A 68377-nucleotide genomic window follows, 5' to 3' on the forward strand; every position below is an offset into this window, starting at 1 on the left:
TAATGCCCAAAGAATTGAGACCTTATTGTCATCAGAGTTTATTCTGAGATCACTGACGATTTTAGCAAGAGCTGTTTCAGTGCGTCGATGTTTATTATAAGACAAGTACGTTTATTTGCACTGCAACAACTTACTAATGAAGGTACATTTGATAATGGCCTTTAGCTGCTTAGTGCATTTCTATCTAGTTAAATAAAGTTTTTTTTATGACAGCTGTTTTGAATGCATCTGGGAAGATGCCAGTTTGAAGTGACATGTTTATAAAGAGTGCTGTAGGCACAGGGTCCATACATGAGGTGGTGGAGGAGTTACATTCAGTGACAGTCTTACAGAGCTCAGATAATATTACAATATTGGATTTTCTGCGATAACCTGCATTTGCACTGGTGTCTGGATCAACAGAAATACAGTTGTGGTTCTAATTGATGTTATTTTGTTATTGGAGAACGGTGCCAATTCTTCACATTTCAATGCAGAGAACTGTGTTGGAATGGGAGCATGTTGAGTGGCTAGTCGATAGTGGAGAACAATATTCTACAGTTTCCTGAATTCTCTGTAATAATCTTGCTAAAAAAGTTCATTCTTATTCATATTTTCTTAGCTGTAGGTGTTCATGGCTTCTTTATATATGGGTACAGTGTGGAGGATTTAACAACATTGGTGTGTTGCATGTTGCAAGTGAATATATCTTGTATGCATGTAGGAGAAGCTCGCCTACAGTTACCGTTATAAATTGAGAGGTGTTTATTTTGTCCATTAAAAACATGGTGGGTTACACTTGTGTGATTGCTTTATATTCCATTTCTAACAAATGGAAATAAACCTTAGACACTAGACTTTTTCGGAATCTGTAATATTGCAGCAGCAGCAGAAGCTCCTTCAGCCGCTGCTTTGTCAGAGACACAAAAGAGCAACAGGTAAATCCTGCAGCCAAAACCTCCTCCCAGTGTTTTCATCAAGACACTGATCAATAATCTGTGAGAGGTCTGCTGTGTTACCCGTTACCTTCATCTAACCGCTCACAATACCTGCTACTCCCCCTTTTTCCCCCCCCCCACCTCCTGGATTTCAAAGTGACAAACATCCAGGTTTTATTAACTCAACAAAGCGAATTGACGCAGTGCGATACAGACGCAGGAAACGGGGCTGAGCAGTTAATCGTTTTCAAATCAAAATCACAGTTTGAAACAGCACATTTAGCAAATTGCAAACGTAACAGTCTTTGATGTATACGGGCTGCATGCAGTGCATCTGACCCACAGTCTAGACTTAACTATTAATGGATTCAGTAAAGGAAAAAATGCAGAAGAAGTGAGCTCCAGCATTTATTAAAGCAAAACTATGCAGGATTTGACCCTAATTTAACAGCTTTGGAGTCATTCTGATGATGAAATATCTTGGATGGATGGATGGATGGATGTTTACGGGGGTGTCTGCACTACAAACGTTCTGCTTTAGAAGGGGAGGAGTCTGGGACCTCAAGGGAAAGCGTGTACCACTGACACAAGGGTAGACTAAGAAAGCCAATGGCAAAGTCTGAATGCAGTTGCTGGTGTTTTACACTAAACTGAAGATTTGCACCTAGATCGTCAAATAACATCAACTAGATACCTGAAATAATACACTTTGAATTGTGAAATTTTAATTTAATTGAATTTTTAAATTGGTTTGACTTGTTTCTCTCTCTGCAGTGTCGAGATGTGAGAACCAGAGAAGTGGGTATTCAGGAGATCCACCACAAAGTCCGTCCCTACCAGGTAAACTGGTGCTTTCGTCAACTGTTTTGATAATCAATGAATCGGTTTGAGTGTTTTTTCACTGATTTAAAACAAGCTTCGATTTTTCAGCTTCTTAAATGTGAATATTTTCTGCTTTCTTTGCTCCATATAACAAAGAAATCATTAAAACTGAATCATGTGGACAAAACAAGAACATCATTTCCAGGTTTGGGAAACGGTGATGGACCAAAGTGTGGTGTGTTTCACTGGCATGTTCTCAGGTGGAGCTGGTGCGCAGAGACTACGTGGCCAACGGCAGCTGGGAGACCTTCCTCTCGTACGAGGACCCGGAGCAGGACATCCTGATCGGCCTGCTGCGTCTGCGCCGCTGCTCTCCGCAGTCGTTCCGCCCCGAGCTCAAAGGAGGAGTGTCCATCGTCCGCGAGCTGCACGTCTACGGCAGCGTCGTCCCCGTCAGCAGCCGAGACCCCAGCAAGTTCCAGCATCAGGTGGTTATGGTTTTACATGCGAAGCCGATTTTCCCTCCGGCTGTGAATCTGATTGTTTTTCTTTCTGCGACGCGCAGTGAGACGTCACAGCTCATTTGTAATTTCTCTAAGATGAAGCAGAAAATCAGGGGAAAGAAGGTCCAATGTTTTTTTTTATAAAGTCTGTGTCTCCTCTGTCCTCCTCGTGCAGGGCTTTGGGATGATGCTGATGGAGGAGGCAGCGAGAATAGCCAGAGACGAACACGGCTCCAGGAAACTCGCAGTTATCTCCGGTAAGAAACAAAAAGCTGGAAGTGATTTATCCTTTTCAAAGACACGTTAATGCAATCACCAATACAGCCGGTAACCCATATATGACTTAAATCTCTTAGAACATCAAGTGTATCACATGTACATTCTATGATATTGTAATTTTTAGCATTTCCTCTTTGAAACCACTTTAAATATTACACTTTTTAATGTGTTTGACGCTGAATATTTTAAATGTATGTATCTACATATCAAGTTCATATGTTTAAAAGTCAAGTGAACGAGTTATAACATCACTACTTGAATAAACATATGTATTCAGTGGTGGCGAGTCCAAATAATCGCGATTCTCAATATTAGTGCGATAATTGTAAAAGAAATGATGTTTAAACTCTTAAAACTGCTCTAAAAAACACAACACTATCACTTTATGTTACATTTCTGGAAAGAGAGAATTCACTGGCATGAAATGTGTATAGTTCTTCCCATTTACATTTATCCTGATAATATTATAATTTGATCTCACTGATGATAACTGATGAGACAAAAGGCAGAAAATACAGAAAACGTAAGATTCCATGCAGAACAATGGGCGAGAGAGCAAATATAAGGGAAACCCAAGGTGTGTAAACCCTGAAAATAATGGAATTATTCACCTCAAATGTGTCTATATTGTATCTACTGTATATTCTGTATGATATAAGTTGTTGACTGTGAATGTTCTCTTTCCTTTACAGGCGTAGGAACGAGGAACTACTACAGGAAAATGGGGTATGAGTTGGAGGGACCGTACATGGTGAAGGACCTGTATGGACCTGGAATGGACTGAACCTGGAAAATGATTTTTTTTATATATACACAGTATATTTCTGGACAAAAATGCACACATAATGTGCTGATATTCTCAGGATGTGATTCCTGTTTTATTTAGTGTTCTGTTTACCAAGCATCAGAGGAAATAACGCTGTCTTTTTTTTATCCTCTCAATCCACGCTTGTGCGTTTTTATCTGGGACAGACTCGTAAATGTTATGCCATTTCTTTTTTTGTGTAGATAAGGAGACGGCGTTGGGGATGTGAGGATTAAAATAAAAGTTATATGAGGTTTAAAGTTCATCTTGGATGTGGGCATTTGAAATGTTACGCGTTTAGTTCACTCCTGCGTGAACACAAGTAAATAAGACACACAAACAATTGATAGTTGTCCACATTTAAACCGATGGGTGCCACCATTCTCTTCTCTGACGTCCGTGTCATTACTGACAGGAAATGAGAGTAAGACTAAAGCGTCATTTCAGGATGAGAAACCTGTTGTTATTATTATGTTTATGTTTCCTCTAAATTAAGAGCCCATTATGATTCAAGTGTTCATTAAGAGTTGGCAGTGGATGAGTAAACGGAGGGAAGTGTCTTCACTGAGCAGCCATTGTGTAATTGCACAATTTTAAATTTATAGAGCAGGAAATTTAATATTAGTGTTACATAAATTACTTTTTTTTTTTAATCCCCACAGTTAATCCCGTTTTTTGCTTTCCCCCTCATCTAGTCATTCATTCATTCTTGGGCTTCAATTCCTTACGAAGAATAAAGTATATTTCATTTACAGTTATGTGTCAGGCTTTACGAGAGAAGTTCTTAATGACTTGAGGACATTTTAATTATTGGAAAAAAAGGTCACATCATGAGAGTGAGTCCTCCTCATGTCAAAGGTGAGCGCCCTTGCAGGAGACCCCGGTGATTGCTGGATGAGAGTGCTTTACTGGCTCATTTGACGCAGCATTTCCAATTACATTTCCATGCCTCACCTGTCCACTGAACACTGACTGAACGCTGCGTTCACACAAAAGTGTGTCATCTGAAAAATAGCTCGCAATAAAGCAGCAATGGCTCACGCGCCGCCCTCTGTCTCAGAGCCGTGCGTAATTTCCTGGAAGCGTGGCCTCTGTGTGTGTATGTGTGTGTGTGTGTGTCGTGACTGTGTCTTGCTGTTGCAGTCCTGACGCAGTGAGCGCGAGGGTCGAGCGTGGGATTTTTTTTGTTTGTTTCGTGGTTTCTCTCTCTCCACGCTCGCTCCCTCCTGCAATCGGCTGTGAAATCTGAAAGGACTTTCCCTCGCGCTCAGACTCGCTGAGTCTGTGCCGAGCTGATTGGAGCCGGAGAGGAGGCCGACTTTGCTTTCTAATCTCCACTGCAACACGAGCAGAGGTGTGGAGCAGAGGTGTGGAGCAGGTTCACTTCAATTCTGCTCGAGTGAAGGTTACGGAACTTGTTCACGACAATTACTGGCGTAAAGTCGAGGGGAAAAGAAGAATCGGAGATCGCTGATGTCTGTGTTTTCTCTGCCCACTTCATCACTAAAGTTACACTTGTTTTAGTTGACTTTATTTCGCACACACAAATAACATACAATCCAAAAGGAATTGAAGCTGCAAACAGCACAGTGCTGATGTTTTCTGGCCTGGTCTCTGAGCAGATCGGTCAATATTCAGCAAAGTTACAGACCACTTCTTGTTTCGTGTTGTTTCCACATAGTTACGTACATAGAAATTTGGTGCAACTTGGTTTTTGACTATTTTCCATTATTTTATAACATCTTTTACATTTAACTTATGATTTCTGTGCCAATGTCCGTCTGTTACTGTACCAGGAGAGGTCGAGGTCAAGAAGCCACAGGCTTATACAAAGGACCTCTCCTCCGTTAATAAAAAAGAAATAAAATAAAGACGGAAAAGACTAAACCTGCACAAACTAGAAAAGTTCTAACAAGTAACTAAGGAATAGCACAATATATAAACATTTCTAACAAAGATGATATCTTGGCTCAATGAGAGTTGTCCATGTTTTGTTTTATATAGAAAGATGATCTATATAATGGTTATGAGTGAACAAGGGAGTCAAATTTGAAGAAGTTCATAAATGAGTATATATCTGCAAAAACATAAATTTATACATAAACACGTGTGTGTTGAATGTTTATATCAGATACTGTTACAGTTACTAACATCATAACTCTGCACAGTGTGACCACATTTCACTTTAAGTCACTTCTTTAATGTAAGCAAATTGAATATATGTTCAAAAAAGATATATTTGAAATTGCCAGGCTTGATTTTACGAGTTTGAGTCATTGGCTGTTTCTAAAAATGGACCTAGTCCTTTCATTGTGCAAAACAAACCTTATTTGTCATTCACATTACGTGTCCACTCATATGTGTGTTTTGCTTTATCCTCTGATTTCCTCAAAATTGGAATATAATTTACAAAGAAGAGCTGTAACAAGTGCTTTACACCCAGTGGTTTCATACCAAATATCACCTGAGGAAATATTGAGCTCTTAAAGAAACACCAATATCAATCAAGTGAGAAGTAGAAGCTCTTTTTCTCAATGTATAATATAGATTATAAAAAAATATATACACAAAGTATATCCAGCGTGAGCTTAATATTTACAGCTCCATCTATTTCGGCATAAATTGAGAACCAGAGGAGTCGCCCCCTGGTGGCTAACTGCTACTTCTGTTAAACCCGCTCAGGGATAGTTCTGTTTTTATCGTATGATTGTGTGAGTTGTGCGCCCCCTGCTGGCAAAGGACAAAGGAAACAAAGGAAAGGTTAAATTTAACTTGAATTTCTTTTCAGCTCAATTTATTCACTTTTTTTAACAGTTACTCATTCTTTCACAGGTCATCTTCCTGCAAACTACACATCAGTACTACCCTTTTTTAACATTTTATTTACATTACATTACAGTTGTACTCGGACCGTATCGTACACAGAATAGTTAAGACTCCAGTGCATTCTTCTTTAAGATGAATGTTTGAATAGTGGCCACAGAAACGTGACCTTGAAAACACCAAATTCTTATCGGTCCAAGAGAAATTCCAACATTGTTCCCGAGACACCACGCTCAGGTGACGAGATGGATGCATTCATCCATTTTTCCAGGCATGTGAGCAGAAATATTTGATGTGAAATAAGTGGTCATCTACTGCGGCGCGAACGGCACGGGACCAAGATTGATGGTCAGTAATAAATGCTGTGGATATGATCAGCCACAGTCCACATGCCTGACTTTAATTTCCTATTCGTGGGGCGAGGGCACATTAGTCATTTGCAATCTGCAACAAAATGTCACACAGTCACAATGTTATTTTTTAAAAAAAACACACCATCTTAAAAAAAATATCGAAGAAAAAGAATTAAACGTGCTCTTACAATGCATCATTAAAATTATGTACATAACAAAATATACTGGACACAATAGCGCTGTGTTCACTCTGAGGCTGTTCCTACAAATACAGTGCATCTTTATTTAATCCCACTGACCATGCAATTACTATTTCACTTGCATTAGTGCACTAGTTTTTGTTCTCTCAGTTTAAATACTTCAGACGTCTGGAACCTGATTCATCAGTGTGAGCTGGAAATATCTGAGCCAGGACAGACGAGTTAAAACCCCCATGGCTGAAGAATAAAAGACACAATTAAAGCTACGGTCTGCAAGTCTGAAAAAGCAATAACAGGCTACACTTTGAAAAAAAAAAAACAAATATGTCTCAAATAATGGATAGCAAGTAAGTAACCAAGTATTAGAGTTTCAAAACAAGCATTTTTTTATGAAGTAATTACATATGCCAAGTAATTTGTCTAACGGTGTGTTCCCTTTGTAGTTGGAAGTCGGAATTTCCGAGTTGAGGGGGTGTTCCAACTCGGAAACTAAGATTCCAAGATGGCTGCCACTCACATCAACAGTAAAAGCACTCTTAGCTGCTTCACAGTAAGTCCGTCGTTCACATATTAATGTTGCTGCAATTTCTGGGGCGGTCATTGCTAACAATGGCTAGCACCAAGATACTTTTGTTTTTTTCGGACTTCTCAAATGGAATGCGATCAAACTCATCAGCCGATCATTTCATGATTATTTGACTATGGACGAGGGCTAGAAACTGTTTTTTCCCCCTTTACTTTTTGAATAACGGTCAGAATAATGTGAGGATTTTAACATATAAAAATGTTTCAGAAGCAAATGTCAGACCCCGTCTTTAATTCCTGACATAAAGCGGCGATACTAAGTGTGCATTCAATCCAAACACGTTTAAAAACCAACAGAGTCAATCGTTTGTGTTTACTCTCGGCTCTGTCGTCACTGAAATCAATTTCCCTGTCAAACAGCTCCGTCTTTTACAGCAAATCCCACTGGATCTCTACATGGGGACTTATCAAATTGAATGAATATCATTGCGTGTCTTGTGTGCAGTGAGGTCCAGGGGTCCAAGGTCAATGGACTGATGGACTCCCACCCCATTTTCCCTTAATGTGGTTCCCTATACAGTTTATAGGCTCTGGCTGCCGTTCCAGTGGCAGAAATAGCACCTTCAGTTCCATATAATCATACAAATGTTTTTTCCCCCACTTCCCAGTGGAAGCAAAGTGGTTCCTGTTGACACCATGCGTGGTCAGCGGAGCCACAGTCAATATTTCCATGTAGTGGCTGCGGTGGTTGGAGCCATAATGGTCGCTTAAGCGCACTCTGTGTCAGTGGGAGTCCTCTTTGAGAGCCGATCTCACTCTGGCCTCCAGCTGGTCTGCCGGAGGCCGAGCATCTGGGTTAGAGGCCAGCATGTCTAAAAGCAGGGAGCACATGGATGGACCAGGAGGGGGTGGCAGTGGGGGCGCCCGCTTAAACTTCATAGGAATACACAGCTGGAGGTCGGCGTTTTCCCACAAGGCTTCCCCCAGTGGCATCAGCCAGCCTGAGCGACCCTTGCATACGTAGGCACCTAAAGGAGAAATCACAAATGAAGACAGTGAGGTCATCAGGTGGGCGGGTCCGCCCAGCAGGGAGTCGCTCTGTGATCGTCAAACATGGAAATGACGACCAAGGGCACTTCCTGGAGAAGTCAACATACGATCAAGTGCTCAAGAACCATACCTGCAGGTACCAGGACGGAGCCGAGCAGAAATATGCTATGACTATTATCTGGCCAAAAATCCTGTTTAATCCCAGGTTTAAACAGGATTTCAGCCAGTGTGGAATATGCTTAAATCTAAATCTTATACTTTATTAATCCCCTTAGGGAAATTATTTCTCTGCATTTGACCCATCCTAGAATTAGGAGCAGTGGGTTGCCACACTGAGTAGTGCCCGGGGAGCAATGGGGGTTGGGTACCTTGCTCAGGGGTACCCCAGCCCTTTTGACCTGGTGGGGACTCGAACTGGCGACCCTCCAGTTACAAGCCAAGTTCCCTTTTCACTTGGCCACGGGCTGCCAAAACATACTAACCTATGACTTTTTTGTCTCATCAAGCCTAGATGGGACTTGAACCCACAATTCTTGGCCTTACGAGACCAGTGCCTTATGTTTTCAGCCACTAGGCCAGTTGTTATCCTATTTAATTACTGATTAATTACTTAATCAGTGGTTACTAACAAAACAAAACTTAAAACCGTGCACAGTAGAAAACTGTTTGCAACACCCGAGTAAAACAACAGCTGACCTCAAATAACCCAGCATGACCCCAGGCAGAATATAAGAAATGAAATACAACCCCCTAGTGGTTGGGGGGAAAATCTCACAAATAAAAATGAGACAAGGCTCCTACACCTATTTCATCTCATAGAGTTTGAATGAGGGGCTGAAGTAAAAGATACACCACAGTCATGTTGTCACTGAGCTCCACTGTGTTGCTGCCGTTTGACGAAAAACCACCACAGGACAGACCAACCACCATCCCGACCGCTGTCTGACAAAATATATCAAGCAACTCTGTGCCAATCTAGGTTTTCAAGGAGGCAAAATGACCAGCTGCGGTTCATCATTAGCAAAGTGAATCGCTGTGTTTTCGCTCTGATCCGCTGCAAACAGCTGCCTGTGGGAGGGACTCATTCACAATGCAGAGTTTCTCCAAACTAACGCTTTACCAGCTGAGCTGAATTCAAAGAGATGCAGCAGTCAGTGGAACACACTGAGGCGCACTCAAGAGTGGGGATGTGTGCGAGTGCTACACAACGCCAAGGTTAAAAAGACTTGTATCCACCAGCAGCACAGACTCACATGAACACACACATGAGTAAGTTCAAGTGTGGCAGAGAAGAAAAATAACAAAAGGTTTAAAAACACAAACTATTTTTTAAGAGCAGGTTAAAAGACAGAACTGCTCAGTGTTTACATTATGGTGTCAATTAAGTTTAAGCCGATTAAGCCCGTGTTTCTCAGTATAGCAGTGTTTTGTATTCATGTCTGTGGAGACACACTGTTACATCACGACTGACTGATGGCGGGAAGGCAGAAGCATTAACAGCTACACTAGTGAAGCAAGACGGCAACAGACTTTAGGTTTAGGAATTGTCCCTGGTTCTCTGAAACACGAGTGAAGTGAAACAAGATATTGAAAGTGAAGTTTCGAGACACTCGTACCTTTGATGTAACTGGCAGTAACGTGATTTCATCTTCTAAATTCACTCAAGAGCAAAATTCATTCTTTAAATATCTGATGTTATTGTTATAAATAATTATTGATATTGACTTTTTTTTTTCCCCCATGATTACCTTTTTGGCCATAATGCCCAGCTCATTTCTCTTGTGTGCAACAAGATTGCAACTCTACATTTATTACAGAAGAACAGGACATACTTTATACAGTTAAAAGGAACAGTATGTAGGGCTACTTACTGATTGAATAGCTTTTTACAACTTCATAACTTAATCTGTGGGGTCATTGGAGGATTTGACCTTTCTCAGGGCAGTTCAGAATGAGCACACTCTCCCATTGGCTGTTCCACTACGCCTACCCTCAGCATACAGGACACCTTGGTGGAATGACTGCTACTCTAGCACTGGCAAAAATTCCAGTTTTCCAGTTCACAAAGAGTGTCAGTGATGGAGAGACTGTCTCTAAAAGTGTGTCTGATTGTGCTTATCTGGTGAGAGGAGCTCAGGACAGAGAGCCACCATCCCAAAAATACAATTTTTAAACAACAGATGCAGATAAAACTCAACAATCAGCAATTTTTCCAGCACATGTGCAGCTGTTGTATAAAGTAGTATGGACTCTGACATCACACACACACACACATATTTGAACTCTTCAGTATCAGTCTGATCAGACCTCACATGTTGAATTTCCACGATCAGCTTCCTCATTTCCTTCTTTTGGCTCCTGATCAGAATAATTAAGAAGATAAAACTTTGGGCTCGACTAACTCCAGTTGGTCATTTGTCTTTGACATTCTCTGGACTACAGATGAAGTGAAAAAAACGAGTGGATTAATGAAGAAAAGGAAGTCATTAGTTGTATCCCTTAAAGGAGGTGGTGACGCCAAAAGATTAACAAATTCTTTGAGTCCTTTCTCATTATCTAAAAGAGTGTGAATTAACTTTGATTGGAAACTGATAGTAATTAGGGCTTGCAACTCACTATTATTATCGTAATGAATTAATCTGTCACTTCTTTTCTCAGTAAATGGAGTTCTAGTTTGGTCCACAAAATGTTGAAAAACGTGGATCAGCGTTTCCCAAAAAAGTTCAAAAAAGGTTTTATTTTTTCCCCCAAAACAAAATTAGTTTGAAATATTTCTTTGTTACGTGGGGCAAAGAAAGCAGAAAATATTCAAGAAAATGAAAACTCAAACGGATCAAATTAATTATGAAAATGATTCATTAATTTAGTCATCGATAAATAAGTGATTAATTGATGTAATCGTTGCAGCCCTAACAGTAGCTTATCTGTCATGCATGTCCTGCATAGGTCATCTTCTCCATCATCCATAGTTCAGATGCAGCCTGTCTGATTCTTCCACACCTGAAGGAAAAACCACAGACGCTGCATCTCGCTCCTCCAATAGACACGATACTCTCTCAGCTCTCCTGCCTCGTCATATAACTGTGTGTGTGTGGGTGTGAGGCTTTTTTGGAGAGGATAAAGTAAATATAATGGACTGTTTTATCCGCCTGAGAAAAGCCTCCAACTGTCTCTCCCCATTTTCTCACAGACAAAGAGGATTGTGATCGGAGCTGCTAAATTCCATTTTGGCTTCTTTCCTTTTTTTTCCTCCCCCTGTGTGAAACCCTGCCTCCATCTCCACCCCCTCCAAAAGTAACCATTTTCATTGTGCCTAATGGAGTATCAGTGACTCAGGGAGGTTTTTCTCACACACTAAACTTTGGGATAATGGTTCATATCCCCCTTGCCACCAGCTCGGCCCTGACCAAAACCGTTCGAATGAATAAAATGAGACATTTGTATTGAAGCCATTTCATTACTTGCTGATAGTGGAGTGCAGAGCAGAGCAGGGCACTGTACTCTTGAACATTAAGATGCCTACTCATCTTATGGCCACTTGGGGCTCTAATGGAGGGGGAAAAAGGGACATTAAACAAATAAATTAAAATCCCAAAGCTGAACTGAAGAGCTTGGCACGTTGCCTCTCAGCACCTCGCACATATTAATGGGTCCAGTTTCCTTCGATGCAATCACGACGGGCACAAATAAATAATAATTTGACAGCATTACGTCTCATCTTCATCTTTGCGTTAGCGGGGAAGTGTCACTAATCTTCATTACGCTGGTGTTATTAAAAAGGAACTAAAGACGCAGATAATATATGATAGAAAACAAACAAATAAATTCATCTCCATTTATTATAAAGTGCTTCTCAGATGCTGCCGACAGCTTGGGTGTAACAACATGCCATCACATTTTATTAGAAGCAGCAGAGCCACGATGATCCATATCAAAATGTACATTGCACAAATCACCTTTCATATCTTTGCCATTTAGATTCAGGATTGTTCCATTCATGCTTGATGAACGTATGATGAATAGTATGTGACATTTTTAATATGGGCCAGTTAATTAAGTCAAACTCGATTCAGCGTGATGCGTCATCAACCTGCCTGGCCACACACTCAACCTTTCCAACCTCCCTGAGAGCACTCTGACTGGATATTACATGGCACGCCCAAGCTAATATGTTAACTGGAAAAATCTGCATTCCCATTTTGTCAAGACTGTTGCTACAGAACTCACAAATTCTGCTCCAGAAAACTCAGTCATCCACATTATCCTAGTGTTTTAGAGCATCAAAAAACCTCTGTTTTTGTTTAAAAAGAAATTAAATACAGGACTGTTTTAGAATGAAGGGGCAAAACCAGTGATCCATATTCACTTCCTGTTGGATTCAAATTGGCCACAATGTCGCCCTTGCTGGTTCACCATGCTTGTGTCACAAGACCCACTTCCTGGAAGACAAGTGTTGGTGTACTTGGACTGGCAGGTCTATGAGTTAATCCTTCTATGTGTTCTGCTGTTTGCTTACAACGCTAACAAGTCTTTACTGGCGTTTTCATGACAGTATTCTTTTCTTAAAATTGGAAATATCTATTTTTTTTTTTTTAAATACATGTGGACTCAGCCTTAGAGCGTGAGGACCGTGTTCCTGTATGCCTCGTCTATCGTGTTTTGTTTGGGGCTAAGGAAGCATCTCGAGTATTTTCAATCTCTCTTTCTGTCTGCTCTGCTCTGCTGATTCATTACTCTTCACTTACCCAGCTGCTCCTGTGTGGCCCCTTCTTCCACAAAGGTGATTCTCTCCAGGACCGCCCAGAACATCACACCGAGGGAGAAGATGTCTGCCTGGGCCGTGTAGGTCAGTCCACCCCACACCTCGGGAGCCATGTAGAAGTCGGAGCCACAGGTGGAGGAGAAGTGCTGCCTGGTCAGGTCCCCATCCACCAGACCTTCACTCATCTTACTCAGACCAAAGTCTGCCACCTAAAAGTAAGACAAGGGGAGGAAACGACAGCGTCTGATTTGTGCTGACATACAGATGAAGTTCTTTTTAGAAATACTACTGCAGTGCCTTGTGTGTGTTTTTAGTAATTGTTGGTTTGGTGTATTTGAATGCTCATTGTTACTTTTTGGAGTGGCAAGATGCTTTTCTGCCTGCCACTTGTTGTCTGTAGCTGGTTGTGCTTTGCATTCTGAAACGTCCTTAAATTCGGGACCATTATCGCTCATTTAAATTTGGGACCTTGCAGTCGGAATAGTTGTTTATTCAAATCAGTGTCAGTTCATTGCACATCATGTTTTACATAGTTTTGAATAGCCACTGCATACCTGTGTTTGTTGGCGTGTTCCGCTGACTCATTGTAATGCAAGCATACCGCATTTAGCCAAATTTGCTGACTCATTTTAATGGGTTTAATGGGTCTTTATTGTTGAGGTCAGACATAAAAATCACCCACACATCTTGCACTCGCTTAACTTTTTACCCACGGATTTAATTCTGCCAAAAGGCCCGCTTGTCCTCTCAGGTAGCCCACAGTGCTGTGTGAGTGAGAGGGGGAGTGGCTACAGTAGAGCGGCAAAAGCCAATGTGTGCTTCTTTTACCGACATATTTAACGATATCTTTTGCATTACTTATCCAAACAACGTCAAACTTGGCAGTGCAATGTTTCCAATGGTAAATCTAATGGTTAAAATTGAAATTAGGGGTGTAATGATTCTTCAAATCCATGGTTTGATTCATACATCTGTTTGATTACATGACAATGTAATACTTACAAATCAAATAGTTGTTACTAACTTTAAAAAGAATATGATCTTGTTTTACATGTGTTCTACTACAAACTGTTAAATAAAAAATGACTTTACAGCCGTGGTAGGTCATTGTGAGGTGTCATCCATATGTGATTGTGGACATTTTTAACCATTTCTTTTAATCACAGATATATTACAGTGATTTGAAATTGTTAGTGTTAGAGACTTAGAACAGTCTTTTGAGGCACTGCATTTTGTGACATTGTGTGAAAACCTGAATCGAGCTGGAGAGAATTTACTTTTATGTGTACACCATTGCTAAATTTGAATAAGAAAAGGTATGTTATGGTAGAAAAGATAAAAAGTGAAGATGAAGACGGCACAGTTGTAAACCAAGTTAAATCATACCGAGATTCCATCAAAGCTCATTCCAAAAGATTTATCTCACAAATTATCTGTGACTGCACGAGTGTGTGGAATTTGAATTTTCCTAAACTGTCAAATCCAGTTATCTTTTCAACAAATCTGTGGTAAAGTTTTATAACTCCTGATATAAACTGGTTGTATATAACTGCTGCTGCATTTGTTTTTCATTTAGCAAATTTAATTTGATCATATTCTTTGCCGCGTCTCACATTCATCACTGCCGACTACTCAGGGCAGCACTGCCTTGTAATTTAAACAGCGACTTTCCAAACCCACTAATGGTGACGTAAATACTGTCACATCACAGCGTCTGCCTACCTTCACAATGGGGCCTTTAGTTGTGTCACAGACCAGCACATTGTCTGGTTTCAGGTCTCTGTGGGTGATGCCGAGGCTATGCAGAAAGGACACAGCACTGCTCAGCTGCAGCACAACACTGTGGTTACGCTGCTCATCTGGGGGTCTGGAGAGCAGGTACTGATTCAAGTCACCCCCATCGCAGTACTCCATGACGAGCCACAGGGCCAAGCAGCGCAGGGGTTGCGGCTGCTCCTCCTCGCTTTGGGACGGTCTCTTCCTGGCCCTGTTTTGAGGCCTTTTGGGTGTTGTAGAATCAGCCGCATTTGATTTAGACTTGTCCTGGGAGTTTGACCTGGCCTGGACTGTGTGAGTCCTGTCCTGAAGCCTGGAGGCAGAATTAGACCTCCTCTGGGTATTATTTGTTTCCTGACTCTGTGGGGCTCCAACGACACTGCCCTTTAGCACGCTCTCGACCAGACGTAGAGGCAGTTTTCCTGGCCTTAGGGGCTTCAGGCTCCGTGGGCCTGTCTGCAGGAGACAGCTGTGGAGTGCTATGACATTGACATGGTTCTTAGCTGTGGCCCTCATGGCCCACAGCTCTTGCAGGTAGAGTTCAATGCCCTCCGGGTTGTTGCAGGGCAGCCGCTTGATGGCCACCCTCTGTCCTGTTTTGGCTATATGTCCTTCAAAGACAACACCGTAGCTGCCCCGTCCCACCTCCTGCTCCAAAGTGTAGAGCTCCTCCATCTCTCACTGGAGCTGAGCCTGGAAAAAAAAATATCACACAGATTACCGTGAGTTACTCTCTGCAAAAATGACTTGGGACATCATCTTAAATAGAAATTCTTAAATGCCAAGCACTGCTTCATACAGTTAAGGGATTTAAATTTGACCCATATTTTTCTTCCTGATTTTGGGGGATACATTTTCAAATGTTTTTCATGCTTGTGTTCATTCCTGTCCCCCCAGAATATATCAAAGTAACAGCTCTACAAAGCTAGACTGTTGCACTCATTACTCTCCAAACTCAATAGATTTTGTTGATTCATTTGGAATTTTGCCGTCCTTTTCCCATCAATACATGTGGGATGTTTTCAAGAATTATTATCTTTTTTATTATTATTATTATTATTATTAAATCAAGCATTTCCAGATTACATTCACATAATAACTATACAACTTCCTTAATTTCCTTTCATAAGGGTTTTCTGATAGTGTTTCAAAGTTGTTGTTGTTGACTCAAGTTAAACAAATGATGTGTTTTTTTTAATGAACCATTTACACTGTGTGTGTATACTATGTTTGTTCCAATACTCGAGTATGAGTTTACAATAATAAATCAGATATACAGCCTCATTGTAATACATACAGGCTCAGCTGGGAATATGTAGGCTAACATTAAAATCACTACTATAGTAGTGCTGATGCGATTAATGCTACCGTCAATATCTGCTGGGTCACAGCATTACTAATAATCTAACAATACTAATAATAATAATAATAATAATAATAAAGAAAAAATAAAGTCAGCACACAAAACGCCAGGTTTTTAAACGCAAACAACAAATGTTCGCAGTGTTAGTTTAAAGGGGAAGCGGAAAATACAAAGGTTTCATTTCACTCACCCGCAAATGTGCAGCTAATACCACAAGCGATAAATCGACGTGAATCCTCAGTTTACTCGACTGACATGTCGCCCTGCCGCATATTCGATTATTCGATTGTATTATTATTTTAAAAAAAATAAAAAAAAGAGCCTAAACAACTGACACAAAACAGAAAGAAACTCGCCAGACACTTCCGGGTCTGAATTCGTAACGTCCCGCTCTGCGTGAACGTGCCTCCTGATTGGCTGTAAATTGAATTACGTCGCGCGTTGTGATTGGTTGGTAGCAGAGCATGAAGCCAGCACGAAGAGCTAATTTTCAAGGTAAGAAAACACTTTTCAAGCTGCTATTTGTACAATAGCCCTTTTGTAAGGTCACAGTAGGAAAGACACAGTTGTAAAGCATCAAATAATGATGGGTGAAGTTAATTTTTCTCCCTCCGTTTAAACTGAACTAAACTATCATTACTGTTATTAGTAACACCTGTGCTTTTCCTGCTAAATCATGTTAAAATGGCTGCTATGTAAAAGGCCTTTGCACTATATGAACTCCGTTTAAGCAATTGTTTGAAACCTATAATCTTTGTTTTGGGGAAAAATTAAATGTATTGTTATCAAACATTAATATAATGTTATGTCTCGCATTATACTTGACATAATATAGCTGAGAGAATAGTGGTGGCTTTGCTATTTTGCTATTTAAGTGTGTCTCTGTTACATGGTAATCACAATTATTGTGATCAATACTGATCATGAATATTATATAGGTGATTATTAATTGGAAATAGGGGAGAGGGCAAGATGGAGGCAGATGAGCTGCTTTGGCGACCCCTACAAGGAGAAGCTGAAAGAATATTTATTGGCAAGGACAGAATGTTTTATAAATTTACTAGTGTTAGTGTTTTTTTCCACTAGTGCTGAGCATTAAAAAAATCATAATAGAGACAGTGGCACTGACTAATTTGGGTCACTTTTTTGTATGAGTAATTTTACAAAATAAATTAAATAAAATCTGCAAGGGCAAAAACAGCCATGCTTCTGTACTGCTGCAGTTCCTTTTAGTCAAGACTACCTTATGATCAGATTGCACACACACAAAATGAGTGGGTGCTACATCAGTGTTGGATCGAGTGTTTTTTGGTGGAGGAGTGGAAACAGTGGTGATGACAGATAGCAGGTTTTTTTTTGTGTGTGTTCTTCTGAGAGAACAAAATAGGAAACAGTGATTCATTGCAATGAACACCGAAAGAAAGAAGCATTGAAGGGTATATATACGTGTGTGTGTGTGTGCATTCTTATATGATCCATAGCTTTTGTCATTGGTGCCAAACACGAATATTCTTCATTCCTTGAGGAAGATGAAGTCAGTCACGGTTGACTTGTTTTTATATTGAAGCAAATGCCCTCTATTCAATTATCTCACCCCTCACTTGCTTTGACAGATATCTGGATGCAGACATTGGGCATAATATAAAAGGAAAATGAAGAATTTGTTGGAAAGTCTTTTCCGGGAACCACGCAAGAGGAGCAATGAAGAACTTCACGACAAATTCAATAAAGGTATACTGGCACGCCAAAAACGTATCAATGAGTCAACCAGGAATTATAGTTTTAATCACCTCTCTTTTCAGATTAATTGTGTTCTCTGTGGGGGCTTTGCCTGCTAATTATGGAGTCCACCAACAGGAGGGGCAACAGTAATTATTTCCTTGATTGAGGTCAAAACCCTTGCATTTAATCCTGAGGTCTATCCTGAGCTCCCCTCACACAAAGAGTAAACATCAGTAAACATATTCTCGGCATCCTCGCCTCAGTTTCACAGCAGCCGGTCGGTCATAAAAGATCATTTCCCTCCTGTGTGAGCCACATTTTCACTGGAAATTCTGCCACATTGTCTGCTACAGTGCTTAAGCTGCTTTTATTTTGTAAACCCAGTGGTTTTCCATTAAAAACCTGTTGGCACCGGGCTGCTTGCATGCTGTCCATTACATTCTCTACAGTCTTTCTTTCCTTTTTTTTTGGTAATAAAGCCCCCTCCTGGTTACTGCTGCTGGCTATACAACAAGATCGATATGTACAAAAATATGAAATACTTCCTGCCAAATCCTTGTGCTCTGAAATCAAATATCTGTGGCATGTTTTGGCGGTTGACGCTGCAGATTTTCTGCACAGGTGTGTAATTCTTCTTCAGTGCAAAAATGAACGCTGCTTTTGTAGATGGAAATGTAGTCCTTTCCCAGCCAAAGTTCATCTTTGGCAGTGGCTGTTAATAACAATCAATTGTCTTCTTGACAGGTGAAAGTCCCACACTGCCATAAACCATTGCAGAGATCCTCCTTCCCCCACTGCCCTGTTTCACATCGTTGGGTTTCATTGTGGGGGAGAAAGTTAAAACACCTCAGCTGGATCAGATGGAGAGCAGACACGCCGAGCTGAAATGGACGCGTCGAACACCGCTCAGGTTTGCCCACATCTTTCTATATATTTTTTTTATTTTTCTGAACCCTGCTGAATCTGCTCCCACCGGTCAGCATTTTTACGTCACTAAAAGTTCCCTCAATCTAGTCGTTAGAACAGGAAATAAAAAGTATTGCTTGGCGTCACAGGTGGTGAACCAAAAAAAGGGGACTGTACAGTAAATGCAGAGTTGGGGACATATCGAGCTTATGTCTCTTTGAAAATGGAGTTCATTATCAGCAAATATCCTGGGACAGATAATACACTTATTCTGATAGGAAAATAAGTTCTGCTTTTATGGAAGCTCCCATTCTCTCTCAAGTCTCCAGTGGTGCATAAAGATGCTGCTTCTCTCTTATCGAGGCATTTCAGCTAAAGTCGGATGATTTATGACAAAGGGATTATAGATTAAATTGCTTGTATGGATATGTGTCTTTTTTGTTTACATTGATACAAATCCGTTTTATCACATCAGAGTGAATCCAACCATCATCTGACATGTTATTGTTATATTCTGTACTTTTTGAATGTCATCATGGCTTTCCTCATTATTAATGACATTACTAATGTCTATATAGAGTTGTTTGCTTTGTGTCAAATAACTGAATGATGAAATCTTCACTCATAGCTTTTCTTTCATCACTGGATGGCTTTCAAGAATGTATTTTCAAAAAGAGGTTATTCCTATAAATAGTTATTTAGTTTAATTTAGTGATCATGTAAAAAGACACAATGTTTGAAAGCAGGAAGAAAAACAACTTCAAGGGCATTATGCCTATGTGAAATCATTGCAATCTGTTCAAGCCATTTAAAAACAGTTTCACAGGGTTTTGTGGCTTCACAAGAAAAATGACAAAACATCAATACCGAAACAAGACTTGCAAGGTTTTATTGTGATGTTGTGCCAAGTTCAGCATGGCCTCCTGTGTCATCAAGGTAATCTCCGCCTCTTGGCCATCCTCTGATGTGGACACCCAGTGGATAGCAGCGATATCAATGACAGACAGGCCTGGCCATGGCTGCTTGTTCTTCACAGCGCCTTATCTCAGCAGCACCGAGGGCTCTGTCTATGTACCCAATTCATCCATCACTATCAGACCTCACGCAGGTTCAGAGCCCAGCATTTAGTCTTTCACATGGCGCGAATGCTAACGCCAGCTCACGACGAGAAGGTTACTGAGCCTGAAGTGAAACTTCAAGACCAAAAAAAGTCTGCGCTTGAGACATAGTCATTATTTCCCTCACAACAGTAAGTATTTGTACATCTCAAACCTTTATCCACACGAGTGGCCATGAATCTGACTGTTTCGTCCTCAGACTTTTCTTTTAGTGCCACCAGTGGAGCAAAGCCTTCTCTTGTCTTGTGGAATATTTAGATGATGGATTGGCACATAATGTGGTGCAAACATTCATGTTTCTCTGCTAATGAATCCTACGCAGACTTTTTACTCAAGCGGACATTATCGATTTTTCTCAGCTAAGGATGCCCACAAGATTAAAAAAACAAACTTTGTGTATTATATAATGTATATTGGGGCCCGTACACACAAGAAGAGTATAATTGAAGTGGTTTTATCCACATGGAACCAGTATTTTGGGAGCCCTAAAATTCTATTTTTTGAGAAAAACAGTGAAAATAATGATGTCATAGCCTCCCCTTTCTCCTGATCTTGCGTTCGCTGTCACCACCCACATCTCCTTGTGTTCTCCATTATTGGTATTTCTGTGGCAGAATTTCTGCACCACATACAGACCTGGCATATAGTGTTTCTGAGTGGTTTTGAGTGGTTTTGTGTGTATGAAGACATTAAGAACAAAAACGAAAAAGATTGTATCTGTTTCTGTGTCGATAAGGCCTTGGTAGGTAGAATGTGTCGTCTTCTAACCTCAAGGTTCTTGGCTCAGTCACTGTCTCTTTGGGTACTTCACCCTAAATTGCTCTTTGCAAAGTGTGAATGGAGAATCTACCATCATCAAAATTTGAAAAGCACTATACTATATAAATACTGACCATACACCATTGCGCTTTGATTAACTGCACAGATGATGAGCCTTTGATGGCATTTCTCTCTCTCTGTCATCTGTCACTCCAACTTCAGGTCATTATCTCAGCAGCACTTTGAACAAGGCCAGTCCATTGCTTCTCTTGCTTTACTTATCTTCATTCCACTTCTCCTTCTCATCAGCCTCACTTTAATCTCCCACTTGTTTCTGTCTTCACTTTTTTGCTCCACTGTTCTTGACATAATCACCATCATCTTAACCAAACACTCGACATATATTATGGTCTGTAGACTATAGAGAAATTCTTAGGACCTTGGGGAAGGGCGCTTTTTTTTTTTTTTCCATTACCAAATTTTCTGCATGAGTCATACAAAAACCTGCTGTCTGCCCGCTCTGTCCATTGACTGCCCCGTCCTATATTACTCATTCTTTTATTTACTGGGAGAATGTAGTCTCCTATTCAGTTGTGCCATCAGCCACTAACAAAAAAACGCTTTGTTGTTTACCCCCTTCTCCGGCACAAACCACTCCATCGACCCATTGTCATCCCCACTGTCATTGCTTTATTCACTCGTACCCAACTTGCATTTTTGGAGTAAACATCCCTTTTGTGACCTTGGAGACAGTTTGGCATTGAGGCTGTGGGTTTTTCAGACACCTTAGACACGGGGCCTGTGGATCAATCTCATGGTGGATGATGCGTATTTTTAGAGCCCCATTAGTTGGCTCAATGAAGACGAAACCGGTGGCGTAGGCAACGCCTCCTACGTCAGCACGGGGCAATGGTTTGTGTGTCTGTCCGGGGGTTTGTGCGTAACAGAATGGGGGAATCCACCCCTCTCTCCAACTCTCTTTCTCTCTCGCTTTCCCTCTCTCTCTAATTCTCATGAATGGTGATGTACAGGGGAAGGGAGGGGTAGGTGGTGGTGGAGGGTTGAGCCAGGAGGGAAGGGGTGTGCCATTATAAAAAGCCTCAGAGGAGGCATGTGTTCAGTTGTTGAAACCCTTAGGATACGAGCTGAACCACTCAAGACTCTTACAGGAGGAGGACTCTGCGAGAATATCTTTACGTCACATACAGGTAGGGAAGAGTGACTTTTGTATGTTAATGTGAGTGTGAGCCCACCTGTGCAGAGAGATTGTTGCGTTCACCAAAAGATAAGACGAGACACCAGCTCAGAGAGGTGAAAGTGGTTAATTAGCTGAGGGCACAAACCAATGTCTAATAGATCCTGGGGGAATATTGTTGTTTAAAGACAACCATGGTGAAGATTCTCACTCTTTAATTCCCCATTTTTTTAAAAACAGACTCTGTCATATCTGTTTCATCTCTTTCTTACTCTGTGTGTTTTTTGGATGGTGACCTCCGAGGTCTGTAAATAACATTCACTCACCTGGTGTAGATTATTTTCCATTGCTCAATTTGTGTCCCAGTGGCCACAGTCACCGTCAGCATCACCCACATCGCACATAACTACTTAATTAAGAAGAGAGAAAGTCCCAGATCGTGCTGATAAAGCAGTTCAGGTGTGCTTTGTATTTGGCAAAGATCTACCAGTAGAATATACACTGTAGTAATATTATAAATGGAAAGATGACAAATACTATTAACTTAGAGTAAGTTCTCTGTGACAATATCTATAAGCAGTATAGCTCATTTATGGTTTTCCTAGAGTAACTTGTGTCAGACGAGTCAATGAAGAAATCTTCAAAGTGACAAAAGCTGTTTTATTCTTCTTAAAGAAGCCCCAGTGTCAACCCCAACAAGTGGGGAAGAAAGGCTTGAGAAGTGATTCGCTTGAACGGCGTTATTATGCTAAACGTACGATGATGATTTTAATGATAATGGTAATGAATGTGCATAATCTTTTCCCATTATCAGTAAAGACGATACCCACACAGTCGAGGGAGAAAATGGGTGGTTAATGTGCCGCTCGCAGATAAATGAATCCATAGTTGGGGGAAACTGCTTCACACAGGATGAAGTGAGACACAGTATTTTGGAAGTACAATCACAATATGTACAAAGTTATACATTTGTATTCATTTTTTTATTTAAAATGCCTTCAACATAGAAAGAAAAAGATCATTTATAAGACACACATATAGGTATTTGTGCTTTGCTTTCTTTATTGAAAATATCTATATTTCAAGAACTGGTTGTTTGAGTCCATGAAAATTAATCCTATATTTTTTTAATCCATTTCAGGATTTGCTCTATAATTGGCAAAAAAAAATAGCAATTTATCTATCAAAAATAAATAAAAAAATGTCCTTGCCAGAAAATCACAAGCGCTCTCTTTCTAATCAGTTACAAAAGGATTTAGGATTTCTGCTGCCTACACTAAGACTGAAGTGATTACACAGTTTACAGGATTTTTGGCCTCACTGTCAATATTCATTCCAAAACTGCTTCTATCATCCTCTTGATCAGTGCATGATTCATGGCTAAGTGAGGAATAAAAAAAAAAAGTTACCAGCTATTCCCTTATCTGTTCCTTCCACCACCTTCCTGCACAAATGCTGTGCACTTCATCACTTTTCTCAGCCTCACCGTCCTCACCTTTAGAGAAGTTAGAGGCTTTTGTGGTCGTGCTTGGACTCCTTTTCCTTCGGGCTCCGTGTCCAATGGATTTGTGCAGATGTCAACGCTGCTTAACGGCGACTCGATGAATGATGACACCATGTCAGTTGTCTCACACTGCCATATACACTCCGAGGCTGGCGGGAAGTAACTGCACAGGAATTAATCTTGTCCAAGCTGATTATTATTATTATTTGATAAATGACACTTTTTCCATCATTTGTAGGTGATTTGGTTTGATTTTGGCATCAAGAAAAGAAAATCCCTGCATGTCTGTGCTCATCTTTTTCATTTCTGGTCATGAAGAAGTGTAAAAAAGAACAAATAACCTCACCTTCATCAATTCTTATGAGGAATGACAGGAATACAAAGATTCACATGAATGCACTGTTCTGCAATATCGATGCCCCCCGCCAACGACACAACCCCCATCTTAAGGCACAAATCTCCCACCGCGTCTCACACACATGTAATCCTGTTTATCAGCCGATGTGTCTGTGCTGCGCTGCTTGCTCTTGGTGGTGCCGTCTACCCGTGTGAGAATATTGTTTGGTGCTATTAACGCTGTTGTGTGCGAGCTAAACGAGATGCCCTTTTGCGTGTTTTCCCAGCGAAGGACATACCTGATGCTGCGAATGATTGCGGAGAGCGCCTCTACCCGCAGGTGCAAATATGTTCCCAATTAAGAGAAACCCTGCAAGTGCAATTGAAGGAAAACGGTAGTAATGATACGCTCAATTGATCTGATATGATGGTGCCTCGCAAAGAAAGCAACCATAGATATAAATGGCAACATTCGTGCCAAATGTGCATTATGTGAGTGTTATGGTCGATGTGTGATGTAAGAAGAAGAAATGTTCTGCACTTTCCACTCAATTTGTGCCCTGCAGTCTACAGAAGATAAGATTTCCTAAAGAATAAAAGCAATCCAAGATAAAGGCGCACAGTTATCCAGCTGCATGGACTGAGATTCTTCTAGTAGATATGGAGATGCAGAGATTAAGACAAAGTGTTTGGGCCATAAGAGGAATCTCAATTACTTTAATCGCACATTATCACACTTTTGTTCATATGCTTGATTTTATTGCCCTTTAGCTTGACCGGTTTCCATTAATGATTGTCACAGTCTGGCACCTGTGTGAAACGGAACAGAACAGGAGCAGGGCGGCAACTAATGTTCGTTTTCATAAGCGATTCATCTGTCCATTATTTTCTTGATAAATCACGTACGTTTGGTCTGTAAAATGTCAGAAAATGTTGAACGTGATTCCAAAACCTGGAAGTAACAATGTTCTCAAATGTCTTGTTCTGTCCACAAACACATGTATTTGTTATATAGATCAAAGAAATCAGAAAATATTCACATTTAACAAGGTGAAACTTTATTACCTTATTAAACACTCAACCGATAATCAATTATCAAAATAGTTGATTAATTTAGTTATCGATTAATGGTATAATTGTTGCAGCCCTAAATAGAAGCTGACCATTAAAGACCAATTAATACATTTATAATAATCGACATTGGCCAATTATTATAAATGAATCAGACAAGTATTTTGTATTTCTTTAAGTTTAAGTACATTTTGTTCTCAGAAACTTGAAGTTAAAGATATAATAAATATATGTACTTTTTTATAGGTGTACAATCACCTGATTGCATGAATTGTTGATTCTCATTACGTCAGAATGATCATGTTTCATTTATATCAAGGAGCCCAGTCAGCTCTACTGAGGCCTCCATTTTGGACCGCCATGTTTTTACAATAGTCCACAATGGACAAAAGTAAATAACTTTTGAGTTTTGATGCTAACTGGAGGCTGCATAGGAAATAGTTTTGAATCACAAATTGAAAATTGATTTTTTTATCAAACCGTGACCCGAGGAAATTGGAATGGAATCAAACTGTGAGAGGATGAAAGATTCTCACCTTTTATCACATAAAGATAAATGTTGCTAAATTTCCCTCAAACTTAATTTTTTCATCCGAAGTTGTTGTTTTTTTTGACAAAGTTTGGTGTTTTGATGGCCTGTTTACTTCATATATATATATGTATATGTATGTATGCATATATATATATATTTTTTTTTTATTATTATTATTTAAAATATATAAATTCCCTGCAGTGCAGACATGAAAGGCAGATTGGAGATTCAGACCGTAAACCAATGATTAAGTTATACGTCAGTAGTTGCAGTAGTTGATTTATAAAGGTCAGCATTGGGGACTGTCACAAAGACTGGTGGAGATGTGATGGATGCGTCTTAAATCAAAGTGTATGCTCTCACATTTCATGATCCTCAAGTGCACCTTCTTCTGCTGCCCGACGTCGTCTAAACTTTTTTACGAGTGCCCGAACAGACTGGATTTAACCAATGATTCGTGGCTGTGTGTAAATCCTCCACAACAGAGTGACGTTATCTGTCATTGTGATATGGAACAGGGCAGTGAAATGACAAAGTAATTAAAAGCAAACATTCATTTCAGTAAATGATTAATTGTGAAAGTTATTATCAAGCCAGTTAACCAAACATTTTGACTTCAGAATACAAGGGCTTGCTGCTCTCCCTGTTTTGTTTCTCTTATCGCTGCAGATTGTGACTGTCGAGGTTTGGAACCATCAATTTAAAGGCATCTCATTGGGCTCTGGATAGTTATAATGGGCTCTATTTTCTTTTTGTAGACTAAATTATTTATGCAGGAAACAGCTAATCTGTTAATTAAAAACTTAAACGATCAAAGGCAACGGGGGGAAACAGTTCAACACATCTGGGTTACAGCACGTGGTGCGTCGCTTGTATTAAAGCATGTAAGCATGTTCTCATTACAAGTTTGGAAATGGAATAACAAAAAAAAAAATCAATTACAGTTCGTGTTTTAGAGTTAGTTCCTTGTTGGGTCTAATTGCAGGCAATCGGTGACCTTTGAGGATACAGTAACTCATGTCAAGTGGCTGGTCTGATGAGTCACCAATATTCTGCAGGGAGACTGATTTTTAAGAGAGTAAATGGTTTAAGATGAATAAGCATGGTCACTGTGGCGTAGCACATTTAATATTAACAGACCTTTGGAGTGTTGATTTTTGTAATAGTAGTAATAATTGCAGTGTTGAAAAGTAGTTAAAGCTAACACAGTTGGAAGGATTGCAAGAAAAGTAGAAAGTAGAGTTTCAGCTGAACATTCAGCATTTTGGTATCTCAGCATCCTCCCCTGATCTGACGGAAAGATGTACTTGTTTCATGTCTGATATTGACGTGTGTTTAGTGCATTTGGTGTCTAAATCTGGTTTCTGGTTTCTTTGCAGTATAGGAAATGATATAGTAGCAAACCTTATGTTCAGGATACCTGTATATTGAGTTCTCCATTGCACTTTAATTGGTCAAAGCCCAGATGAGGTGCATATTTTAGTTGAAATGGTTTTATGGATCAAAGATTGTATTTATCTGTGAATGTCAAAAGTTCCTGCCTATTATGCCTTTTGAATTCTTACTTATTAATTCTTTATTTTACTAGGTTAGTCTCATTCGCTATGTTTAAATGTGCAAAATTTCATCATTCCAATAAATTGCATATTGGGGTTTTACAATTTCATGGACGTGAAATTATGTGGTCAGATTGTAGTTCTGTAAACATCAAGCATTCAGTCAGAATGGACTTTATCCGCATCTCTGACTTTCGTTTCTGTTATTATTATCAAAATGGAAACACGTCACGTTTACGTGGATCAGACACAGGATAGCATCAAACCAGGAAGTCATGGTCTCTTATTCTTACTCTTATTCTTTTATTCCGATTATTATTGATGTGTTCTCTTCATGCATGGCAGCAGAATATATAGAGTAGTTTTTGCTGCCATGTTTTGAATGCCTTTAGTATGGAAATGGCTTTTTCGTATTTCGGTATCATAATTTAAAAAGCCAATGTAATTTTTAAGGGGAAATAATGACATCAAAATGTGCTCTATTTATAGTCAGGGTGATTTATAGTGTCACCTTGATTTCCTCTTAAAGGGACGTCTGGAGCCTTTCTTTTCCAAAATTGCATAAAATATTAATTTCCAGTAACCTCAAAGAAAAATAAGCATTTCTGTCCACGTATAATATCAGAATTAAAAAGTATAGAGGAAAAAGTGCTCATAAAAATGTCACCTAATGCTGGATATATAACAAGTCTGAGTTTTACTCTCCCCAGAAATGTGGTCACTTTGAAAACTTTTGATAATGGGTATTAGAAAAACATTGTTGACTAACAAAAAAGTGTAATCCTTTTTAAAGAGACAACAGACAACTGTCATCTCCCTTAAGTATTTTCTGTCTGGTCACTGTTGTTAAGACCCAGCAGTAAGGAGACTTTTCCTCAGAGCTAGTGCTGTCTCATAATAATCACCCTTGTTTGATTCAGCTGTGGCAGATACACGGGTAAATTCTATTCTCTGAAGTGTTTAGGAGCAAAGCAGTAGTTCCTTTGAGCTGTAATTTGAATAATCACTTTTCCACCAAAACCTCACCCCAGTGACCAAGAGAACATAGTGAAAGCAAGACTCACAGGGAGTTGGTCACTAAAGTCACTAAAAGTTTATTTATTTTTACCCAAAAAGTTTATTTATCTGAGTTTCATTCAATTGGACCATCAGCTGCCCTGATTTCTAAAATCTGGCATTGGCATCAGCCATAGAAAAACTAGTATCTGTCGTCCTGTATCTCTGTTGATAGCGCATCATTTTCTATCAACACTGTGAGACGGGTAGCATTGTAGTTACTTCCAAATAATTCAGGTTAGTGGTGTAGGCCACCAATAACGGTGTCACTGGAAACAGTAAAAGGTTCATGGCTGTTGGTGTAACAGAAGAGGACACGAGGCATAGGGCAAAACATGGGCAGATGATCCACTGTGAAGTCTCCTAAAGGGAGAAGCTCAAACAAGGCAATGATGATCCAGGATGTTGCACATGTGCTGTACTGTAAATGTAGATTAAATGACACATTATAGCTCTCAAACCAAAAGATAGCAGAAGACATGAGTACAAAAATGGACAGAGATTAACTGATTTTGTTCCCTGCAGTCGCCCAGAGAAATGAATCACAACCAGATTGGAGGAATGATACATTTCTAATAGATATTATGAGGCCGATTTTTGTCTTCCTCTGGGAAACCACACATTATTGGTCCATTATCTCAGATCAACGCATTTTAAACAAGCAATCACAGAGAGTTAGGCGATAAAACACTCATGAATCTCTTCAAATTATAAAGAATGAATCATGTGCAGTTAATGGCCCATGAGATGTAATAGGTAAAATATGAATTTTAATCATTTTCCTGCCCTGAAAAGTGACCACATCTTCACGTCATCCATCATTGGTGGCTCCAGCGCTCCAGCTTGGCCGTAATGAAGAGAAGTTAAGATCTGCTGAGCATTGGAGGCAACTGGAAACCTGCCAGTGCGTCACTGAAGATAAAATATCTCAGCCGTAATTCACAGATGTGGGGAACAGGAGGGAGAAGTATGCAGGGATGGAGAGGAGGGAGAAAAGGTTGAGTGTTGAGGCAAGAACGGAACAACAAGAAAGGGGTAGTGGATGCAAAGGACGGAACAAGAAAGGAACAGAGAGACCTCGAGGTTATCTATGCATTAGCAGATTTCTTTGTGCTTTTCAGCTTCATGCAGACGACTAATGGACGAGACCGAGTGAGTGAGAGCTTTGTTGGAGACGAGCGCAGAGTTTCTCTTCTCCCTCACTCGTATTCATGACACCTTGCCCGCCTCCCCCCTCACTCCACCCTTCATTAAAGTCGACAATGCTTATTTCTCCCACCATTAGCTTTATTAATGCACTTCACAACTCTGCACACTGAGTGAACGCTGCTCACAGTCCACATTTTTCACATGCACGTACACTTCTTCATGACGCAGAAAAGAAATTCTTTCCCCTTCATATCCAACAACAAACTATTTATAGCACACAAGGGCAGAATTTATTAATTCATTCTTGAAGAAATAATGAAGAGCAGCAGAGAGGTGAGTGTTATCCTCCGTCAGCATTACACCCTAAGATAATACTATTAATATTTTTAATAAATGCATTAAGTCAGTGTTTTCTCAATCCTGGGCCTCGTGAACCCCTGCCCTGCGCTTTAGATTTTTCCCCGCTCTAACACACCTGCTTCAAATGAGCGGGTTGTTATCAGGCTTTTGCAGAGCTTGATGACGAGCTGACCATTTGACTCTGCTGTGCTAGAGCAGAGAAACATCTAAAACCTGCAGGCCCGGGGGGTCCACCATGAATAGGATTGGGAAACGCTGCATTAATATATTTAAAGATAATCATTTGTTATTGGTTGGGGAAAAAAATCACATCAAAAAGCCTTATTTTCTCTATATAGTTGGACAAAAAAAGTTTATTCAAAGTAAAATTCCATGCAACTTGCAAAGTTGTTCTTTTTCCGTTTATTTTTTTGTTTTTAAAAAGCCCTGAGAGGCTGTTGACCATTTTTTGTTTTGTGTATTTTACAATAAACTGGACAGTACAAAAACAGTCGAATTTATATCCCAAATTAGAAAAGTGAAATAAAGAAAAAAAAAAGTCATCAATGCTCCCCCTCCAAAACAGAAAGAACAATACACCATTTCCTGCGCTAGTCTTTTATTTCTGTATGATGGAAAGATTTGTCTGAATTTTGAGTTAATTTTGAGTAAGGCTAAACATTGAATTGAAATAACAATGTGGCGCAATATTTATTAAAGCCAAAATGTGTGTAAAAATATAATTTTATATGAATTACTGTCTTGATCCATACACATCTTATTCAACAGACTGAAGGAAACCTCTTTGTTACTCACAAATATCACACCATAATCATTTTAAATACGTTTTTTGAATGAGAATGAGAATAATATGTAAAAATGACCATTCCCTCTGATATCGTGAATCATATCCCAATTCCTGTGGAAAATAATCCCAGTTAGATATTTATTTAAACTCATTCAGCCCTAATTTTAAGGGACAGGGATATTTATAAATAAAGAAGAGCTTTACATGCAACTCGTGCTGTAATCATTTCCCAGACTCCAGGATGATTCGTGCTGTCTTGGTGCATCGGTGAATAAGCCTCATACAAATAGCAATCACCTTTTTTTTTATGTACAATACATCATACGTCAGCCTTCACCCTGGCCTGCACCCAGTCAACTCTGTCAGTTTATGCAAATGATATGAAACATTTAAGATAGCTAAAAAAGTATGCAAATTCAAACAGTCAAGGGTGGTTAAAATAGACCACGAATAATGGAATCATTACAGAAGTGAAGCAGGGAGAGGACTGTGCATGTTCATGGCTCATTGTGTCACACAGATTCAATATAAAAAATATTGAAAAATCAACCTGCCTCATTTAATCAGGGCTACAGTTAAAACTGCAGTAACTTTTTAAATTTCGCCTATTGGCCCCACACGACTTTCTGTGTTTCTCAGTATAGCAGAGTTTCAATCTCCGCTGACTTTCTTTAGCTGCACACAGGAAGTGATTTGTTCAATGTCAAACACAAAAACTGTGAAAAAGTAAAATCTTCTGTTCAAAAAAACCCGGTTGTTTCTATAGTTTAATAGGATAAATGCTTCTTCCTTGTGTATACACGCAAACACTCAGTCAGGTCTGATAGTTTTGCTTGACAGAGCTAATTTTCAGATGATTAGTGCAGCCTACAAATAATGTTACGTTGTATCTGTTCAACAAGACCAAATAGAGACAGAAACTCTCATTTTACATAAATATACAATACAGTATTAGTAAAACTTTGAATATTATTGAATATTCCAGGGTTTAATACTTTGCTTTGACTCTTGACTCTGTGGTAAAGCTGATTACTTTAGGGATTTAGGAAGTTGTAGAAAGTTTTCATTGCATTTTGTGTGAAGCAATTTTTCTTTTATTCTGCTCCCACAACCATTGACAGTGTTCCATGTGGATTGTGGGTTGACATTTCTCAAATTTCAATTTGCTTTTCACAGTCTGCAGACATACGATACTGTTATGGCATGGTGTGGCTTTACGTAAGCGTTGAGCTAACTGTGAGCTGTACCATTTACCAATAATTATTCATGTACCATTGAATAATTAAACTGTCCTGTCAAATGTGTTAGTGGCAGTAGTCCGGGTGTATTAGGATACACATGCATGTAGGATCTGGATTCAGTAGAAAGCACCAGTATAGAGACTTAAGAGGTGGACTTCAGACAGTTTTGTTGCTGTTGACATTTTGCTCTGTGTATTAGCTTCTTCTGACATTTCTGGGTTTAAGCCAGGGTTGGGAACTGTAGTACAGGTACAGAGCTCCCACACCAGCTTGAGCCCAACTCTGGTCTGACTGGATGTTCACATGCTTGGATTACAGTTGACATAATCTGTCATTATCAAATTACTATTGTGTCTTAGTCAAAAGAAAAATGTGAGAAATTTGATTTAGTTTGACTAACATGTTTACATGTACACAGTCTTGTTTTTTCCTAATGTCATGTAAAAGTACTGTGATGAATCGGTGGTCTGCTTTTAGGTACCAACTCTCCACTCACCACTTCATATAAATATTTATGTAGACATTTTTTACAGCAGATATCATATTTGTAGAGGTTGAAACAGGTTTTTACCATTAACATTAATTAGGGTTCAACTCCAGATTTAATGAGCCAGGGTTATGCCAATATTCAAGTGTAAGCGTAGGTCACGCTAAATAGTTTTTATGTTATTTTAAAATTGCATACATGTTTCCCATTATTTCTGGATGTATTCCAATAAAGTTATTGAGAATTAAATATACTATAATCTAACTGTGGCCTAGGGATTTTGCACAGCACTTATTATTCAGTATTCTGTGCTTTATGTTACATTACATTACATGTCATTTAGCAGACGCTTTTATCCAAAGCGACTTACAATAAGGTTGCGCTATCTCATCTAAGGACAGTTTATGTTAAACATATTCAGTGTAGTGAAATCAGATTAGTTTCACTAATGAGATAAATTACCGGAAACTGAGGGGTTAAGTGTGCCGCACTGTTTGGGTTAGGGTTGGTCTAGTGCAAACATACAGTATGTGAGTGGGTATATAATAAATAAACAATGACCAAATGGAGACACATCCGTGTCAACAAGCTGACCAATGATAAATCGTTAAAACCGGCTCACTATTATACCCTCTATAAACATCTCCAGGCTGCAGATTGATGACACTGTAGCCCATTAACTCGTAATATCCTTGTCAATTGTTTCTCACTAACAATAATGGCTTCCATTTAAAGGAGTGAAGGCAGCAGGCGACAGCATAGGAACTCATTCCCCGAGTACTCAGACAGATATAAATTGCTCTTTATCCACTTCATCAAATGATGGCCGCAGCTCGATACTGCTTTGTTCAAAGAATCAACCGACTAATTAAAGCCACTGAAGGTACAAATTAATGAATTAACGTGCTGGGGGAAATAAAATATGGTGGCAAACTCCATTGATAAACCAAAGATTTAGAGAACAAAAAAAATATATATTCATATTTAAAGGACATATGTGAAAATAACTGTTCTATGATGACAGGAGGTGGTGATAACAAGCTGTAAAATCATATACATGTTAAATATACAACAATATTGTGCATGAGAGAGAGATAGAGCTGGTTAGTTAGTTAAACATGACTGTAGCTTCCTGTTTTCAGCCATCAAAACACATCTCTACTGAAGACCTTTGTTTTTCTTCTCCTCTGCTTAAGACATTTTTGAGAGGGGTAGTGAGGCTCTTTAGGTTTGGTAACATTCAACACACCTGCAGCTTGGTGTGTTTGATCAACAGCTGGCAACCTGTGTATTTAAGTGCTACAAGCTTGAGTTGTGGTCCGTTACAGTAATCAGAATAAAAGCTTGATCGGGCTAAAAATATGTCATGTATACATGCTAATCCAAAAACATACTAACCCGAATGAGAGGGCTGGTATACTGTATGTCACTTGTGATTCAGATCGCGGTTCATACTGTATAAACCAGTGTTTCCCAATCCTGGTCCTTGGGGGTCCTGTCCTATATCTAATAATAATTTTATCACTTAATATTCGTCTTATTTTAGATAATTAGGGTGAACAAGGTAAATAACTGTCACATCCTCACATGTGTGGTATTAGTCATCATCAGAAATGTATGTTCAAATTGAACAGTTTTGTAGAATTTGTGGCTTTGTGGCTGTGTGATATGTTGCTCCTCAGATAATCCGTCGCTGTCCTTATTTTTCTAGCTAAAGGGCTTAATCACAGTATTCATATATAGAAATCTGAATGTATCACGGTTCACAAATGGGCATCCACTATGTAATAATAAAGCTCTGAAAACATGAAATTGCAAAACCTTCTTTAATGATAATAGTGGCCCCAGATGCCTGCTCATACGAACACACTCTGACTGTAGCGTCCATTATGAATGTGTGAAAGCCTCATCTTTGTGACACTGGAGCGTATCCAGAGCCTACGCCATCGCTCACACTCTGCTGGGGTTTTTTTCCCACTCATTTGTTCAACTTACTTACTAAAGGACACTTAAGGGAAAAAAACAACAATATGAAATGGGCTTAGTCAGCAGGCGAGCAAATGTGCATTGCACAAAACATCTCTGCATGACGAACAAACACGTCCCGCTAATGATTTCCCATAAAGCCAATTACACGTTTTTTTTAAAAGGACTAGTGTCACAGTCCACGACTGGAATGTTATGCTATTGACAACGAGTGGTAATGTGGTAAATGGTCACGGTGTTCCAGGTTTTTTACCTGAGTTGTTTATTTATTTTCAATACGACACCCACTCAAAGCTTTACATACGTTCCCATCAATACCAGGTCCTCACTGTGGGATTGCTGTGCTTTTACTAGCTGTGACTGGTGACACTCACCACTGTTTTCATCAAACCTGTGAAAACACAGAATGTGCTGGACCTGCATTTGTCAACACGACGCTGAAAGCATTTTTACTGTTAGCTGTTGATACAATATCATCAGCTTTCTTATTACTATTTCGGATATACACAGCTATTTCAACATGTTCAAAATACAAATGTTTTTTTTAGAAGTAAATATCCTTAAAGCTGCTGTTAGTGATGTCATATTTTGGCTTAGATTTGAATGAATTAATATTGTTTAAAGATGTTGCCATATTAAAAAGAAAAAGTATTAAACATTTGTGACATTAGTGAGGTATTTATTCACTCACAAGCAGCTTTTCTATTCATATTTTGTTTGTGCCTCCTCCTTTTTGAGGAGTTCTTCATGGAGTTTCTGTCCGACTGCTGAGACTGAAACCAGTGACACTGAGAAAACACTGTAGATCAGTAAAAGCTGCTAAGATTTTTAGCTGTTTAATAAGGTGATTTGATCTGTAGGCAGCAAATACAGTCTATGTACATATGTTTGTTTTATGGGCCTCATAATGTCCTTAAAATGTCTATGTAAGTAGAATTACACGGCGGAATAGAGGCTAGCACTGTTACCATGCAGAGGTTAACTGGACACTCTAAATTGACTGTAGGTGTGAGTGAATGTGTCCAGGGTGTACCCTGCATTTTGTCCTATGTCAGCTGCGCTGGGATTGGCTCCAGCGGCCTACGTAACCCTTATGTGATGGATGAATGAATGAATAAATGTCTAAGTAAGTTTCTTGTGATAGCTTGTGCTATTTGGTCATAGTTACATGGACACTAGAGACAAAGATGTTACAGGAGTTTAATTATTTGGTTCATCCCAGAGACACTTTGGAAACCAGAAGCTATAAACAAACGCTCCAGTCAATTGTGTTAACTGTTAACATTTCACTAGTAACTATACCCACTTAACACTGTTGATGCTTTAATTAGCAGCATCTTCTTACAGGACTTTTGCATTCTGCTATGTTCTCTGCTTTTACATTTAAATATCAGTAAGGACGTGGATTTCTAACATCTAAAATTTTATCCTGCGTCAGCTCCTGAAAGGACACAATTAATGTCAAGAAGACTTGTTAACAAAATCCTAAACCAGACTGAGGCTTTAAGACTATTACTGTCATGAAATACGTCAACTGGTTTTAATTCCTTTACAAAGAATGTGCAACTACTGTCACTACTGTTGCATACTACACTGGAAAAAAGTGGCACTAAGCTAGTATAATCCTTGTGTCATTATATCCATATGTGATTATATTCACAATACTAATCAAAATGTGCAATTCTTAGGGAATTAGCACACAAATCTGCAGTTCCCATCAGCCATATGGAGAGTTTGCGATAATTGTTTTGGATTAACGACTTGTGATGTTAATACACTGACACTTATTTCTGACGCAGCGTGTGTTTACAAGCAAGAAACAGCCGCACACAGACAAAGTCAGCAACAGGCTCCTAAACACACTGGGAGCATTTTGCTGCTTGAAGAGTCAGGTGACCTTGGTCCTGGTCAGGAAACCTTAGCTAATGTTTCTGGTGTGGCGGCAGAAGCAATCTATGATGTTCTGAGGGGCAGTTTTTTCATTGTTATCTCTGTAAATGGATGATACAGAGCTGGGTGACAGGATAGATGGGGTCAGGGAGTGGAGGTCAAGCAACAAACACTGTGCACCTGCCTCACAAATTTACAGCAACAGCCAGAGGCAACAGTATTCTCTGTAGTTTATTCATTCATCCATTTATCTTCCTCTAGTTGAACACACATCACCAGTTCACAATGTCTGCTGTCAAAATCCAAACATTCTTGGGTTTTATTTAGGGCTGAATGATTTTATATACATATTGAATTGTGATTATTTTGACTGAAATTGGGATTATGATATAATTTGTGATGTGAGAAGGAATGGTAATCTACACATAATTATTCTCATTTTCATTTGAGTAACATTTAAAATGAATACTGTATTTTATTTGTGCAGATGTGTGAGAAACAAAGGTGTTTTCTTCAGTCTGTAGAATATGATGTGTTTAGGTCAGGACAAAATTTAATCAAAAATGGTAATTTGGCTTAAACAAATATTGCACCTCCTGCGATTTCAAAATTGCAGTATGCCATATTATGATTTTGGTTAAATTTCAATAAATTGTTTAGCCATATAGCATTTATACTAACGCCCCATATATATATGTTTTCCTCCTTTACTCCCTTTTTTCTTTTTAAAAGATTCCTCATGAATTCTTGCAGCCATAGGCCATTACCTGTGTTATGGTAAAAGATAATCTCTGTAAAAGCAGATCCATTTTTACAAATCTCTACTCTTGCTGTATGATTTCATCAGTGAACAGAGCCTGGAGGCTACAGTGGCTGCTTCCTGCCCACTGGAAAATACCCATTTTCTCATTTATCGCCTCAGGTTGTGCTCTCGCTCCATCATCCCACCTACACTGACCGTGTCCCAGTGTTGGCTGAACACTCTCCCACCACCAACGCTTTAACTGACCAGCTAACTCCTGCTAATGATCCTTGTATAATGGAATTGACGCAATATTCCCGTCACTCTGTTTTCTCCCTGTAGACTGGAGCCACATCCCGAAGGCACGAGTTCCCAGATTGTCCCACCGTTGAACTCTGACTCTTGTTTTCTTCCTGCTGGGCTCCTGTGTGTCCCTGCCTGTCTGGGTGTTCCGAGCCATGAAGTTCCCTCTGTGGTGCCTGGTGGTGCTGCTGGCATGTCTCTTCACCCCTGGACGCAGTGACTGCCAGGGACAATGTGCGGCCTGCGGTCTGCTCCTGCAGCAGCAGCAGAAGCAACAGCTGCTGCAAGCCTTTAACGCCATGGTGAGTGTGTGTGTGTGTGTGTGTGTGTTCCAGGTATTACTCATGCTGTGAGGACCTAAATCTGTTTACATAGTCACATTATGGGGACAAAAAGAAAGTCCCCATCACTTAAAATAGTACATTTTAAGGTGAAGTCATGTTGTATTGTTAGGATGAGGTTATGTCACTATTGATTCAGGACCTTTACAAAGCTGTGTTTTTAATGTAAAAAGTCAGACAAAAAAAACAAAGATAAAAAGGCGCTATTTGTGCCTAAACCTAATCACCTGGTTTGCATTAGCCTCATTTAAAAGTGGTTAAATCATGTTGATCTGCATGTTTGTAGACATGTGAATTAGTCGTATCATTTTGATTCAGAGATGTTTTTTTCAGGTTTTTGTGTTTTGCAAAAATGTACAAACACAACATAACATAATTCTGGCAACTGTGTGAGATGTTAAAAAATGTTTTGCCATCATTTGTTGAGCTTTTTGGCTCAAAAAATAGGACACATTCAAACTCAGATTATTTCATGGTGCTGAGAGCAACATGAAGATCCATTTTAAGAAGAATCAGGACAGTTTACATCAAACAAATATTAGAAGAAAAGTTTAGCTTATTTAGTGTGTTTTTTTACCCTTAAGCTTTTCCCTGAATTCCTCAACAGTTGTCATTTTGGAGATAAATAGCTTCATATTCCTAATGGGCCTATTCATTCTGTCTCATAATATTAGCGTCTTCAGGACATGACCAAACATGTGATCCAACCTACATGGGAGCTTAGCTCGAGTAATTCAAAATGAATCTGCAGCATGGCACACAATCCCATTTCCAAACAGTCCAAGACACATCAGTGGGTAAAAAATAGTCTGTGGTCTTCCATGAATAACGGCTGGATGGCTAATTTAGCTGATAATGATGCAGAGAAAGACAGCTGGGACCTTTTTGGGAGTTGTAATAGAACTACGTAATTGACTGCTGCTCAGTATCATCAGCCCGGCCTTACGTTGGTGACTGACACATTTTTATCAGCTCTTCATTGTGTTAGCCGCCTTCCCATTGAGCCACAGATGGAATCCACTGAGCAATTCCATTGTTGCCACTCCAGACGGAAAGTGTGTGCGTGTGTGTGAAATTGCTGGTGTTTGTTATAATGGCAGGACCCATTGATTTATTCATGCAGGGCCTCAGACTACAGATGCACACATGCATAAAGCAGACCATCCTCTGGATGAATTGATTACATAATTCTTGTATTAGTAGTCAATTACCTTTGTTTGCATTTGCACTAATTATCTGTGCTGCTGTGGTCATTATTTACACATTTCTGAGAAGTAGCTCTGTGACTCTCAACCATTTGGCCTGGTGTGTTTATTGGTAAGTTTATTTGGATTGTATAGTACCAGAACATAGCAGTTTAGCATTGTTTACTTAGGACACTTGCAGGTCTACACTGTCATTTTTATAGTAGTGGAAGTGACACATCTTCCTTCGGTTTGTTTTTTTTTGCAACTACAATTGTGAAAATTCCCACTTTATACTACATTTGTCGCACAAGGCAATATTACTGTATGTTTACACCACGTAAACCATGACATAACAGTAGTGTGTGAAATTCAGTGGTGCAACAAGCTCTGTGTCACTTTATAAACTTATCCCTCTCCCTGCACCAAAGTTCATAGAGAACATTTGAGATTTAACATCACAGCTCAGAGGAGCTGCTGATACCTTGTTCCCTCCATTACTAAGTTCCAGTGTGTTGTTTAACAAGGCAGCTGTAGACCAGTATCTCCTCTGTTCCCACTTGATAAAATAAATAATGCTGATTTTCTCTTGGGACTTTGTCGTTGTCAGAAAAGGCTGTCTACACCAACACCAAGATAAAGTGGCAAAACTTAACTTGTAGACTTAATGTTGTGTAGATTTTATAAAGTAAGTCTTTTGTTAAAAGGCTAAAATTAGTTTTTCTTGTGTCTCTACTGACGGCTTGTCTTTCATGTCTTCATGACAGTCAGACTAGAACACAGACTTCTTTATTGTTATATTTAAAGGCCAACCCTGACTGACCTCCGCTATTAAATCAAAAGCCTGTGAAGCAACCTCACTCTAGAGGGTTTTGGCAGTTTCCACAACCTTTTACACCCTGTAGTCTTCACTAGTATATTAATACAATGACTTCGTGCCCATACACACACACACTCATGAACTCCTTTAGATTGCACCATTGATCTAAAGTGGAGAATCCCCCAATGTTCTCATTTCATTTACGATGGATAATTAATTTCCGTTGATAAATTTGCAGCAGAACCTCCTCTCCCCTCGTTCCTTTGATGTGAGCAGGTTTTCCTGATAACAACAGCAATTTATCTCGTTTGAGCGCAATTTGACGAGTAAATGGGATTCGCTTTTTTTCCTCAAACTGAAATTCAGCTTAGAGGGCTCTGGAGTTCAAGCAAGGGGAGATGTGGATGCATACATTTCTGTAATGGGGCAGGTGTAGCCTAGTTTGTCAGGGGGGAAATATAATGCTCTGTTCTTGTGCAATTGATGGTATAAACGTTTCATACGTTCTATCCTTTGTGGGGGAAACTGAAGCCAAACCCGGCTGATACTGAGCGAGAGACATTGAACACACTGGGCAGGTTACCTGCCTATCACAGAGCTAACACACAGAGACAAACAGCTATTCACATCTTATCAGTTAAAACAAGATGCGACACACACACACACACGCACAGGGAGAGCATACAAACTCCACACATAAAAACCCTTTAGTTTATCCTTAATTCAAACTGGTCACTGCAGAATTATCTTTAGATAAACTAAAATATTTATCCTTCATGAAAGAAGTTGGAAAATGTTGCAACAACAACAATAATAATGAACAATTCAAATGTTCTAATATGTCTTTGCCTTCATAAAGTTTTGGTTCCATCATGAGTTCCATGATCGTTCAGTTGCCAAACTGTCAAGTGTGTGATGAGACAGGAAGTTCATTAAAGCGTCACTGCAAGTCAGTGACCACTGACAAAATGTTCCCTATATATATATCAATCAATCAATGATATAGAAAAAGTAAAAACGGCATGAAGAACCAATCAGGGAGAAGAATGTTAACATAATGTTGGCAAATCATTTACCCGCGAGTCCTCAAAATGACTTGCAATTTCCTCCAATTTGCTGCTGTCAGTCACCCGGCAGAAGTAGATGACACATTTATCAAATGATGGACGTCTCATATTGGCATGTTAACTTTCTAAATATGCTGAACACAGCACCAACAAGCTCCCATTAACTCTCATGACACACATGCCATTCAGGTTAAATTGACTGGGACTGGTTGTAAAGCGGCAGTGGTGACGCTTGTTGGTATAAAAAAAAAAAAAGTGCCATAAATAATATGCTGACCATGGGCAATATATACAATACATTCTGATATTAAGACATTGTGATTTATTAATAACTCAATAATATTTCAATTTAAATTGAGAGTAGGACCACCTTGAACTTGTGTGTGACTCACTTTGGACTGGAAACCAAAGTCAACAAAGTTAGCTGGCACCAATAGGAGAGCAACAAAGTCACAAAATAACACATTTTAACCCAATGATGAAGGCAACAATGCAGCGACACCTCCTGTGTGCCCTTGAAGTATCTCCAGTGGCCGCCCATGTTTAAGAGTAATGCTAATTTGGCTGCTATCATACAACTGTTAGCATCATCATAAACAAGTGATAGAATCTGAAGTGATCAAATTTGATGCACAGTCAATGATTATGTAAGTTATGTTAACTTCCATCATCCATCCAAGCATTCCAACAACCAAACATCAATTGAGACAACTTGCCAAAGTGAAACCATTTCTTTCTCGGCATCACATCCAGGTTTTTATCACGACTTGTACCCGTACTGTAATGCACTCTATGTAGGGCTTAGCCAGGATTCACTTGCTCAACTACAGTTGATTTAAAACGCAGCTGCTCGGCTTTTAACTGGTACGAAAAAATGAGAGAACATTACTCTAGTTTTAGTGTCCAAGCACTTTGGCCAACTCTGTTGTTTTTTAAAGTGCTTTATAAATAAAGTTGGATTGGATCCAATCTTTCATCCATCCATCTGTCCAAGCATCCATCCATCCGGGAAGTCATCTATCAACCATCCATCTAAGCATTTAACCAACCAACTATTCATCCATATTTCCAAGTAATTATCCAAGTAAGTATCCAATCATTCATCCATCCAACCATCCATCCAAGCATTCAACCAACCAACCGTCCTTGCATCCATCCATCTATCTAAGTAATTATCCTGGCATCCATATCATCCATCAATTTAAGTATTCAAACATCCATTCATCCATCTATTAAACCATCTATCCATCTATCCATCTATCCATCCATCCATCTATTAACAGCTATGTGGCAGTGCCATGTGTAGAACAACATCATCCCAAACCCAAACTATTAGACCTTGACTAATGATTAATGATGATTTTTGAAGCTCCTTATATGAGCTGCACTAACACGTCACTCTTTCTCCATCTACAGGTGTGTCTGTTGGAGTGTGAGGGTCACATCTCTAACTCACTCACATGGGAGGTGTGTAAACGTGCTGTCACACTGTCGCATCAGCATCCTTTGATTGCTGAGGGGGGCGCTCTGTTCAAGAGAAAGGGAGAGGAGCTTGAGTTGACCTCTCTTGACCTGAACTCTGACAGCGGACTGCTGCAGTCGGCGGCCGCAGAGCGTTTCCAGGAGGGGGATCAGGATGAGATACCAGTGGAGCAGCGCAGTGTCCACTATGACTCATCACTGCTGGACTCCTCTGAGGATGGGGACGACCTGCAGGGCTTAGATCTCAGTCTGGTTGATGAAGGGATGAAGCTGAGGGAGGAGAGGAACGTGGAGAGCGACAGCCACCTAGAAGAGGATGAGGATGACAGCTCCGAGGCCGTCATCCTATCCAAACGCTTCGGTGGCTTTCAGAGAGGTCGTCATGGGTACCGGAAGCTGATCAGCTCACCCATTAGGCCCCTTCAGAAGCGCTACGGTGGGTTCATAGGCGTCCGCAAATCTGCCCGCAAATGGAACAGTCAGAAACGTGTGAACCAGCTGCTCAGACAGTATCTGGGCATGAGGAGCAGCCGCAGCGGCAGGTTCAACAACGTCCCCGTAACTCGTGTCTGGAGGCAAAACAAACTGTGATGTGTTTCCGCCGCTCTCCCCATTACCTCAACCAATCATCACGTTTTCAGCAGCTCACTCCAGTTTGAACTGTGACATCGCCATAAACCACCATCATCACCCTCATCATCATCAGAAGAAGAACACACTTCGCCATCTTGCTGCCTCTCTCCGTGTCTCTAAGTAACGAGGAATGTTTTGACCGTTCTGTCCTTCTTATCCAGCATATTTACATGCCATTCTGTGAAATAAAAGAATTAGAGAAGTGCAATTGAATATATTTTTGTGTGTTGGTATAATAAAAGGGCCCAAATGAAATTTGGAAAACTGGTTCACTGCGAGGTTTTTCAGACCTGAAGGTAGGATGTTTGAAATCCTGTTGAATGCACTTTCATGCATGTGTGGATGTGACTGTGGATGTGATTTTATTTTTTATTTTTTGCAAGAGTTATAACAGATGACCAGCTCTCATTAGAAGGATGTCAGTGTGTGTATATATATATATATATATATATATATATATATATATGTATAGATATACTAATATATATGATTTTGACAGGTCCATAAGTGCTAAACTTCCCCTGGCTGCAAATTGTTGAAGCAAAGTGGAGGCAGCACTCAGTCAGATGTAAATGTGGTTGCACTGTGGGATCGCTGAAGCACAAACTGTTAATTACTGGTAGGAGAATCCAATTTTCTGCTTAAGGAACTAAATTGGACAGTGGAACTTCTGTCTGAACTCTCAAACTCACTAAAATGCTGCATTTCCTTTGAGTATTGACTCAAAAAATGTCCCCCTTTTATGTGATAAAGTTTCTCTTGAGGAAATGAGTCAGTCTTTGGGCTTCACTGGACTTCCATTCAGTGTAACAACACTGCCCTCTAGTGTACGAGGAGCAAACATGGATTGATTTGTGTAAAAGTCCTTAGTGATATTTGGGGGAAAAATTGTATTTTTCTGCATTTAGGGTCAAATTACATTATAAATAAATAATAATAATAATAATAAATTAAATAAGGAAATTCATGACATATACTTACCTGTCAATCATATTCAAACTATCATTTCAACAGTTGTACAGAAATTATTCAGGTGGTTGTGTGAGCCCTAAGTTTAACTTAAAAAATGGGTGTTAATATTTTATTTCGACCCTCCCCCTGGAGACACTGCAACACTTAAATATAAATGCATTTTAAAACCATTAACTGGAAGTGAATTTAGTAGACCCAAATTTATAGTGATACAGACTACAATAGGGTCACACGACGGGTTATTGGCTAGCGCTGTTGTCTTACAGCAAGAAAGTCACCGGTTTGAATCCTGGTTTGAACTGGCTTTGCCTCCGACCTCCCCGTGACCCTCATGTGGTAGACAATGAGACAAATAGGATATTTTTTGTAATGTGAAACTGAATACAGGCAGTTTACATTATGAAGGGAATTTCAATGAAATTATTTTGATATGTATTTTTTAAAATGCATCTAAACAGGAGTGACAGAACTGGACACAGATAAGAATTAGAAGATGAGAATATAGATTTTCCTGCCAAAAATAATTAGTAACCCTCATTAAATCAGATTTTTCTTCCACTTACAATCATTTCCCCAGTTCCTGACTATGGAAATGCGGGGAGCAATAGTTAGAGAGGTGTTGTTCAGGCAGCATTTTGGTGTATATATTAAAAAACAAACAAAAAACAAAAAAAACACCATACCATTTTGAATTAAACATGACTCAACCTGGGTTTTTCTTTTGAGGAGCAGCTCGTGTCACTTTGTGCTTTGGAAACTTCGAGGGCCATTAGCTGTTTGCAGCAATGTATGATGGGAAAACCACCGTCTTAATGTACCATTTAACAAGAAAAGAACAGGATGAAGTGTGCATGTGAAATATGCTCATCATTATACAGTGTAGGGTGTTTCTGCTTGGGTTTAAAAATAAGTTCACTAATTAGTTCTGGTATCGAGATATTTTCCCACACAAGCAGGTCACATCCATACTTTTGCATCTTAATAGTGTTTACTAGTGTTTGATAAGGAGATGTAATAAAGTGTGCATATATATGTGTGTGTGTGTGTTAGTGAGAGTGTGTATGAGCGTGTGTGCGTGTGCACGTGCATGTGCGTGTCTGTAGGGTTTTTCTCTCAAACAGTGAATACAGTGTATATTCCCGATCACATTATACCATTGTTCTGAGTCTTCATACAAAAATGTGTATAGAGAAAAGTATAATAAAATAGTTTGCTATTTATTTTGTGGACTGTCATGCAAAAGAAAAACTAAAAAAAAACAAAAAACGTCTCAAATTCTCAGTGCTTTTTAATGTGTTTGACAATATATTTCCTGTTTTTTTTGCTTTTCTTTTTTGTTTTGTTTGTTTTTTATTGCTATTACAAACGCATTCTCCTAATGCTAATCCCATAAACGCCATGACTCATTGCTTCACGGGTAAAACATTACAACACTGGTCATGGGCAGGAAGGAAATCTGTTTCATGATTTCATGGAAGGAACTTGGTTGAGTCGAACCAATTGTAGCTTATTCCTGTGAGTTTTTATACTGACAAAGTGCCAAAAGACATGAAAATTGCAAAAAAAAAAATCATCTGCCCCTGGACTGAACATGACAATTAAAAAAAAAAGGTATAAAATACTCATATGTAACTCAGAGCATACATACAATATCATGGACATCATAACCACTGTGTAACCACTGGAAGAAAAGGTTGGAATAAAGAGAAACAGCCAAGCTGCAGTCTAATAATGTGGAGCTACAGGTGCAGTAATACCACCGTTATTGATAAAGTATTGTACGCTTAGCACACATCACATAGTCAAAGTCAGTCAACAGTTGGCACCATCGCAGACTTCCGTTTTCGGGATCAAGTTACAAAGATACAGAAAAGTCAATTTGCATTCTTTTAAGAAAGAAACGAAACAGGCTCAAAGTAAAAAAGAAAAGAAAAGGACATGTAATCAAAGAACACTTGTTTTTCTTGACGGCTCTTGGGCCCTGATTTGTAGCCTCTTTTTTTGATAAAAGTCTCTCTCGTCACTTCCACACGTGGGTGTTTTCAGTCGAGGAAGCGCTGGCAGGCTTTTTTCCAGCGACAGGCTGTGCACCACTGATCCTTGCGCTCCACTCCGTACACCTTGCGGCACTTTTTGGCCTCGCCGCGACTTTTCCTGCTGCGGACGGAGAGACATGAAACCGTGAGGCTGAGCTGTGATGCGTCATATTCGCGTGATAGGACGAGGAGAACACAGTAGAGCTGAACAAAGAGGGGCAACAATATAATTGTATATCCATCCGTTCATCCATTGTCCAACACTTTATCTTTCTACATGAGGGTCGCGGGGCTGATGGTGCCAATCGCGGCTGACATGAGGGTGAAAGGCGGGGTTTGTTCACACACCTTCAGGCAATTAAGAGTGCTCAATTAACCTCTTTCATGTTGGAGGACACTCACGTACACACAGTGTGGCACTCTCTGGCCCATAATTGATTTTTCTGGCAGATACTAGAGCTGAAACGATTAATCGATGATTACTAAATGAATCGACAACTGTTTTGATAATCGATTAATCGCTTTGAAGCTTTTTTCATGATTAAAACACGATTTCTGATTGTTTAAGCTTCTTAAATATGAATATTTTCTTCATTTCTTTGCTTCATTAAAAGTCAATCATTTTGGTTTGTGGACAAAACAAGAACATTTGAGAATATCATCATGTCCAGGTTTGACGAACACCGATCAAAATTGTTTGGTTTATTATTTATGGTTTTCTGATATTTTATGGACCAAACGATTAATCGATTAATCAAATAAATAATCGGTAACACTTAAGATTGGGGAACACATATTCACCATTAACTAGGTGCTTACTAACATGCATATAATTCACATACTAGCCCTTTATTAGTAATTATTAAAAATCTTAATTCATGTCGTAATAGAGGTAGAATAAGGTGTTAATACATGCTTAATAATTAGTAATAAAGGGCTAGTGTGCTATTTATGCATGTTAGTGAGCACCGAGTTAATAGTGAATATGTGTTCCCTAATCTAAAAGTGTTACCAAATAATCGACAGATTAATCGATATACGTATTTTAAATACTGAATTAAATCACTTTTAAATCTTCTATAGGCTGAATATCTATGAAATGCTGTGTCAGCACTGGAGTGCAGCCTTTAACCAATCACAAGCAAAATATTGTTTAAATGGGACGTTTGTGAGGACATGAGCCCCGTCATTAAAAAGCGTTAAAGATGATTGACGAGTTGGTAGTTTTTTTTTTAGCTCTGACGCTGCTGTTGTTGTTGTTGCTGTGAGTGTTTTTTTCCACAGCAAAGAGGATTTTGAAATAGTTAATGTGTTCGAAGTGTAACGAGAGGAGAAAACTGCCTAATGGCAGGAATTTCACATCCAGTCCACATTTAGGGAGTGGGACTAATAATGCATGAATGAGTACATTAAACTGTAATGATGCAAAGCTGCGCAATATGATCATTAGCTTTTAACTCGCAATGATGGATTTCCATCATCATCACAACTTGAGAGTTGTTTCTTAAATCGCTGAACGAAGAAGAAAAGTGAAGCACAAATGTATGAGTTGTTGAGATGAAGGTTTTTAGGATGAAATAAATCTGTATATAAATGTCAACAATGAGATTGGAGTTAAAAGTGTTTATCATAAATCACAATAAAAATCATTGAATGAGTTGACTGTAGTGAGAGTTCATAAATATTTCACGTGAAAATACTGTGGAGCTCAACAACATACAGTCCTAGCTGTTTATTTTCAAGTGCCACTCGGGAGGAGTCTGCATGTTTACAAGTCAGTGACGCAGTATTTACATGCTTCATTAAACAGTGCATTAGATGCATATACTCTATGCTCGTTACACATAGTAATGATATAATTTAACATTCTTGTTTTTATGAAAAGATTTGACTATAAATCCTTCACCAAATTCACCAATATACCAATGATAATATAACTAAGATAACTACTTCTTACCTAAATGTTTGATAAAGTGATTACAGTTTGTTTTAAGGCCGTTTAAAGTTAGAATTATGACAATATTATGAATAATAATTATTTTAACAGCTCATTGATGGGTTGTCGTCATTTACCTCATTGTCAGATCAATATTTTTAACCTCAATGTCTTTTTAACGTGACGTTAGTTACGTGAAGGAAACTTAATTGGAGCTGCGTGGTGAAGGAAACAGCAGCACGAGCATGAGAGAACTCATTTAACAATGTTTCAAAATTGAAAGCTATGCAGTCCAACTTTAACGACCACATACGTACAGAATTGTATAATAACAGCCTCATGTGTACTTTGTGTTGACTAAAGCTCAGGTGTGTGTATTGTCCCACCTGAAGGAGCCGTGATTGCGGGACGGCGACGCGCTCATGGGCTGTAACCTGTTCTGTTGCAGCCACTGTTCTCCAACACTGACTGACCGGCAACGAGGTTTCACCATCTGAGCAGAGGAGAGAAGAAACCGTGAGTGTGACCATCATTTATGTCAGTGGCAACATAATCTCACTGTATCCCCAACATTCACGGTTTGTATGAGAGTTTATTTTAACACTCAAACGCTGTCATGGTGACTTAAGAAAAACAAATCTGTTAATCAAATCAAACTGATGGAGATAAGCAGCTGTTATACAGGCGGACAGGACGTGGACATACTGGGGTGTTGCTGGGGTCAGAGGCTGAGGTGGTGGTGGGGGTGGTGGGGGTGGTGAGGGTGGCGGGCGTCCAGCTGGGGGCCACAGGTACCTGGACGGGGCTACAGGCCTGAGAGAAGCAAAGAACAGGAGACAACACATCAGTGAGTGAATCTGCAGCTCCTTAATCTAGATTACTGTTTCCTTCATACGAAAATTACTAAGAGCTGAAACAATTAATTGATTAATCGATGATTAATCGATAACTAAATTAGAGATGTTCCGATACCATTTTTTCCCTCCCGATACCGATTCCGATACTTGTGCTGTGGGTATCGGCCGATACCGAGTACCGATACCGATACCAGTGTGTTATAAAAAAATATATATCATACTACGCCTGCATGACTGTGATATGATTATCATCACCAAATCCTTTACCGTATCAGTCACGGGTGTCAGACAGTGGAATAATCTGGATGAGGAGATGAAAAAATCAGCAAAACGGAGTGTATTTAAAAAGAAGTATGTAGAGATGACCATAAATCGATACAGAATGACCCAGGAGGAAAGTATGACAAAGGTCAGAGACAGAAATCTGTAGACACCGTGAGGATACGGCAGTGGAAGCAAATGTAACCAAACAACAGCTGACATACATGGAGTCTGATTGACTGTCTAGAGCTAGACTGCATCTCTGAGTGCTACCTGATGCTGAAACATGTTTTTGTCAAAATGTCATAAGAAAAAGAAAAATGATGTATTGTATGATGAAAATATGTATTCTGTGGGTAATGGGGACGGGACTAGATAAGCTTTTGCTTCTCCGGCTTTCCCTTTTGGTTATGTGTATTGTTTAAACTACACTAAGATTATGTGTGATGATGAGTGATCTAACTGACATGACCGAAGTAAACATACATATATATATATATATATATATATATATATATATATACATATATATACATATAAATAAATAAATCATTGGTGGTAAGGTTTGGCTCAGGTTAAACCCTCTGTAAAACATGAACGAATACAGCAAATGGACATCATTTATTTTTACCAGTGATATGTTATTTAGTTTTTCAGCTTGTACGTTTGTTTTCACTCTGGTCCAAACACCGCAGCACTGGCAGAGCTTCATGTTTCCATGACGACTGACCGGGAAAGGACGCGCGTGACATCATTTTTACTCGACTCCAGATTGTTAAAATGAGTCTCTGAAGTAACGTTAAACTTTAAAAACAGAGGCATACATACGCAGGACACAGGTACGCTGGTTAGTTGTAGCGCTGCTCTTTTCGTTTAATAAACGGGCCGCTCCAGTTTGACGTTAGACGCGCTAACGGAGCTAGCGCAGCTAACAACGCTAACGGAGCTAACTGGTAAATACTGCCAAACCGCCGACATGATGAGCTAACGTTAGCTCCTTGTCTACAGGTGTCAGGTGATCAGTTCTTCTTCACGCCTCTAAAACAGCACAGCGCAACTGTTTCAAGAGCGGCGAAGAAGAACTGCGTCAGAGCTAACGGAGCTCTATTAAATAACGTGGTATCGGATCGGTGCATGGACTCCAGTACTCGCCGATACCGATACCCACATTTTCGGCAGTATCGGAGGCATTTCCGATACCGGTATCGGAATCGGAACAACTCTAAACTAAATTAGTCGACAACTATTTGGATAATAGAAACAAGATTTCCTGTTGTTTAAACTTCTTAAATGTGAGTATTTTCTTCATTTCTTTCCTCTGGATAAAAAAAGAATTCATTAAAAGTGAATCATTTTGGTGTGTGGACAAAACAGAACATGATCATTCCCATGATTCACGAACACCGATCAATCGATTAATCGCAAAATAATCGACAGATTAATCGATTATGAAAATAGTCGTCAGTTGCAGCTCTAAAAGTTACATACATTTTAATTTTAAAACCTGGAAAAACAAAGATCTTCAGCTGCTAAATGCTTTACTACGTTCACCAGCTAGTTAGTTGTTAAAGGTACAACAGACAGGATTACCGATTAATAATTCAATAATAACCTTTCAGCGAGATGTAAATGCAGTGATTTTAGAGAGGGAATGACTCTTCTTCACGTTTACTGTCTTTACTCCTTCTGTCCTGACACGGGAGGCCTCGACCAATCAGAGAGAGCATACAATGATTGCTGCAGAGTCTAAAAAGGTTCAGACTAACTAATGCAATAAAACAAGATTTCACATGTGAGAGAACTATGATCTGAAAACATTAGTATTTCAATGACTTGTGGATGAAACGATCAAGTGCTTTTTTGTGAGGAATTTGTCTACTACAGCTTTATCTGTAACGTGAAACACTATACAGAACATTTATGTGAATAAAAGCAAAACATTGAGCTAAAAGAGGATAGAATGTGCCTCAGAGTGAAGGTTAAAGCTCTTATAGTCTGTTCTGCAGGATAAACTTGGATAAAAATGTGCTAATTTAGCAGAATAAAACATTTTGAAGGATAAAATGCAGCTGAAAACGACAGCACTGCATGATTGTGCTGCTTACACTGACATTAATGTCATCACGTCAGCCCACAGACAGCAGTTCCACACGATCCATTCATATTTTGTGATCCCAACATTTTGCCGTAAGAAATATGAGGCATTAAAAAAAAAAAAAAACACAAGGCCTCACATATTTCATGGTTTTCCTGTTCCCTCTGCCCTATTTCTTTCTCCCTGTGTAACGCTGCTCCGTCTGCACACATCACCAAAGTGCACATGCCCACATTCCTCACACCCCGCCCCACCGCGTCCACAGACAGACAGACAGACAGACAGACAGACAGACAGATGGAGAAGAATGAGAAGAAAGTGCAGTGTAATATCCACAAAACGGCACAGGACAAGAGAAAAACGATACGCCTAAATTATAAACCAAGATTTGCCTCAAGCACAAGTGACTCACACAAAAAAGAAACACTGAGCCACAATTCAAGCCCACACTACATTTCTGCATCCACGAGGAAATTACAGACAGACGGGGGACAAAAGGAGACATTTTCTAACATAATAATAATAATAATAATAATATTAATGTCTTTTACTTTGTGTATTGATTACATTAGCCCAAAGTTAGACAGCAGTCATACGGGTGCTGGAAATCCGTGAAAGTGTCTGAATTTCAATGTTGTTTTTTCAAATCTTAGTTGATTTAAGTGGAAGGGAATTGGGCTTGTAAACGGAGGGTCACCGATTCAAATCCTGGGCAAGTCAAGGGCTGGGGTGCTCCTGAGCAAGGTACCCGACCCCCATTGCTCCCAAATTCACTATCACCAATTGGTGAGTGTGGAAATAAAACTAATTCTAGATCTAATTCAAGATTTGCTACATGCTTTTTTTGGATCACATGACAAACTTTAACCTTTAATTTGTTAACCTTCTATTACAGCATCTTTTTTCATGTCATTTTAAAACATGAAATAATCATTTTGGTGCTGAAAAACCTTGAAAAGTGCTTGAATTTTGCTCTTCGAAAAGGTGTATGGACCTGGTAACAGAGTCCATGTTAGTGTTGCTCAGCCTTTCACAGGCTGCTTTGAGTGTGCTCTCCTTGGGGGAGCGAGTGAGCCGCCGCCGCATGGTCTCCCACTGTCACAAAGCGTCCTTTTACAGGGTAAATGCGGGTCACCAGTAAAATGTACTGCTTTGTGATGCATAAACAAAGTTGTAGCTCTTTGGCGTGTCACAGTGGCATCTGCATGGGTAACCACGGAAGCCGTGTTGAAACATGAAACTCCTGCACAGAAACGACATTCAAATGGAAATAAAATCCCCTTTTCGTCCACTTTTCTCGGTTCTGTTTTTGTTTTCAATTGCGCCGTGGTTGCATAGAAAATATGATTAAATTTGGGCGATGTGAAACAGTGATGTTTGGGGGATAAATTCCTGTAGTCACGCGCTCAAATCTACGCCGGACATTTAATAATTCATGCGGACAAGGACTGTGCTGTCTCTTTGCATCACTCTCCCAAAACACACATGTTCCACAGAACTCACATTTATTTGTTGTTGCTCAGTGACAGACTGAGGCTCTTTGCCTGTGACATTTAGACTGTGGCAAAGTAAAGTGAAGAAGAGAAAAACACCTTAAAATAAGGGCAAATGAGATTGTTTTAGCTCAGATCCACCCACACAACACTAACTAATCATCTGGTCGCCCATTTGAAACCAAAGAGTAATAATAAGGAAACCACCATCATAAAAATATTATAATGAATAAAGATTGACATAAAAATGATTATTTTAACACACAGACAAACTTTCTGAGTCTCTTATATAAGTATATAAATAATTCCATACAAAGTCAATTATTTATTTCACAAACAGCTAAAAAAAAACATTACTTAAGAACTTAAATTTACACAAAACAAAGCGCTCCATAAATAATAATAATAATTAAAGCTGCAGTATGGAACGTCTTTTTTGTTATTGTCGATTATATTATTATATTATATTATTCTGTGAACAGAAACGATATGACGTCATTTGTTTGTTGTGTCTCTCATCTTAATCTCATCAGACCTGACTGAGGGAGCGTTTGTGTGTATACAGGGGCAGCACACGGGCGGGTGGGGACAAGAAAGCAGTGAGTGTGAGCAGCAGAATTCACTTGTGAAACTTTCGATCGTACTCCAAACCGATTGCACCTTGTCGTTGTTGCCTCCGTCTGCCTTAATATAAAATGAATCACTTCCTGTGTGCAGCAGACATTAGTTTATATTTAAATTGTAGTTTCTACTATACACAAAGATACTAAGCTATGAGCCTCCTGGCTTCACATTCAGCTTCCAGATTTATAAATCCTCACATGTTCCAAATATTCTACGACACCATGTGTGAACACTCACCTGATAGAGATGCTCTGTGTGGATCTGCCAGAAGCTGCTCGGGGCCGACTGGCTGAGTGGACTGGGTCTGCTCGAGCCCAGTCCAGAGCTGGAGTTGGACCTGGGCCTGTGAGCCTGTGGTGGGATCTGGAGCCCAGAGCCCGAAGGAGAACCACAGGGGGCCCAGCTGAGATGAGGGGACGACGCTTGGCCCAGAGCCTGCTGGGAAGCAGCTGGAGTGGAGCTGGTATCCACGCTGTCACAGGAGACCTTGGTGAAGTAGAAGTCCTCTTCTCTCTGAGACTGATCTGATCCACTGCTGTACATGTATGTGTGTGTGTGTTTGTGAGTGTGTGTGTGTGTGTGTGGTGGGGACACACAGACGGACAGACAGACAGAAAGAGTGTTATTTGTCCAGCTGTGTTTCTGAAAGAGTGAGTGAGTGAGTGAGTAAACATTTCATAAAGGCAGAATTCCATCTTCAAATATTTCCACTATAGTAAAAATGTGTGTTTTTCACTGCACGATGAAGAAGAGACAAAACACTGTCGACATAGAGTTGCTGAGCACTTACTACACAATATATCACAACAATATCTCAACAATACTACACAAGTTATAGACAGACATGTTGCAAAGACTGATTGAATTGTAGTAAATGAGGATTGTGCTTGTTTTGTTTGACTTTTATTTCATAATAAATTCCCCAGATACTGCATTATTACCCTCCTACACCAAACTAGTTGCTTTATAGTGAAAATAATTGGTTAGACAATTGCAATCAATTTAAATCATTGTGTTTACATTTATTTAATAATCTCAGATTTTATGTTTTTATTTCAACAATCCAGGGCAGTTTGGGATGTTTTTGTTTGGTGAAGCAGGAAGTATTTTAAGTTGGTCATTAATACAACTGTTTCATTAACAATGAAGATAACATATTTAATTTTTAAATGTTTTCAGTGACTGCAAAGGACACTCACTGTCTGGTTACGTTAGCAGCAAAGACATTAATATTGTATACTGAAGTATTTCTTTATTTATGGCAAGTCAAATTGACATTTACTATTGTCATTGCACTATTTAACAATATTTTCCAGTTTATTTGCCTTTACTAATTTAATCAAATTTAATTTGAATTGGTATTATATTATATTATATTATATTATATTATATTATATTATATTGTTGAAGAGGAAGGTAATTTGGCACACTGCATACTAACAGTAAATAAAAAAGCCACACATTCTCTCAAATAAAAGTAAGTACAGTCAAGTTAAAACTACTATATTATATTTCTTAAAATTTAACTAGGCTTTTACTTTATAGTTCTAGTATACTATTCTTTAAATTGCACTAATAAAATGAGTAAACGTTAATGCTTAAATTAAATAATTATATATATATATATACACAGCATATATATTAATTTTCATTCTTTTTTTTAAAGTTAAATGTATTATTATGTTTATTCTATTCAAAATAACGTGATTCATTTATGATACATATTTCTTAGAAATGTCTGGTTTATCTCTTCAAAATAGCATAAAAAATTACTTTTAAATAGAAATAAAAAACTTTTATTATGAATTGGGATGCAATGTTTAGTCATTTAAAAATAAGGTTTGGGCTGATATGGGTTTTTCTATTGCCAATAGATATTTTTACAAACAGGGCAGCCGATAATGGATGCAGATTTTTAAATTGTTTAACTGTTTAATAATAACAAATTATTTACTTTGGTAATCAGTTACAGAACACCACAATGGTCCGTCTCTGACTGATACATGTTGTGTCTGCACTGCAGTGCAATTATATACATTATTTTGAGCAAAATACTGTGTAAAATAAACATTAAATACAAGAAACAGATCATCAAAAAGCTGAAATTGTATGGACTGGCCAATGAAGATTATTGTGGTTGTGGTTCTGTTTTCCTGATCAATAAATTCATTTAATACTTTCATTTTTTTCTTTAACTTGAGCTAACATCGTGTTACTAAACTATATAATATATAAATATCTCACCCTAGATGCAGCACACGGATGTGTCGCTTTATTCCGACTGAAGACGTGAGGACTTTGCCACAACTGGGCCACAGACACCTGTACACTCCTCGAGAAGAGCTCTGCATAAGACGGAGACACAGAGACACAGAGACAGAGACAGACAGAGAGAGAGACAGAGAGACAAAGTGAGAACATTTCCCACCTTACGTGCTACAGAGCTTATTTTAAAGGAAGATGTGCTTCTCTGTACCTTTGGCTTTTTGGAATTGAGCTCGTCTCCTTGCTCCAGCTCCATGTGTAGACCTTCATCGGGGCTGCTGTCCATCTCGGTGACAGACGGCGAGGGCGTGGGGCTGGCGTTGCCATGGTCCCAGCTCCAGTAGCCGCTGCTGCCGCTGTCAGAGAGCTCACCACCGCCACACTCCATGTCAGCTGATGATGACGAGCCAGCTGGAAAACAGAAGGAGTCACAGTAAGTTTTGATTCACTCGCCTCGTCTCCTCTTCTCCTCCTCTAAGCTTCACACAGTCACCTGTTTCTTCTAAGGTGGTAAATAACAAACAGTGCTGAGGCACCAAAATACTCATGATTCATTATTGTTTTAGAATGTAATGAAATTGCTTCATCTTACACTTGTTTGTATAAAACAAATGGTATTTTTTGATTTTCTTTGATGAAAATCAATCATTTTAAATAAGACATCGATAAATCCTGACGTCCTGGGATGTCTGAAAACAGTGGTTGGTGAGTTATAGGGCATTTTCAAATCACTTTTGTGAAATATTAAGGATTTTCCTCATTCACGATTGTCCCAATAATGGAAATTCACCCCATTCATCTCATTTTGATTGTTATTCATCACAATTCATGATAAAAATGTCCCATCCCTATGAGTGATCCTCATTTAAACAAGCACAGACTCCCCACAAACATTTGAGCCAAGAAAATATACATGATATATATATATATATATATATATATATATACAATATCTACTACATTCTAATCATTCCTGTTAACTTTTATGCTTACCAAAAAAATACATTAATTAAAAATAGTAAGTTCCTATTTCCCCTAAGCCATGTTGAGATTATTAAACAAGGACAGCTGACTTTGCTTTTCTGTTTTGTTTAGTTTTTTAAATGAATACATAAACATAACTTGGCCAGTTCTGATTATTTTCCTGATTCATACATCATGGATTTATTTGTTGCATCTAACACAAGCTTTGAAACAAAGTACAACATGAAAACAATCATGCATTCAAATGATTACACTTCAGAATTCATTATTAAAACTATTGACTCATTTGCCAACATTTGGCTTTATGTTTATAAGGAATCATGTCTTTTAAATGAATTATTATATAATTATGTATCAGTAAATATGTACTGAGCTAATTTTATAGCCCATTTCCACGGATCAAACCCCAATTTAAACACAGGTTTGATATGGCACATGGGTTTTTATCAGCTTCAGCTCCGATCATCATTTGTGGGAACGTAATATCATTAATATCAAATTCCTGTAGTCAAGTCAAAGATAGAAAATGGTAACGGCTGTAAATGTGTCACTGAGCTCCCTAGTGTTGTTGTTTTTGTTCCTCCTCTGACACAGTTCACTCATTTGTGACACACGAGTGGAAAAATCACCACAGGGCAGATCAACCACTGGCAATGGGAATAGTTTTAACAGATTAAAAAAAGTCCCTCAGTGTGAAAAAGGCAAGAATGAGCCTGTAGTATTTTGGTGAGTTGAGACAGACCTGGTCCAGGATCGGTCTGTGGAAGACTCTGGACTACAGGGCTGCAGGACAGGCTGGTCAGAACCATGGCGGCCATGATCTCGTCCATCTCCACTGACTCTGGGCTGCGGAAGCTGGAGACAAATAAAACCGTCAGACTTGTGTGTTGACACTCACACTCTCACTCTTCCTGTCAGTTACCCACTCACCTGTATGGAGGGTCTCTATTAGCCGACGTGGTTCTCAGGTGCGTTGTGGCTGCAACAGTTTGCATGGGAGCGGTCAGGGTATTCCAGCCTCGCTCCGACTCCCTCTGAAGGTGAGCTGGAGTCTTGTTTTTGTGGTTCTCTGTCAAGGTTTGGTCGGCCTGGACACGGTTCTGTGTATTAACCTTCAAACAGAAGTGGTAAAACAGGGAGATTAGAGGAAAACGTCGACAGTAAATCAGTGGAAGATGCCACACATGCTTTGCTGAAGTCTTATTTATCTTGGTGTTGCCACAATCAGGTAAAGAGCAGGTAAAGTGATAAAGAAATATCTCTTGTGACTTTGTCGCCCCACAGTAAAAAAAATAATAATAAAGGATTAAAGAGCACCTTGCTCAGTGTTTAAAGAAATGAACTTTTTAACATTCTCTGCTCTGAAATAATGAGAGACTGTCTGCTGGAGGAGCCAAACACAGACTTATACACATTAGTGTGGACCAAGGACACTCTGATGTGTGATTTGAGCAACATGGGGAGACTTAAGCATTAGTGAAAAAGAAATAAACCTACAAAGCAGGGTTTTATGGTATATAGGAGAACAAATGGCAGTATGCATAGGTTTAATTGGTGTTAGGATAATGAAAATACAGGTTCCTGACCCTAAAAAGTTGTGAGAAGCCCACTTTTAAATAACTGAATCAGTACATTAAGATGGATTAAGGGTGGTCACGTCACCCAAAAATCAACAAATCCTGAATGTTAGTTTCATTCCCTCACCGTTGTCTGCTGTGTGTCAGGCCCGCGGCTGCTGATGTGCACTGTTGTAGAGACGCAGGCCTGTAGTCCAGACGACCCTGCTCCAGCTTCGTACTCGCGTCTCATAGCTGCCATGGTGCTGCTGCGTGCAGTGAGGGGATGAAAACACAACAGGGGTATTATGATCATTAGAATTATGATAATTATAATTCAAATTGCAGGACTTCATTTTTAAATGTGTATGTACAGTGGAAATAAAAGGTGCCGTGCGCGATATTGAGCAACATTTTTTGGTGAAGTTGCAGGTGAATATTGTGATTTAGTATTTAACTTTGATAGAATTGGAAAACTCATGAGAAGGTCTTACATGGGTGAAAATTTGCAGTAAATCCTACATTTCCCACAACGCATCGCAATTATATATTCATTAATCTTGAATTAGTTTCGTCTGATCCTTCCAACAACCTAAACGACCACTTAAAGCAAACTTCACGACCCACAACACAAAGTTAAACCTAACGATGTCATCAAGCCTTTAGAGTTACAGTATTCTCAGACTTGACATTATACACAACAAACAACAAAGTATCCTGACTTCCATGTGTGATTGCGTTCCATCAAAATGTGAGTTTATATATACTTTTTTCTGGATATTACATATTATTTGAAAACAAGTAAACACTCGGCCCAGTTCACATGAGTGCACACACAGCAACAACACCACGAGATGTTTGGAAATTATTACAGGAATTTTTACACACACACACACACATGCATGCGCGCGCACACACGCACACACACACATTGGAGTGGATTTAGACCGAGGCTGAACCCAAATCTTGCTGTACTGCTCTTGTCCACTCTGTTGACACTGATAACGTGTTCAGCAGACATAATCTGACGTCTTGGTGCCTTCACTGTGGCCTGAAGCCCACAGAGGTAAAATGGGGGCACTGCTGCATTCATGAGATGTGGGAATAATCCTGATGAAATGGTCGAAAAGCTCATCCACCTCTGATTATCCTTTCAATTACTCAATTTTTCATAGTAACTGTCAGCTGTCGGACTCCATTAAGTGAGTTTCTTGAAGAGTCTTGCAGGTCAGATGAGCTGCTTTGTACAAGCCACCCACATTATACAGAATCATATCATTTGAAATACAATAATTTAAGGATATTGAGCTTAAATTATGACGTCTATTTATCTGTTCAAAAAAGCAAAAATACCCGATAGTTTTCAGTTATGGGGACTTTAAAGCTTAACATTGGTGTGGATGGAATATCTTTATTTTTAAGTTTAGTTTGGGGGAAAAACTAACTGTGAGGGGATTATTTACAATTTTGTGATTGATGGGTGGATCAACAACTGAAAAAAGTATTTGGTGCCAAGCCAATTGGTCATAACACTTTTGTTCTTCTTTTTTTTTTAAGCATTAAGCAAAATAGCCCACGAAATGAAGAAATATCAGTGCTACACAAACACAGCTGTGCTCCAAAACAGTATGTGATGAGATGCTGTATATTAAAAGCCTCTGTTGCTTAATATTAGTTAAACTTCTTGTGAAAGGACTTTTTTTTTTCTCACTGATGTAAAATGGGACTCCACTGCCATGTTCAAGGGTTGTTTACCACTCCGAAGCCTTCGCCTTGTGTCGCTTCCAACGGAAAACCTGTAATCTCCGACACTTTCTTTCGCATTTGAACGCAGCATAGAGCCTGCTATTCAGCCGCCTCTCCGCCAATCAGCGGCGAGTGTGGCTAGTAAACAAGCAGCCCGAGTGGGCGAAGCGCGGCCGCTGATTGGTCGAGCTCTCCCGTTCAAGTACACACCTCCCTTCTGACAACGTGTTCGGGCACGAGTTTCGCCGGGAGGGACGAAGATGGACGAGGAGCATAGTGGCGAAATAGAAACGACATATTTTCTTTTTAAAAAAAAACCGCATAAAACACATCAAATCACACGCATGACGCACGGCAAGAGGGTGACGTCACTGTCGCGCGCACAAACACTAAGGATACAACGATGAAAAAGTCATTTTAACGATAATAACGGTTATATTTAGTAAAGTAAGAGATTTATGCACATATGCATTGATTGGAAATAGCATGGGTTTTTAATATAAGGCGATAAAACATGTATAATTAGCTCACGGTGCGTTTACTGCGGGTTACACACAGCAGAGGACATGCAAACTGTGGGTGATAAAAATAAACATGTAATTAGCATGTTGTTGTGACGTGTTTTCGCCTTCATATGACACGTTTATCATGTTTTAACGACATCCCTGCTCTGATCTCTCCACCCGGCAACACTGTGAGAAACAACCCTCTCCTCCTCCTTCTCCTCCTTCTCCTCCACCGCTCACTGAAGGAAAACAACATTTTTTTTTCCTGCTGTCCTCGCTGCAAAAACAGACGCCAAACATAACAACAAAAGCACAGAATAATGCTCGTTTCATGTACTCACTCGGCGTCGTCCGTCCCGTCAGGGAAGTGCAGCGGCCGGGCTTTTTAAATGTTGAAGCTGCCGGGCTTGACCGTCCCACCGGCTCTTCACTCTCTCCGTGTGTGCCGGGGGAAGAAGGGGGTTGGTCGGTCGGATACGCGCCTACGTGTGTCTGCACGGTGGAGCAATGCCGGGGGTGACAGCTGGGCAGAGCGCAGCGCACAGATAACAGCGGGCTGCAGCGCCGCCGCCGCCGCGCACAACTGAGAGGATGATGTAGGTGAGAGGTTACTGACAGCAGCAGCAGCAGCAGCAGGATCCTCTTAGTTACATCATCACTGTTGTTTATACGTTCTGTCCCTAATAAAAAAAAAAGCTAACCAAAATAAACAATAATGCACATTGATTTTTAGTAATATCACAAATTATAAAGGTCTAAGAGCCAATATAATACTCGGTATCGGTCAGATTCTGGTCAAAATCACAGGATCAGATATCAGACAGATATAAATGTCACTATGCACGGACTAAAAGTGTCATGTTGTGGGCTACTTAGTTCACTATGTAATAATAACTTCCTCGCGAATTAAACCTGCACAATACTGCACATGGTCTGATGATGACTGTACTTAGAAAGTGTAATTCTTTGCTCCAAAAAAATGGAAGAGGTCGCACATCCTGTTATGTGAAGGCCACATCAGGTTCCTGAAGAGGGAGGAGTGAACAGAGGAGTCCTCCTTTTGTTCTGCAGCCTCACCATCAGATGTCACTAATGGCACTTTTCCATTATACAGTTCTAACACGACTCAGCTCGACTCTTGTTTTTGTTGCTTTTCCATTAGTGATAATACCTGGTACTTTTATACAAACCTGCTCTTGTGAGGTTCCAAGCGAGTCGAGCCGATACTCAAATGTGACGTCAATAGACTGTTGGCCACTGATTGGTCAGAGAGTGTCATCACTGGAATGAGCGTGATGTCCGACAAGAATCAAACTGAAAATTGCTGAACTGTAGATCAGTTAAAAAGACTTAAAAATCATGAAAACATGTTAATCTCCAACATTTATCAAGGAATTGTCTAAAATCTCAACATTTAACAGAGGAGTCTGTTGTATTTAGTGACAGCACTGCTGAAATTTGGAGATTGTGAGTCAAATCACAACCGGTTCAGTCTTATTTCAGTTCAGTGACTGCGGTCATGCAGGAAGTACTGAACAATTCTGTGAACAAATCTTTTTAATCAACTCATTCTAATGATTCAGTTACACCCAAAACAACTGCTTTACAACTCACTAGTTTGTGTGTTTGTGTCACCAATAATTGAGGAAGTACTGATACAGTAAGAAGAATGATACCAAACCTAGTAGAGTAGAACTGAGTAGTGCTAGAATTGTACATAATTGTCACACACAGGCCCTTTACAGTAAGTATGTGTTTGATTTAGAGACGGTCATGTTTTGATATTGTTGTGTGGTAATTACGGACGCACCCACACCACTCTGTTCTGACTGAGAACAAGTGTGATACTAACATTTGAGTACTTGCAGATACTACTTAGTACTTAATAAAACCAGTACAGCAAACACAATTTATTAAAAACAAATGTTATTTGCCTCACGTTGACTGTGCGCAAAAGTATTGCAAGAGTGAATCCAGTTTCTTTTATTTTTGCTGTTCACTTTTGGTTGTAAGAGATCAGTGTGTCAGCTTTTATTTCCAGATATTTACATCACAAAATGTTGAACAGCCTCAGAAGATAGTCACGTTTCTAATGGAGCACCACATTTTTAGGAACACATATGAATAATACTTAATATTTTGTGTCCAATTCTTTGCTGTGCATCATGTTGGTTCATGCTTGCTTTCATCAAATGACTTGTTGAAGGAGCTTCTTCCCTCCTCCTCCTCCTCAGTCTAGCAGAGCACATGTTACAGTCTGCTCTACTTTTGTCACTTATCTTACAGTATTTCCAAACTGCTGACATTGTGACACTTCCACTTAATGCGGCACACCTGCTCTGCTCACTTGAAGATATGTGAAGTGGTATCGGGTGCAGCAGCATCATAGCTTTAAAAATACAGTACAGGAGTACACAGAGTACATGAGGGCAGCATTGGACCAGATACCCGATACTGGTATCAGTAATGTTCCCATCACATTTTAAATATCTATGGGCCTCTATACCTCTGTGGTTCGCTGTAGGCGACTGGACTTGCAGTTGCAGTCCAGTCCAAAATTACATTTGCAACACCTGCTGGTAGAATCACGAATCAAACATCTGCTCAGCCCCTCCTGTTTCACACACATCAGGGGTCTACGGTACTTTTCACTTACCAGAGAGGATGTTGTGCTGCTTCGTTTCCGTCGTCAGTTTCTGTCTCAAAATGCAAAACACACACTCTCTGACTGCTGTGTCTGTTTAAGCTGTTGTAGGAACATGGCAGCACAAGATGGTGACCTCGCCAAAACAAGGCCCTTCCAGGGCTTATTGTAAGGCTGTGGAAACTAAAGTATAAATATTTTTTAAAGTTATTCTGCATGTATATAAACATAAAGTTTATTTATGGCTTATATATTTAATTCCTGCCAATGACGACAAAAAAATACCAGGAAAAATAACACGAGTCTAGTGTTTCAGAGTTAAAGCTGCAGTGCGTATTTTATGATGTTATTCTGTCTCTGTACATGAACAGTATTTGTATGATGCATCCTTCGTCTGACCGAGGGAGCGTTTGTTTGTATACAGCAGCAGCAGAAGGCCGGGCGGGGGCAAGAAGCATTTTTTTGAGCAGTAGAAGCAACTTTCTTCTTTGTGTTTTCAGTCATACGCCAACGTGTTTGCTGCCATCTCATGGCCCACACTTAGAGGATGGATGCACACACACATGTGATACCCTATGTAGATACACGCCTGCAACTAAGGGGGCAATTTTTGGTTTTATAAAATAAAATGAATTGACTTAAAGGTTCAGCATTTAAGGATTAGTACATTATATATATAACATATTTTAAAGTGACTTACAAATATTTTCATGGGTAGTAAAACCTCTTAAATGTTACACACAGGATCTTTAACCATAGTTTCAGAAAGGCTAAATAACATTAGACTTCTGTTACAAGGTTAAATGAGCACGAACTAGAGTGAAGGCATAAACGTGGCACAGCAACAAATCTTTTTGTATTTTTCAATGACTTTCAGTTAAAATCCGTAGGGGGTGGCACATAGAAGCAGTGATTTGCGACTCCCGTCTCCGCTCTGTTTTGGTGCAATAGTGCGATTTTATAGTCGCATTGATCTCGTGTAGTAATTACGTTGTTCTCAGTGGTTTGCAGTTGATGCACAAAGCTTAAACAGAGGGAATACAACATGTCTCTCTGGACCACAGTATACAGATCGAGTAAGCGGAAACGGTCGTTTAATAATATGTCATCGGTGTCCTTCAAGCTCCATTAATTATGTTTAATCACATGCAAATAACCATCAAAGCTTCTATATGTAGTATATCAATCCCCCATGCTATACGTCACATGATACAGTTTTAATGTGTGTGTGTGTGTGTGTGTTTGAGAGACAGGATTAGTGTTTACTGTCTGTATCTTTGCCCCAGACATTTAGTCAGCAGGGATTTTAGGGTCTGAGCATGAGCAAGTGGGACACACACACACACACACACACACACATTCTTGTACAGCTGCCTTAGTGAGGACACCTAAGGACATAGTGCATTCCATTCCCCCTTGTCTTAACCCTTAACCTAACCCTCACTTAAACTTAATTCTAAAACCAAGTCTTAATCTGCAAAAATGTCCTCACAAATATAAGTTTGAATCTAAATGTGTCCTCACGGGCAGCTACATGCACACGCACACACACACACACACACATTCTTGTACAGCTTCCTTAGTGAGGACACCTAAGGACATAGTGCATTCCATTCCCCCTGTCTTAACCCTTAACCTAACCCTGACTTCAACTTAATTCTAAAACCAAGTCTTAATCTGCAAAAATGTCCTCACAAATATAAGTTTGAATCTAAATGTGTCCTCACGGGCAGCTACATGCACACGCACACGCACACGCACACACACACACACACACACACACACACACACATTCTTGTACAGCTTCCTTAGTGAGGACACGTAAGGACATAGTGCATTCCATTCCCCCTGTCTTAACCCTTAACCTAACCCTCACTTAAACTTAATTCTAAAACCCAGTCTTAATCTGCAAAAAGGTCCTCACAAATATAAGTTTGAATCTAAATGTGTCCTCACGGGCAGCTACACGCACATGCACACACACACACACACACACACACGCACACACACAGAGAAAGTGAGAAACTCAATCCTGCTCTCTGTCTTGTTCCTCAGCCTCAGTCAGGATTCCTTCCCTCCTTGTTTCCTTGTCAGACTCTCCTGCAGCAGCAGCAGCTGCGTCGACTAACCGGTTGGGCAGATTGCGAATGATACCATGAGCAGATAACGGTTTAAAATAACACAAGCCTTTGTATATTTAAATAAAGATTGGAAGTATCATTTTCTGAGGGCAGTGCCTGAATGAGATATCATGTATTTGAAGTGAAGGACAAAGCTTTGAGTTTAACGGCCATTTTCAGACGAAGATTTTGTAAAACTTTGTCTCAGCCAAGGATCCTTTTTACCCCTTCCACTGTTTCCCTTAGATTAATTTGACCATATGTTGTTCAAGGGTTCAAAAGTAACCTATGAACTTCAGATTACTACAGATTACAAAATAAAATAAAAGCAGGGATATATTATTTTGTCTTGTTTTCTATATGTTCCTTACTTTTCATGTATCTCTATCATTCATTTGTTGTACACTGAAGCTTTTTTTGTTATAGGACTATATATTGTTGTATATTCTGATCATTTAGTTTAAACCTTTCAGGCAGAAAGAAAACCCCCCTGGCAGAGTGTCAGGGTGAGAACCACTGGTTAAGCGGGTCTAGTATTAACTGGGAACCATGGTAACCATCATGGCATGCTAACAATTTGTGTGGAATACAAAGATGGGAATTCTTAGTTAGACGTTTCTAAGTTTAGCAGATGAAGACAAAAGATAAAATGGCATCGCTATCAAATTTATGAAGAACCAAAAAATCCAATCAAATCTCAAACAAAGTCACTAAGAGAAACAACAAAGGGTCTTCACAGTCAGAGCGCTTCATTCTCTGAGGAACAATTATGTCTGGACAGTCTGTGCAATCGTTGTTTATTCTGGGCCAAATTAGCAGAAGAATTGCTTCACAGATTAACATCAATTATCAATTATTTTCTCTCTATAAAAAAATCAATCATTCACTTCTAAAATGTGCAAAAATCAAAGTTAAAGTTTAAAATAGAGATCTTTGGTTGTTATTTATTCGATTTAAACTCTGCTAATGTGCTTCTCTAAGAAGGTGTGGTTATGGTTTGATTGACAGTAACTAAACAACTCATCAGACTACATTGCAAGTGTTGCTGAAACTTGTCTGGTTGTGTCGACGTGCAAGGCGTTAATCTGCTCAACCCCCGCCCACCTGAAACCAGCGAGAGTCAGATTAAAGTTAAACAGAATAGTTTGTTCTTGTACAGGACTGCATTGCTCTTTGTAAGAGCAGCGGCAGAGGAAGCAGCGTTTAGTAACAACTCTGTTGTCTAACATGGGTGTGTTTTATTTGGACAGTCCTGCAGAATAAAATGGCAATGCATGGTATGACAGCTGGTATTACAAGCATGACGGCTCCGCCCTGCTTTCAGGTGACCTTTGCTCAGGTGCCACTCCCATCCCATCACAATCAACCCGGCAAGGCTTTGAAAGTGTCTTTGTTTCCTGCTCATGCATGTTTACAGCTACAGCTGAGAGCAGCTTATCTATGAACACACGAGAGACTGTTCATCAGCACACACTGAGACACTCCAGACAAATGAACTACAAACAGAAAGATGATCCCTTCAATGATAACGTGCAACAAAGGTAAAAAATCCCCCTCTTACCACATTGAATCAGTGTGTTTATCATAAGAAATGCCCTTCATTGTTTCCCAGTGTCTCGTCAAACATTGTTTGATTGGGAGGTGTTTTAGCACGTCATTGTCCCAATATACTACATTTCCATTTAACTGTTAATTGATTTTGCTGATTAATAGCTATAGTTATCAATAGTTATCAGTAATCAATTTCATCTAATTTGTTGAAATCCTCTTCATGTTTTGACATCAATAAAAAAGGAAAAGAAACCTTGTTGTTTTTAGCTCATTCTATGCTTTAATACACTTTAATACACATGACTAATCATTGAGTTTGAACTGTCACTAACCATACGGTTGCTGCAGTGCCTTCTATAGTTTGTTAACTTTGTAGTTCCTTGAGGAGATGTGAAAAAGCCAAAAGCTCTGTTACTATTCCACCTCACAGGCAGGAACATAGAAACATAGAATCTAAAATGCTATAGATCGATGCAGATATGTTACACTACACATCCGCTCATCACTCCCGTATACGTTCCGACACTGAAATGTGTCAGTGAACCTTTCTTCACGGTGCTCTCTCGTACACTCGGGCCAGTATAGTTTCTCCAGCTTTGTTTCCTTTTCCCGCCTCAGACGCCTTTATTTATTGGATGTGAAGAGGATTTAAACAATTAAAATTCTGGTCAAGAAACTCTCTGCAAAACATATCCCTCCTGCAACACCAGCAGACAATGAAAAACTTTATTTATTTGAAGATTAAACACTTGAATCCGCTATATTATACTCAGCAGTTAGCTTCATGACAACTTACTGTAGATAACATGAAAATTCCTGGGTGGCTCCACAGAGCAGCTCTTTACAGTCGTTGAAAATCAATAAAACTCGGTGCCGATCAGAGGTAACAAGCCCTAAACTCAATCTGTCAGCTTTAAAAACATCACATTATTAATCTCTGGCAAATTACAAGTCTCTGAATCTGATTATTGCAATGTTTGGTTTTGGTATTTGGCAGAAATAAGGTTTTCCACTTGTAATAACATGAAACATTTATGATTGTACATATTTTGTGTATGAATGTATAGCTGCGATCTGGGTAACGATGGAAAGAAACATACAGAATTCATACTCAAACGTTCTTCAATCCAAAAATGAGAGATTATTTCGCTGCTCCTCTCTTTCTATGTCCTTACGTCCATCTGAGACACTGTCAAGTGTCCAAAACTGTGGATTTGTCCTTCTTTTCCGAGTCTTGAACCTGAGTTTCTGTTTCCTGGTTGTTATGTGGTTATGGGATGGAAGTTAGTTGGTGTACGCTTTCTGTCTGTCTAGTGTGTTGACAGGCATGTTACTGTGGTTTCTCCATGTTGAGGAAGTTGAAACCCCTGGGCCTGGAAATGCAGATCAGAAATGTAAGCAAATTGTTCATTTAGGCATCTTGAGTTTTTTGAATTGAATGAATTATGTACAGAGAACGTACCAGAGACTGTGGCGGCACTCCTGGTTCCTTCTCCGTCGGTCTATTGTAGTGAAAAACAGAAGATTAAAAAACTTCACATTGAAAATAGTAAAGCCACTGGTTAGCTTAGCTTAGCATCAAGACTATAAATAGTAGACATTTTGGCTTGGACCAAAGGTCCACCGAGCACAATCTCACTGAAGCCCCAATAATAAGTAACTGATTAACAAAAAAACCTAATCGTAGCATGATAGTGCATAGTGACTGTTTTGTGTAATTATTTCCTGAGATCTAATCTCATGGCTTTCAGGAAGTAGTTTGCGAGGAAATGATCGGTCACATTTCTCAATTAAAAGGGTCGCTCTCTTAATTATACCATGCAATAAAGATCCCGGAGACCACGGACATCTGCTCAGTTTTCCTCAGCGTCTGCACACACTAGTCATTTCTTCCCGAGGCCAATAACACGCATCCTCAGAAAAGCTCAGCACTATTTGTTCTTTACGCTGCTCACAGGCAGAGTTTACTTATGTCTACATGCAGGGCCGGCACAAACCTTTATGGGGGCCCTAAAGGTGAATTGCATTAATGATACTTTTGTTATTTACACCAGAACAGTGTCACTCTTGATTGTTTTAACCTTAGAGTGACCTAGTATTGATTTGCACTTTTATATTAAAAGTGAAGCACAAAGTAAACCAGTTAAATGACTTTGGTTTTTAAAACATATAACAGATGTGCATTGTGCACTAAATGAGCAAATCTTTAACTCCAAAATAAAACTAAATAACTTAAACTCAACACTATTTAGATCTAAATATAGCTTAAGATCAAAAATAAAAGCAGCATCTTAGTTGAATTTTAGTTCACCCCAGATATTGTGTA

At 39.4% G+C, this 68377-nt stretch overlaps 4 protein-coding genes across 7 annotated transcripts in view; 2 read left to right on the forward strand and 2 right to left on the reverse strand.

The window, feature by feature from the left end:
* The window catches only part of elp3 (elongator acetyltransferase complex subunit 3), a 26900-nt gene extending 23309 nt beyond the window's left edge, over positions 1-3591 (forward strand). Inside the window, exons 13-16 of the mRNA XM_058612918.1 lie at positions 1692-1757; positions 2000-2227; positions 2418-2499; positions 3214-3591. Coding sequence (XP_058468901.1) covers positions 1692-1757; positions 2000-2227; positions 2418-2499; positions 3214-3305 — 468 coding nt within the window. The 3' untranslated portion in view covers positions 3306-3591. The remainder of the gene's footprint in view (positions 1-1691; positions 1758-1999; positions 2228-2417; positions 2500-3213) is intronic.
* A 2501-nt stretch (positions 3592-6092) lies between these two features.
* On the reverse strand, positions 6093-16530 carry si:ch211-63o20.7 (Serine/threonine-protein kinase pdik1l-B-like). Its single transcript, XM_058612586.1, has 4 exons — positions 16369-16530; positions 14762-15508; positions 13023-13248; positions 6093-8255 (listed from the first exon to the last, which is right to left on the reverse strand). Exons 2-4 carry the CDS (start codon positions 15488-15490, stop codon positions 8011-8013), a joined length of 1200 nt encoding a protein of 399 aa, XP_058468569.1. The 5' UTR covers positions 15491-15508; positions 16369-16530; the 3' UTR covers positions 6093-8010.
* Positions 16531-16633: 103 nt separating this feature from the next.
* On the forward strand, positions 16634-42811 carry pnocb (prepronociceptin b). Of its 2 annotated transcripts, XM_058613584.1 has the most exons (5): positions 16634-16673; positions 17792-17909; positions 18645-18810; positions 36918-37180; positions 41707-42811. In XM_058613584.1, the coding sequence occupies exons 4-5, from the start codon at positions 37034-37036 to the stop codon at positions 42361-42363; spliced, it is 804 nt and encodes a 267-aa protein (XP_058469567.1). In that variant the 5' UTR covers positions 16634-16673; positions 17792-17909; positions 18645-18810; positions 36918-37033; the 3' UTR covers positions 42364-42811. The 2 variants fall into 2 exon arrangements, with proteins under 2 accessions (XP_058469567.1, XP_058469566.1); XM_058613583.1 differs by lacking the exons at positions 16634-16673; positions 17792-17909; positions 18645-18810 and adding an exon at positions 21804-21891.
* Positions 42812-44647: 1836 nt separating this feature from the next.
* Positions 44648-60674, reverse strand: znf395b (zinc finger protein 395b). Of its 3 annotated transcripts, none has more exons than XM_058613582.1 (10): positions 60078-60674; positions 57633-57753; positions 56859-57040; positions 56671-56783; positions 55156-55355; positions 54924-55024; positions 52917-53211; positions 48055-48162; positions 47736-47842; positions 44648-45534 (listed from the first exon to the last, which is right to left on the reverse strand). In XM_058613582.1, the coding sequence occupies exons 2-10, from the start codon at positions 57744-57746 to the stop codon at positions 45420-45422; spliced, it is 1335 nt and encodes a 444-aa protein (XP_058469565.1). In that variant the 5' UTR covers positions 57747-57753; positions 60078-60674; the 3' UTR covers positions 44648-45419. The 3 variants fall into 3 exon arrangements, with proteins under 3 accessions (XP_058469565.1, XP_058469563.1, XP_058469562.1); XM_058613580.1 differs by having other exon boundaries at positions 52917-53214; positions 57633-57750; positions 60078-60671; XM_058613579.1 differs by having other exon boundaries at positions 52917-53214; positions 60078-60668.
* Positions 60675-68377: the final 7703 nt, after the last annotated feature.

Source organism: Solea solea, chromosome 17 (genome assembly GCF_958295425.1).
Source record: "Solea solea chromosome 17, fSolSol10.1, whole genome shotgun sequence".
In the NCBI taxonomy this organism is placed as follows: Eukaryota; Metazoa; Chordata; class Actinopteri; order Pleuronectiformes; family Soleidae; genus Solea; species Solea solea.

What these genes read in the sequence shown, in the direction of transcription:
- si:ch211-63o20.7 (XM_058612586.1), bottom strand. Translation starts at nt 15,490, where the DNA reads ATGGAGGAGCTCTACACTTTGGAGCAGGAGGTGGGACGGGGCAGCTAC. An exon ending in CTAAAGGCCCCATTGTGAAG is followed by an intron (nt 13,249 to 14,761) that starts GTAGGCAGACGC and finishes TCTTACTTTTAG; the next exon opens with GTGGCAGACTTTGGTCTGAG. An exon ending in GGCCACACAGGAGCAGCTGG is followed by an intron (nt 8,256 to 13,022) that starts GTAAGTGAAGAG and finishes TTTCTCCTTTAG; the next exon opens with GTGCCTACGTATGCAAGGGT.
- pnocb (XM_058613584.1), top strand. Translation starts at nt 37,034, where the DNA reads ATGAAGTTCCCTCTGTGGTGCCTGGTGGTGCTGCTGGCATGTCTCTTC. An exon ending in TGCAAGCCTTTAACGCCATG is followed by an intron (nt 37,181 to 41,706) that starts GTGAGTGTGTGT and finishes CTCCATCTACAG; the next exon opens with GTGTGTCTGTTGGAGTGTGA.
- znf395b (XM_058613580.1), bottom strand. Translation starts at nt 57,746, where the DNA reads ATGGCAGCTATGAGACGCGAGTACGAAGCTGGAGCAGGGTCGTCTGGA. An exon ending in TCAATTCCAAAAAGCCAAAG is followed by an intron (nt 55,025 to 55,155) that starts GTACAGAGAAGC and finishes CGTCTTATGCAG; the next exon opens with AGCTCTTCTCGAGGAGTGTA. An exon ending in ATCCGTGTGCTGCATCTAGG is followed by an intron (nt 53,215 to 54,923) that starts GTGAGATATTTA and finishes ATACATGTACAG; the next exon opens with CAGTGGATCAGATCAGTCTC.